Source organism: Cyprinus carpio, chromosome A2 (assembly GCF_018340385.1).
Source record: "Cyprinus carpio isolate SPL01 chromosome A2, ASM1834038v1, whole genome shotgun sequence".
Classification (NCBI taxonomy): Eukaryota; Metazoa; Chordata; class Actinopteri; order Cypriniformes; family Cyprinidae; genus Cyprinus; species Cyprinus carpio.
In genome coordinates, this window is record NC_056573.1 from 24,905,263 (window position 1) to 24,972,762 (window position 67,500).

The 67,500-nt window shown below is 35.4% G+C and overlaps 5 protein-coding genes and 1 long non-coding RNA gene across 7 annotated transcripts in view; 3 read left to right on the plus strand and 3 right to left on the minus strand.

Moving 5' to 3' along the window:
- The window catches only part of LOC109100620 (neurogenic differentiation factor 6-B), a 2,936-nt gene extending 488 nt beyond the window's left edge, over positions 1-2,448 (plus strand). The window contains exon 2 of the mRNA XM_019114060.2: positions 885-2,448. Coding sequence (XP_018969605.1) covers positions 890-1,843 — 954 coding nt within the window. The 5' untranslated portion in view covers positions 885-889 and the 3' untranslated portion in view covers positions 1,844-2,448. The remainder of the gene's footprint in view (positions 1-884) is intronic.
- An 18,322-nt stretch (positions 2,449-20,770) lies between these two features.
- LOC109100619 (chemokine XC receptor 1-like) lies at positions 20,771-23,887 on the minus strand. Its single transcript, XM_019114059.2, has 2 exons — positions 23,513-23,887; positions 20,771-22,547 (listed from the first exon to the last, which is right to left on the minus strand). The coding sequence occupies exon 2, from the start codon at positions 22,540-22,542 to the stop codon at positions 21,520-21,522; it is 1,023 nt and encodes a 340-aa protein (XP_018969604.1). The 5' UTR covers positions 22,543-22,547; positions 23,513-23,887; the 3' UTR covers positions 20,771-21,519.
- Positions 23,888-23,910: 23 nt separating this feature from the next.
- LOC109100617 (chemokine XC receptor 1-like) lies at positions 23,911-26,043 on the minus strand. Its single transcript, XM_019114057.2, has 3 exons — positions 25,889-26,043; positions 25,220-25,249; positions 23,911-25,085 (listed from the first exon to the last, which is right to left on the minus strand). The coding sequence occupies exon 3, from the start codon at positions 25,083-25,085 to the stop codon at positions 23,916-23,918; it is 1,170 nt and encodes a 389-aa protein (XP_018969602.2). The 5' UTR covers positions 25,220-25,249; positions 25,889-26,043; the 3' UTR covers positions 23,911-23,915.
- A 2,811-nt stretch (positions 26,044-28,854) lies between these two features.
- On the minus strand, positions 28,855-30,449 carry LOC109100618 (chemokine XC receptor 1-like). The gene is made up of 2 exons (XM_019114058.2): positions 30,315-30,449; positions 28,855-30,035 (listed from the first exon to the last, which is right to left on the minus strand). Exon 2 carries the CDS (start codon positions 30,014-30,016, stop codon positions 28,925-28,927), a length of 1,092 nt encoding a protein of 363 aa, XP_018969603.2. The 5' UTR covers positions 30,017-30,035; positions 30,315-30,449; the 3' UTR covers positions 28,855-28,924.
- Positions 30,450-30,976: 527 nt separating this feature from the next.
- On the plus strand, positions 30,977-52,471 carry LOC109083243 (FYVE and coiled-coil domain-containing protein 1-like). 2 transcript variants are annotated; one of them, XM_042712171.1, is made up of 18 exons: positions 30,977-31,057; positions 31,576-31,676; positions 32,210-32,316; positions 34,073-34,198; positions 37,411-37,517; positions 40,221-40,364; positions 40,474-40,549; positions 43,005-45,128; positions 45,204-45,296; positions 45,660-45,778; positions 45,879-46,046; positions 46,218-46,361; positions 47,230-47,423; positions 47,602-47,728; positions 48,142-48,237; positions 48,848-49,058; positions 50,478-50,587; positions 50,679-52,471. In XM_042712171.1, the coding sequence occupies exons 2-18, from the start codon at positions 31,625-31,627 to the stop codon at positions 50,755-50,757; spliced, it is 4,077 nt and encodes a 1,358-aa protein (XP_042568105.1). In that variant the 5' UTR covers positions 30,977-31,057; positions 31,576-31,624; the 3' UTR covers positions 50,758-52,471. The 2 variants fall into 2 exon arrangements, with proteins under 2 accessions (XP_042568105.1, XP_042568112.1); XM_042712178.1 differs by lacking the exon at positions 37,411-37,517 and having other exon boundaries at positions 30,998-31,057.
- Positions 52,472-65,737: 13,266 nt separating this feature from the next.
- The window catches only part of LOC122134925, a 7,988-nt gene continuing 6,225 nt past the window's right edge, over positions 65,738-67,500 (plus strand). Inside the window, exons 1-2 of the long non-coding RNA XR_006153221.1 lie at positions 65,738-65,981; positions 67,275-67,381. This is a non-coding gene — a long non-coding RNA (uncharacterized LOC122134925). The remainder of the gene's footprint in view (positions 65,982-67,274; positions 67,382-67,500) is intronic.

Consider the following 67,500-nt stretch of genomic DNA (forward strand, 5'->3'; position numbering starts at 1 on the left):
ATGCATTTGCTTAACAAAAACTAATTTTGAGTTGATTTATACAATTTCACGTCTGGGAATTTGATGTATGTGATCAAGCTAATGGCAATGTTAAAATGACAAAACATGTCATCTGAATCAGCAGGTTCTAGTTTAATTTGGTATATAACATCCACGTAAAATGTATCTGTATGATTAAAAATAAAAACTAGAACTATCATATATGACCAGACGGGTAACATTTTCCAATGTACGTGTATTAGAAACCATCAAAGAGGAAAAATAATCAGCATGTAGGCCTAGATTTCAAAGACAAACACGTTCTGAGAGTTTTTTTTTTTTTTTAAACAGTTTTTCTGCATTTGTTAACTTTTATTTATCGGTTTTGAATGAAAATGTTTACCATGTTTAATTACAACGTTTAAAAGCATATTTTGGGGATAATATTTTAGCTTGGTTACCACATTAATGCACAATATAGTGGGATAGATTGTAAAAATGGCACGCTTTTTATTTGCAACTTATTTACACAGTTTAAGGATAAATTGTAGATTTGTAAACTGATTTGTTACAGATAAATATTAAGGTTTGGAACATATTTTGAAACATTTTTTAAGCAGGCCAGACCAGCAGTCTCGTTTTGGTTTTATGAATTTCTTAACTTAAGATAAAAAAGACAAAAACAATAGCAGCTTAAATGTCACGTTATTTAATTAATGTTGTGGAGTAAAACGTTAAAGTCTCTTCAAGTAATGCTCAGCATAGACTTTCTTCAGTCATAAATCCAAAGCCACTATTAAAAAAACAAACAAACAAAAAACTATGTAACCCATGGGCAATTAGTCTTCCGGGTAATTGACGTCATGAATGCTTTATTTTGTTGTTAATTTTTTGTCGTTATGCAGGGACGATGCTAACCGTACCATTTGAAGACCCAGACATGATGCACGAGTCTCAGTTTGGTGCCACATTCACCCGTCAAGAAGACGCCCGGACACTCAGTAGCGCCGAGCTCAAGGAGACAGAGGACGACAACACGGACAGGGAAGAGGAGGAGAGAGAGGAGGACGAGAACGGTCTCCCGAAGAAGAAAGGTCCGCGTAAAAAGAAATTCTCCGAAGGACGCGGCGAGCGTGTCAAAATGCGCCGGCAAGAAGCGAACGCGCGCGAGCGCAGCCGCATGCACGGCCTCAACGACGCGCTCGAGAGCCTGCGCAAAGTCGTGCCGTGCTACTCCAAAACGCAAAAACTCTCCAAGATCGAGACGTTGAGGCTGGCCAAGAATTACATATGGGCTCTATCTGAGACTCTGAGTGCGGGAAAAAGACCCGACCTGCTGGCGTTCGTGCAGACCCTGTGTAAAGGCTTGTCACAGCCCACCACTAACTTGGTTGCGGGTTGCCTGCAGCTCAACGGCAGAAATTTCCTTACAGATCCCAACGGGGACGTGTCGTTCTCTGGCAGGCCTCAGTACGATTCTCTGTACCCGTATCCGAACGCTGAGATGGCCACGCCCACCGGCCTCAGCTCTGGGACCCGGGACGGCGTCAAGCCGTTCCGGCCGTACAACTATTACGCGTCCTATGAGTCCTACTACGACAGCGCCTCTCCAGAGAGAAGCAGCCCTCATTTTGACGGCCAAATGAGTCCCCCAACTAATTATAACGGGATTTTCTCGCTTAAAAAACACGAGGACCAAGTCGAGTACAGTAAGAACTGCCATTATGGGATGAGATACTGTAACGTTCCCGGCCGGGGCACCATGTACCGCGTTTCCCCAGACAGCCATTTTCCTTATGACTTACATCCCCGCAGCCAATCGTTCCAGAGCCAGGACGAATTAAATACGGGTTTCCATAATTAAAAGCGAGCATAGGGGTGGGATGCCAGCTACACTGATCTGTTAATTAATTAGTGCTTGTCGCCGATTGTTTTGCTTTGTTTTCGTTTGATTTCTTCATACGATATTTCAAAATACTGTAAAATCAATTCTATTTATTTCAGACTGCATAGGTTGTTGCTGCTCATGCATTGACGCGGGCTGTGGGTGGCCTGTTACAATCAATGAATTAATCAATGGAAGATGGAAATAAAATGTTAAGCTTTTCAAACAACAATAGCCTACTTGTCTCATATCCTGTGGAAATGGATTTATTCGGGTGTTACATGAAACACAAAATCACGACAGCAATAATGGAACTATGCAATGCAGTAGCCTATGACAAAAATATTACCGTGCAAACATGTAAATAGCCTTATTGTGTGAATTTTACTATTCGTTAGACTTCTGTGTCTTTGAACTATAGATAGCTACTCACTGATTTAAGGAAACTGTTGTGATTTTGCTATGTAAAACGTTTTTTCCCACTATTTATTTAGTTTATTCTCTGAGGAGGAGCGTCGGGTCTTGTGAATGATGTGAACTTGAGCTCACTTCGATCAGCTTCTCGAAATAAATCTTGAATGTGATAAACTGTGTTCATGCTCTTTATTGAGGAAGTTACCTGAAAGATGAACGTTAATATAATTAATATTTGAACAATACTACTAGACATTAATGTAGGCTACTGTATCAGTGAATAAAATGTTACGGCATCAGACTTTAATCTCGACTTCTACGTCTTGAAATATTTATTAATTGTATTATTTATTATTAAGCTATCAGATTCGTATCTGATGGCTGAGGTTATTTAATCACAGAAAATAAATGTAAACTCTTTTGAAACCATAAATCTTGTCTCTAAAGATTGCCGTGTGAAAGCGAATGAGTCTGACAGCTGACAATTTGATCGAAATACACTAACGTGGTTCGAAATGATTTTGTTGGGATTCAGGAAAAAGCAAAAAACTTTAAATAATAAATATTCAATTAGCAGTTGTTTGTTTTTGACCTTATGTTTATTCATATTTGGATATAAGTGCTCCATTGGGGTTTCGGTGTGAACATGTTGAATTTATCATGACCTTTTACAAGATTGTTAATAATGTTTTTGTTCTCCAAATAACGGACTTTAATACAATTTCTAAAATTATTATTATTATTATTATTATTAAATAAAACATCTAACGAATTTACTGATTTACAGTTTATAGTCTTTTCTCTTTTTTTCGTTTTTCTTTTCAGATCGACAAGGTACTTTCAGATGTCAGATAACACGTCTTGGAGATGACAGTTGAAATATATTGATTTCTAATTTAAATATCAGTTTTATATTTTATTAGAGTATTAATTTAACACTTCTTATGTGGTTTTATTATTAGGCTACATATATTCCAAGATTGCGTCTCAGATTGTAAAACGAATAGACGATTTTCCATCAAGGAAACAAGACCTTGAGTAATTGTGTGTTTTCTTCTTCTTCTTCTTCTTCTTCTTCTTCTTCTTCTTCTTCTTCTTCTTCTTCTTCTTAATAATAATAATAATAATAATAATAAATTATTAAAACGAATTTTTGAGATTCAAACGAATAGCTGAGGTCGGACAGGACGGACTTTATCCAGAGTTTGACCGACTATTAGTAAACGGCACACAAATCGGCGTATCCGACAATTAAAATATTTAATAGATAAAATAGCAATTGCAAATATTGTTTATTTTTCACAAAATAAATTCATCTGAAATTCAGCAGTTGTCACTGAGATTTAAAGCCTTTTAAAGTTTCTCTACAAGTTAAAATAAATTTAACCTGTAATTTAAATTTTTACATAATTGAAAATTATAACAAGACGATATACATACAGCTTATGTATATATTTAATTTAATATTTTATATATATATTTAATTAATTTTTTTTTTTTTTTTACTCAGTCAGGTATAAAATACGCTGAAGTAGCAAAGAGAACATGAAATTTAAAGCTAAACTTAAACACCGTTTATATATTTGGATGTGGACGTAACATAAAGCAAAAAATAAAATAAAATATAAATTATAAATAAAACAACATAAAATTCATAAATACTCGTACAATTGCAGTGAAGGTAAATGAAATCTATGGCGGGGTTTTTGCTCCTCTATGACATCATCTTGTCCTGCTCTGTTGCTGTTAGTGTGAAAATGTGTCTCTGTATTTGACACGTGAATCTCTGGAGCTGGAAACCTCCAGGCCAATGACACCATCCTTCCTCTCACACTCATCCTCTGCTTCAGTCAGCCTCTGACAGCTGCTCCCTGACAGGAGGAGTGTGTGTGTGTGCGTGTGCGTGTGCGTGTGTGTGAGAGAGAGGACTGCAAGCAAACAGTCTCGGGGGTGAAGGTCTGAATGGTTGGCATGCATTTGCTCTCCTTTGACTGAGAGGTTAACCACGAATGTGCCCTTTTTCTCTCTCTCCCTCTCATAAGAGTCTATAGAGGTAAAGTATAGAGCAGCATATGGCATATTCTGTGTGGGTGGCAGAGCTGGGGGGGTCGTCAGTCTGGCTTTTTGTGGAAGCTTTTTTCATTTTTATATGTTTTTTTTGTGTGTATGTGAGACATATTTTTATGATGTTATTAATGATTGATTATTTTATTATTACATAAACACAGACAATCAACTTATACTCTCAGTGAACCAATTAACAAGTGGCTCATAATTGCACCCCATGGCTTAATTGTCAGTATGTCACAAGTAAATATGAATTGCATTTACAATGCATTACAATATACAGTATATGCCACAAATCTTGAGGTGCAAAGTAGCTGAGATTATTGGAATATGTTTTACATGAAAATAATATTTCAGTTTTTCTACTTCAAAACTTCCTATTTCTTTGTAAGAAAATTGTTTCTACAACTCATTTTATTAGTGTAAATAGAATGATAGATGTATTTTGTATTTTTATCTTATTTATTTTTGATCTATGCATGGCAATAACATAATTCATCTCTTCTGAATTCACTATGTAAGTCTTGAAGAAATTGATCTTGTAGGATGAAACATTTGTAAGTTCGAGAAATGAATTTAAATTGTTATTTGCTTCATTGATTAATTTATTGAATACAATGAAATGAAAAGTTAGAGAATTCCAGTCCTGATAAATAGCAGTTATTTAAATGGACAAACAGTGTCTTGAATGGTTAAAGGGCACAATCCCTCTGAGTCTAGCATTACCCACAATAATAGCCTGTTAGAAATAATCTGGGTGATTAAAAGTGAAAAATGCTCTGCCCCCACAATGGTGATTTAACACCTTAAACTTTGGCTGCAGAAGTGAGTAATAATTCCCGGAGAGAAAGAGAAAGAGAGAGAGAGAGAGAGAGAGAGAGAGAGAGAGAGAGAGAGAGAGAGAGAGAGAGAGAGAGAGAGAGGGAAAGAAAAAGGGGGAAAAAAGGACAGCTCTACTCACATCGTCAACCCTCCCAAAATTTCCAGCCTTCTCTGGGACACAGATGGCCTGGGACACAAAACTCTCCCTATTAAATTCCTAATAATCATTTCTCTTGTGGAATGGTGTGAGAGACTGGGGAGGGGTGAGACAGAGGGATCTGCTGTTTTAATTAGATGCTTTAAGGAGCAGAGGCGGTGTGGGAAGCAGTGCATTCTGGGAGTGATGGGTGCAGGGCTGCCATAAAATGACACCACAGCAGAAGCCAGGAGCTCATTTGCATGTCAGATTGGCATCGGATTGGCACGAGGCCTGGGCACGGGGAAACACTCCTGAACTCAGCAGTCAGAGGTCTGAAGAGGAGAGAAAGACAGCAATTATGTTCCGGAGTGTGAGAGTCTATTTGGAGAAAGGAGAACATAACAGAAATGAATTACATAACAGAAATGCAGGATAGTAATTTTTTTAAATAGCATAGACATTAAGAGAACTAAACAGTAATTCCAAAACAAATATTTATCACAAATCTTGGCTGATATGTTATGGATCATCATACAATGCATATACACAAATTTTCTACTACAGGTTTTCAAGGGTCATTCAGAGGCTTGTAGATGCTGTTGTCACAATATCTGATGCAAAATATCAGATATGCGCTGTTGTCACAATATCTGATGCAAAATATCAGATATATATATACTATATGTGTGTGTGTGTGTGTGTGTGTGTGTGTGTGTGTGTGTGTGTGTGTGTGTGTGTGTGTGTGTAAATTAATATAAAACATATATTCATATAACATTTATTTTAATTTAATATGGCAAAAATACAAAATATATCACAAGAATCATGTAATCACTTTATTTTCAGTGTTTTCTAATTTAAATCACGTGAGTGTGTGTACAAAATACATAAATATAATGTTTATTAATATTTATATTAGCATTTAAATCTTAAAATATAACACATACAAGCACACATAAACATAAAAATATTAATATTATATAATAACATAATAAATCATATTTCGATTAATATTTAACATGTATTTTTATTTAGTATTTTAATAATTGTATGTTTATTCATTGTTTATTATATTTTATTATATTGTAAATATTACATCATAATATTATGAAACAAAATATAAAACAATTACATATTTATAGAACATTTTAAATAACACTATAATATTTTCTTAAAATGTATTAGAAACTGGCACACATTTTGACAAGAATCATGTATATGAGATTTTTCAGTGTTTTTAAATAAAATGACAGATTAATTATCTCTATTTATACTAAAAGCCCTGCATCATATTGAGTTACCAGTTTGTATTTCAATGAAGTGAAGCATTTCTACAACTTTTAACTTTTCAGATCTATATTCATACTGTATGAAGTGTCAGTTTCATAGGAATGAACATGATCCAGTCATTGATTAAACATGTATGAGTTCCCGTCATTTATATAAATCATAAGTTTATTGGGGCCCCAGAAAGACTAATAAGAGACATATTTAACTTCCATTAGTAAAAAGTGATGACATATCATTTATAATAGCGTGGATCTTGCTGAGAGGCTCAAAGCTATTATAGAGTTCATCTTGAAGAACTTCATATTCTGTTGACATTTGTCCAAAGTCTCGTTTGTGTGAAAGGCTTTAACAGACCTGCATGCCTGAGGGATAATGCAGCACTTCATAGTATGTTTTTTCTCCTCCTGCCATCAGCAATTTGAAATAAAAGTGATTTTAAAGTCCAAGCACAGAAAATAAGCCTACATTAAATGAACATTAAACTGAACAGCTTTCTGTGTGTCAGGTTTCTCCATGTCTGTGCTGTTTGTCTGTGAGCAAATGGGACACGATCCAACTGCCATTACCCAGAAACACACCTGCTGTTCACGACTGATACGAAAATCTAAAATAAATCAGGCCGTGGAGTTTATTGCAAAATTAAATCTAAACTGCTTGAGTGTGAAGTTTCTGCCAGCATTGCAATCATTTGAGTTCATCAGCTGTTCAAACGAAATAATCCAAACTGTGTAGTATCCAGTAGCATATTGTCTTTGTTGATGTTTGAGTTTTATCTGACCAGGACCACTTACAATTAATTAATATCTATATTTGTATATTTTAAGAAAATTTAAAAATATATTGTTTTATAAAATAATGGATAGATCTGGTTCTTGATTGATCGGTGGCTGTGTTTTATTTACGATAAAGCATGGCTACAACCGCTTCACCAAACAGATCTTGTATCGCTGCGAAAAACCCTTATCAACCATATTCTATTAAAACTGTTCAATGTATTGTGTATTTTAACATAAGTGACTGATTATTATTTATGTAATGAGCAGTACACAGGCGGCGTATGCTCTTCGGTATCAGCTACACCACAAGGATACGTTTTTTTACGTGTATTTACGCTTTGGTTTGAAAGCAAACAGCACATCAGAGCAGCACGGCTGACACAGAAGAGCGTACGCCGCCTGCGTACTGCTTAGATTTGACAAAATGGAGCTACGCTGACTTGGAGAGACACAGAGGAGAGGAATTGTCGAATAAAGTCGTTATTTTTGTTTTCTTTGTGTACAAAAAGTATTCTTGTCACTTCATAACGTTACGGTTGAATCACTGATGGCAGATGGAGTATTCTGATGATGCTTTTCATACTCTCCTGGACCTTGACACTGTTATTTATTTGGCAGTCTATGGGACAGTCTCAAGCCTCCTGATTTTCATCCAAAATATCTTAAATTGTGTTCTGAAGACGAACAAAGCTTTTACGGGTTTGGAACAACATGGGGTGAGTGATTAATGACAAAATTTTCATTTTGTGGTGGAGTTAGGCAGATTCACGCAGGTCTGGTTTAAACTGAAAGGCAGAAAACAAAGGTTCTTCGAATAGCCTACACAACACCCTTTTCAACTAAAAACAGAAATCTTTTTAATGTGTTTTGACCTTTCATTTACATGACAACAGCGTTTTGGGGGATTGGAAATGCAAACTTTTGAAAATGGTTTTTGAAAACTATGAAAGTGTGATGTGTGAAAATGGTGATGTCATGCACAAGCAAATTACGCATTTAGTCAATATGAGTAGTGTTTCTTTACAAAATGACATCGCCAACTACTGGCCTGCCATGCATAATACAGCATTTTTAGTTGGTTTTTGTGGATTTGTGTGAATGGAGATCATATGTCTCTATGCAAAACTTTTCAAAGATGAAAAGAAAAACTTCTCAGTTTTTAGTACAGTCGTTGTCCCATATTCCTAAGCTAATAATGGCCTTCAGCATTCATGGTGCGTGTCCGTTGACATGGAGTGATTGGAGACGAGCAAGTGTTTTACAGTTCATCTATGTGGGTTGAGCGTCACGCTCGCACAGTGAATTGTGGGATTGACAATGGACTGGAGAAAAGCAACACAATCTTAATTTTTTTAAACTCTCAAGACAGACGTCACTACCTGAACTTCACTGCAGTTGGCTGCTTCCAACGTTTTTTGCTTGATATTTGCATGAAGTTGAGCATTGGGCAACATTTTGACGCTCACGACTGCTCTTAACATGGTCCGCTGTCAATCCCACCATTCACCATGCAAGCTTGAAGCTCAACTTCGATAGGAATGAACTGAAAGCGCTTGCTCGCGCCATAACAGTGGACACGCACTGTTACTAAATTCACTACAGACTTTGGTCAGGTTAGATGCAATATTGAATTTAACACAGATGAAAATGAGGCTGTGTGGGATAGACTTAAAGTCTTTACAATGGCACACAATGTATAAAGGTCCTAGGTTAAGGAATTTTCGGTTACTCACATTTAAAAACTGTTTTATGGAGTTTTTGTCTACTGGATGTTTTTTTGGAAAGACGTTTGTCTGCTGAACAGATTAACGTTGTCAAGCAACAGTAGAATCCATTGAACACAATGTATTTCTATTTCTCACAGCCTCATTTTCATTCTTGTCAAAAATTAATTCTGACACTACCCTGTAAAAATCCTAACGTGTCAGATACATAAGGCAGACAAAAACTTTGCAAACAGTCCATGTTTTAATTTCATGCCTTCTGAGTAAACAGCACAATGGCAGGGTGATGAAGTCTGGGGCATTTGCCCTGAAGGCTGCGAGTCATCTTTTCAAGGTGGAGGTGTTCTTGACCCAGGACTCCTGTAGCTTCAACACCAGATGTGTGATGGTGTATTTACACTGCTGATCATTGAACTATGAACTGTTGAAATGACTCATTCAAAGTCATTCACTGTTTTGTATTGCATGCGTCTTACAAATACAATCATACAAGTCTTGCTTTACATGTTATTTCTACATAGAGCTGTACAAAAATATTGTAAGATGCTGTGTGGCACAGCTTCAAAACAACATTCACAAGTTCTGATGAAACTAGCCAGGTAATTAGAATGAAGGCGGAGCTTTGTGACACGCTTCATACTGTGCATCTTTTGATGTTCATCTAGTATGCAAATTTATTCTGCACTATTGGGTCTTTACAAGCAAATGCAATGTTTACATTTCACACACATTCAACAACAATGCATTACAGAGTTGTTTTACACCATTCGTTGTTATTCACTTAGTGCATTACATTCAAAAAGACTTCCAAGGAGTGCGAATCATTCTGAGCAGAAATGCTGAAAAACAAATTACAAAACTGGAAATGTATGCATTAGTACAGAAATGTAAGTGACAGGATTTCAGTACAAAGAAGTGGTATTTTAATAGTATTTTTTTTTAAATTTCAGTTTTCATTTCATTAATTTTACTTTAATTTTAGTTTTAGTCAGTTTTTTGTGTTTTGTAATTTATTTATGTTTTTAGATAAATATGTATGTATGTAGTTTTTATTCAATTTTACATTTAGTTTTAACTGTTTAGTATTTCATCTTTAAACTAAAATGAGAAATTTTGCTTTGGCAGCTAGCTGAAATAAAATAAGTTTGAGTTTTATTTATATATATATATATATATATATATATATATATATATATATATATATATATATATATATATATATATATATATATATATATATATATATATATATATATTTCAGTTAATGTTTATTTTAAATAATTAAAATGTTTGCAATTATGATTATTAATTTAATTTTAGTTCTCAATTTTCCTAAAAATGTTGCTTGTTTATAAGACCAACTGATGTGTGGGTGGAAAAAATCATATGGGTTTGAAATGACATGAGGGTGAGTAAATGACAGAAGTTTTCTTTTTGCATGAGCTATTGCTTTAAATACATATGTGGCCTAATAAACAGTACACTGCTTTTTTGACTGTCACGTTTCACCCTTTGTCCTCCTGTCCTACTGTTGTTAAGCTCATGATATTCCTCTGTTCCACCTGTCCACCGGGACGGCCCTGTTCTCCAGGACTCCACCCCCATCTCTCCCTATCCTGCGATTGGACAGAAGTGAGCTATCTGACTGCAGAGGGGAAAAAACTTGGTTCTTATCCAACAAAGTGTCATTGGGGACACGCATGGCCTGCTGGAGGCAGGGACTTGGGCGCTAATGGGGCCCGCAGCAGCACCTGGGGATTTTGGAGAGAGGGCTGGAGGAGGAATTCTGAATGCCTCGGTAACCAGAAGGACTGTTTTCTCCTTCTACTTTTTTTTGTTTCATTACTTTCGAAACACCAAGGTGTGGTAGTCTGCAATCTGTCATGTTTGTTTGTCATAAGCTGTTGGTTGACAGCTTGGTTTTGGATAGATTAATAGAACAATAGATGGCATTTTTTTTCAGTATAGATAGATAGATAGATAGATAGATAGATAGATAGATAGATAGATAGATAGATAGATAGATAGATAGATAGATAGATAGATAGATAACATAAACTCTGATCAAAGCATATTGGTTTTGATTTATTTTATGCATATGGTATAATGACCCTGAACTCAATACATCACTCCGCTTTATGTATTTAAATCTTCCTTCTCTCTGTAAACTTCTTTTGATGAACTTGTGAAGCGGATCTCATATATGAAGCACATATGTTTACCTAAACAGGATAAGACTATATTTACAGGAGCAGAGAAAAACATTTATTATTTCATTAAAAGCTTGTTTGAAAGAAATCTGTGTGAGAGAGAGAACGAGAGAGAGAGAGAGAGAGAGTGAGAGAAGTGGTAAACAGGCAGGGCAGGTGTTGACGATGCTAATGAAACGGATGACAGATGGTGAGTTTCTCCGTCGCTCACTGTGCGGATAATGGATGAAGGTAATCAAATTCCTCTGTGGCTCTGTGACTTTCCTCACAACTTTCCCATCAATAGTGCCATCAAACGCCAGCGCCGCACCTCACGTCTGTCACACACTCTCTGGTGCTTTAAGAACCCTGCAAAACTCCACGGAGCCTTTAACACAAAGATATTTTAAAAAGGAAGGGTCCGTTATAAACGGGACCCTTTTTTGGCATCTGTTTTTCCATGTAAACACGTGCTAGACACATATATTTGATCATTGTTTGCGACACATCTTGCTGTTTTTTCAACATCTCACATCAAATGCATTGTTTTTAAGATGATGTGACATTTTAAAACTGTCCAACTTCCAGAAATTCCATTGCTTTTTAAACACAAGAAGCTGCGTCTAGAACAAAGACTTCTCCTTTATATCAATGTTTAAAAAAAAAAAAAAAAAAAAAAGAAAAATGTCGATATGCCTATGATCTATAATACGTCAGTGCTTAGTAGCATATTATAAAAAGATTAATTTATAGCTCACTTAGGAAGCAAAACAGACATTAGTTTACATGTCACAGACTACATTGTTTAGTTGAAAGGTATAATATTTAATGAAAAAATTGTCTTAATTCAGCAACCATTTAATAAAAGCAATTTTTATTATGAATATAGTCACTCCTGCGAATTAAGCTTGAAATATGCTTTGCAGGCAGTGTATGGAGATAAGAAGATGGAAGTATGCAAATTCATATTTTTTTGTTTTGTTTTGTTTTGTTTGTTTTTATAATTTATGAGTTCTCATCTTCTGAGAAACAAGTGGTTTAGATTTTAAATATTTAAAGATTTGTCTCTAAAACAGGTATATATATATATATATATATATAGATATATATATATATATATATATATATAGACTATTAACAAACCAGTCTCCTAATCCCTGATACAGAAATGCTGCCTCTTTCTTCATTGACTGATTGACCGAAAGACAGCTGCCTTTGGTTTCACAGCCAAAATTCATAATAAAGCACAGGCTCTTGCATCTTATTGCTTAATTATACTGTTTTTGAAAATTTGAAAATCACACTCCTCTGAAGAGCCACTTAACTTGCATACTAACACTGGCCTATAGGCTGGCATAAAATAGATTAATAAATGTTATTCTTAAAAAACAAAACAAAAAAAACAACACAACATACATGAGGAAAAATGAGTGAGTGAGTGAGTGAGTGAGTGAGTGAGTGAGAGAGTTTTCACAGGTCTGTTTTATGAAACAGATTTTCTCTTGTCAATCTTGCTTAGAGTAACAAGGTGCTAATTACGCCAGATACATTTCCAGGGCGCCAAAACATATTGGATCTAAAAAGTGTAATTCCTTGTGTGGGAGGGGATGGTGTCACATTGTGCATTTGTTTCCTTTTTCAGTTTATTTACTCATTCCTTGCTTTGTGTTTTTTTTTTTTTTTTTTAATCCTAATTTCTTAGTGAGATAAAACTATTATTTTGTGATATATATCCTTATTTGACCCTCTAACTCTAGCACTCTCTATGTGACTCACACTGACCTAAAATCTGCCGTTTTGAAGCATATCTGTTACACAGGATTAGTTTTTAAGATATGTCTATGTAAATTAATTTTTACTTGAGACACCTTGCCTTTTTTTCTCCTTTTATTCACTATTCTACGTCTCGAGTTTTTAAATACAAAGACGAGTTTTGTGTGAATTGCCTAAACTTTCAGATGTTGCTTTGAGTCTGCAATTTTATGGTGCGCCATGTAGGGCTTCCGGTAAACTTGTGTTGTGTCAACTGAACCAAAGTCCCTTTAAAGGTGCAGTATGTTTTTGACTCTACTAAAGCATAAAATACCGTAATATGTTTGCAGATAATTAAGGAACATGCTTAGTTAACATACTTGTTTATCTGAAAAACAATGCTACAGTCAGTTATTCTCCTTTGAAAATATGTGTTCCGGGCCGGAATGCCGGTCTTTGTTTTGGTTTGTGAAACCCACCCACTGCCAGTATACCCGATTGTATTTCGGCTCTCCGTGTTGCCAGTTGGTGGAAAACACAGCGTGTTTCATTTCATTCATCGTCAAGTGCGCTAGTTCTTGTTGGTGTCATCAATCTGGCGTCAAATCTGAGGAGGAGGGGCTGGGTGAAAAAAACCCTTTCCAATATTTTGAATTTGGACTGCAATACCTAGTTCAACCACTCGGTGTCAATTCTACATACAGCACCTTTAAGGCAAGTCATTTCACTCGGTGGCCATCTTTGAAACACCTCCCGGTCATGCAAGTGCAGCTCTAATCTCTTTGAATGGGTAAACATCAAATTCTCCAAAACTGTTTGCCAAGCTTACGATTAAATTTCAAATTTGAAATCACTAATGAAATCTTATAAATGTTATTTATTTTGCTCAAATAGCGTTAAAAAAGTGTATTATTATGGTTAGATAGGGTTGTGTGAATTAGTTTTTTCAGGGCTATGGCTGTTTGTGTGGATGCGGTTTCTTCTAACAACAGCTTCAGTGACATGCTGACATTACCATTTACTCTGAAGGGGGGCTTTGATAGAGCGGCCATATTGAGTTTTGCATTTTTCCCCATGAAAAAACTATACAAGTGACGCGTTTTGAGTATTCTATAGTCTTTGACTAAACTGCAGCCAATTGGCACGTTGTACAGTGCACGGACTTGTGTCACGTGGTTTTAATGGAGGGCTTTGTTCTAATTCACAGAAACTGGCACAGAGGCGTGTCATTCGAAAGTTTTGGATCCAGTCGCTGTCTTCCACCAGAGCTGCTCCCACCGTGGCCTGTAAACAACTTAACTTCTCTTCACTAGGTAAAAGCAATAAATCTTTAATCAAACTCTATCAGACAATCAGTGTTGTGGATGTTGCCGTTAACAAAATTAGCAAAGGCACTTGATATCGATTCTTTGTTTGAACAGTAACAGCTCAAAATCAACAGCTATTGTAAAATTAAAAAAGGAGATATTCTCTGTTTATACAGAAGGCTGGAATACTTGACTATAAGCACATATGTTAGTCTGGTTGTAAATTGCAAACCCTGGATTTGTCTGATCTCAACAATAAGGGTTTAAATTTGTACTTGCCCTGCCAATATTTCACTGGCACAGAATGATCAATAGGCCTTTACACTAATTGGTCTGTAGACTTGCTGCTACTGATGCTTTCAAGGCTATTACAAGTCATTTTGCATTTTCAACAGAAAACTCTGTGAGTCAGCTAGAAACAATATTGTATATTATAACTTTATAAGATTTTCTTTGGCAACACAATGCTGGCACAACAGGGCAAATGGCTGTGAGTCGGTCTGATGTAGAGATTTGAAGGTGGGCTGTTATTACTTGGGCTAGAATGCAACCAAAATACTGTAGAAACAACTCAGCAACCATCTAGAATATTTGAGCAGGGGTTTTTCACAGGAAAGCACCGATGTGAGATTATAGTTAAAACCACTGTCTATATAAAGAGTTTAAGGCAAGTCACTACAGGCTAAACCATTGTTTTTCATGCATTTTTTTATTTGCAACTGTAGATTTCAATTTCATACATTTAAAAGCCATTTTTTCAAAATCTTTTTTGTTTTTTTCTCATGCACTGAGACCGGAATCACCACTAAAGTAGCACTTACATATTCCAAACTTTCCAGTTTTATTCCATTTATCCATAGCCACCTGTTTTATATATTGTTTTATACCTAAAACATTTTTTTTTTCTAAAACTGGCTGTTTGACTTTCTGATTTATGGTATATAATATAAAGAGATATCCAAAATTCCCTCTGTACAAACCTTTAATATGTTAAGAGTTTTGAACACGGCTTCATCCAATGTTCACATTTCTCTTCTGGAATTGTAAGCAAATTAGTGCATATTTAATTAGATAATGTCTGATTTGCATATTTAAACATAACATTTCAGAAACCTTGTAATACAAAACAACTGTCTTAATGTACTTTGATTAATCAGCCGAAAGAGTAAGGTGATGTTTATTAGTCTTATTCACCTGTGATATCTTGCCTTATAAGAGGAGTTGATTCTGTCCAGGGTTATTGTCATAGAAATGTGAACCTGGTTTCATTATTTATGCATTTTAATGGCCTCTTTGTGCTTTGCAAACAAACCTATAGGCACATGGAAGCACGGATATATGGTTTTACATGCATAAAAAACCAATCACATTTGCACATAAGAGTGCCCATCCACGCACTTTCCAGTGTTAATGTATAGGTAGTTTGATGATCGCAATGGCGGCAGTCGATCCGCTCTCGGCTCAGAGAGCTCAGATATCCTCGGGCACCGCTGCCAAGCTGCCAGTCGGTATCGTCACACCTTACTGCCTTTAAAGATTGCCCTGCAGAGACAGCAGGGAACGCTGAACAGCCGGGCAGCCCTGGAGAGTTACGAGGTGGGAGCCATGCCAAGACGTGCCCACCAGAGAGAGAGAGAGAAAGAGGGGGTGAGGGAGGTACCCATCCACAGCTATCATGAAGGACAGAGAGGGGGGATTTGAACAGAACCGACACGGATCCTACATGTACCTGCACAGCCAATCAATTCTCCGAATCTCTGCAACGATGCTGTGTGAGATATATGCGCAAACATGCAGGTCTGCACCGGCGTAATCCACAGAAATGGCAATGGAAGACAGAATGTAAATGAGGCTGTTATTGCACAGCCGCGTTCATCAAACTGAGCTGGAGAGACTTCAATGGCCCTGATGAATATGCATGCAAATTTGTTAATTAAGTTAATTATTCTGCTGAAAATTCATTTGTCTTCCCAAGGACATTTCTGCGATGATTTTAACATGTTTCTACCATTAGTCATGCACAGTGCAGTTTAAAATCACTTTGTCCACTCTATTTATTTATTTATTTCTCCAAAAGTTTCGCTCCCAGTGGGGGGACGGTGTGCAAAACCGTCGAGGTCGGCAGAGGTTACGCATATGTGTGTGCATGTGTTTAAGCAAAGCAAGTCGATGGTCGCTTCTGTCTACGAGGTCACTGGATGGCCAGTGTTATTTTAAAACAAGTGCCAGAACAGAAACCTTATGTCTTGACAAGAACGCGAAGAAATAACTTTAAAGGAATAGTTAACCCAGATTGAAAATTTGTTGTACATTTTTTTTACCCTCAGGCCATCCAGATGTAGATCAGAGTTTGTTTCTTCATCAGGACAGATTTAGAGAAATTTAGCATTCCATTACTTGCTCACCATTGGATCCTCTGCAGTGAATGGGTGCCGTCAGAATGAGAGTCCAAACAGCTGATAAAAACATCACAAAAATCTTCAAGTAATCCACACCACTCCAGTCCAGCACTAAACATCTTGTAAAGTAAAAAGCTGCGTGTTTGTAGGAAACAAAACAATTTTTAACTTCAAAACCGTCGCTTCAAGCTAAAATGCGAGTCCTCTTCCATCTTATCTGAATGAGGAGAGAAATATGCATAGATCAAGCATTGCTTACGAGCACAGTCCAGAATGATTCTAAACAAATAGTTGGGTGGATATTGATGTGAGAGGAGAGGAAACGTTATTATGGATTATGGACATTTTTTTTTTTTTTTTTTTTTGCCAAAGGAGACAGTTTAAAGAAGAAGTTAATTGATGGACTGGAGTGGTGTGGATAACTTGTGGATTATTGTGATGTTTTTATCAGCTGTTTGGACTCTCATTCTGACGGCACCCATTCACTGCAGAGGATCCATTGGTGAGCAAGTGATGTCATATGTCCGCTACTCAAAAATCAAGTTGCGTGGCGAAGCATTAGAGGTTTGCACAAATCCCTAACTCAAAGTACACTTTAGCAAGTGCTAATAAATTAGACAGTTCTGATTATAATGAGGAAGAGATTAGTATAAAAATCCTTCAGAGAACAGATGTCTATCAGCTCCGATCAATGCCACACCTGGTTATTAAAATGCACCGTTTCATAAGCAAGACCTTTGAGTGAGCAGAGAATAATTCCTTTGATATTTAGAAGAGAGAAGAGTTTTGTTTTAGTAAGATGAGACTCTAATTCTCTATTCCAGGAGTTAAATTAATATCATGTAAATAAAGAGATGTTGTTGTTTTTGTGCAGAACATCACAGATGTAAAAAACTCAACTGGACAGGAGGCTGAGAATGCACGGTCTGGTTTATGAACACATGAATGTAGTTTGAGACTGTATTTCATCATTCTCCTCTCTGACCCTGTCGAGGAGCTGTGCAGTGTGACTCACGGTTTTGGGTTGATCATGGATGATTTGAACACTGTGTTTCACTGCAATCTGCTCTCAATTAACCCTGATGTCCTCCGAGGTTTGCCTGAGGCATATGCATCTCTTCCCCTCTCATATACAACTCTGTATCTGCAAATACATTTTAAAATCTATTCATAATTTAGCTTTTAATTTTTTTTTTTTTTTTAGAAATGTTTATTGTGTGTGTGTTTGTGTGTGTGTATAACACTAGCACTCTCTATTCTAATCTATCTACTATCTATCTAATTGTAACAATATAATATAATATACTTACATTAATCGCAGAATAAAATATCAGAATAAGACTTTTAAAATGAAAAAAGAAAGCAAGTTGTCACTTTTTACTCCAGTGAACATCTCATCAAACCTAATATTGTAACATCTTGTCACACTACATGGGGTAAGTTGTCACACTGGGACAATGCCATTAAATTGCATGCACTGGTATTCAATCATAAAACAACGAAAATGGAAACAATAACAGCACAACCAGACTTAGACTGTCAAATCTAGTGTGACACATGTGACATATTTCTAGACCTGACATTTGTGAAAAATAATATCTAAGAAGGCAGGGTTTTGCTTAATATCTAAACTACAGACTTCCAAAAAAAAAAAAAAAAAAAACATGACATTAAAAGGCAGCAAAATAAAATGGAAAAATCACAGTACGTTAAATAAAGACGGGAGGAAAGCAGGTAAGAACAGGAAGGTCTAATGAGACTCTATTGAGCAGAAAACAACATCTGTTTGGCTCCTGGCTATAATCTGAGCACACATTTGCCAGAGAGGTACAGTATGGTAAAAGAAGCTTGTAAACAGATGCCGTGAACAGGTATGTCTGTTCTCAACTTTTCCAGCGATGAACTGTTTCTGTTCAAAGCTGAGCAGATTTCTAAGGTCTTTGAAGGAATTATTTTCTTGCTGGATAGGTGAATCTCTGCTTCTTCTTGGTGCTCTGAAAACACTTTCTATTATGAGCAAGACTTCAGTCACATTTCTCTTCTGAAATGCTGTCCGTGTTTATGTTTCATGTGGGTGAAACAGCATGAACGAGGACATTTAGCGAGGCATGTCAGTGCTATAAACAGACTGTCATTTTAACACTGCTGAAATGTCAAAGCAGACATGTCAGATTATGACAACATCCACATCTCGTCTTATGGAGAGATTTGCTAAAATAAATGACACACTAATGTCCAAAAGTTTGGGGTCAGTAAGATTTTTTAAATGTTTTTGAAAAAAGTCTCTTTTGCTCACCAAGGCTGCATTTATTTAATTAAAAATACATTAAAAACATTAATATTGTGAAATATTTTTACAATTTAAAATAACTATTTTCTATGTAATTATATATTTAAAAATATATATATTCCTGTGATGCAAAGCTGAATTTTTAGCACCATTACTCCAGTCACTGTCACGTGATCCTTCAGAAATCATTCTAATATGCTGATTTAAACTTTTCTTATTAATATAAATGTTGAAAACCATTGTGCTGCTTCATATTTTTGTGGAAACCGAGATTATTTGATGAATAGAATCGAAATGGAAAAGAACAGTATTTATTTGAAATAGAAATCTTTATAACATTATAAATGTCTTTAATGCATCCATGCTGAATAAAAGTATTAATGATTAATGTTTCAAATTACATCAACTATAATGTGCACTACTGTTCAAAAGTTTGGGGTCAGTAGTATTTATTTATTTATAGGAATTAATCATGTTATTAAAAGTGCAGAATTATTTCTGAATGCTTTAATAATACATTACTTCCCGATTATACATATAATGTTCTGGTGCAAAATCCTTAAATCTATATTTGTGGTAAATCACACCAGAGCTGAGCTAAGTCGACGTGTTGTCTGGAACAGAGCAATTGACTGCCGTCTGTCTGAGGTTTGTGGTTTGGGAGTTTAATGAGATCAGAACAGGACAGAGACGACGTGGGACTCTGTGCTCCACTGAGTGAGATAAATCAGCTTTTTAAGACAGATATCATGCATAATTACATTAGGTGTTATATTAAAGATACCTCAGAGTGTATTTGTCAGAGGAGCATATAGTCTGACATCTATCAGTGATATTCAGTGATAAAAGTGACTTGACTTGAATCTCTCCATTCCACAAAAGGTGAAAAAAAGGTCTTTAAATGCTTAAAATATTTTCACACTGTGGTTCTTTTAAAAACTGCTCACTTTGCGGAACCAGAAATGGTTTTTCAAAGGCATTGCTTGCTAGTTGGAGATTTTATTTTTGAAAGTGTATCTGAATGCTCATGCTTTTCAAAATCTGCTATGACTTCTTTTATTCTACACAATGTCCAGACTGCTCTAATTTTATACAGTTAAAGCAAAATGTGATTATGGTGGTCAAGCAGTGTTTTAAGGCAAGATTTTCAGTGAATAACTTACGTTTGTATGAAAAACAGACCAGAATCTATCATATGACTTCAGATTTATAGCCTAACAGACAATTTTATGGTGTTTTTATTTTGCTTTTTTTTTTTGTCCAGTTCTTCTAATATTTTTGCTTAATTAAATATCAGAAGAAAAGAAAACAAAGTATTGATGTCTAATGTCTTGTAAGTCCAAATGGTCTCGGGCAAAACTTTAATAAAAATGACATTTGAAGAATGTAAGTGGCAGCGCTATAAAGCGCATGAACGTCTCACTTGTTGACCACTACTGCCACCTAACGGACACTGGCGGAATTACGCCTCCTGAAGCTCATTTGCATCCAAGACTGAGGCTTACTAACATTTTCTCATTATTTCTTTTACTGCACAGTGGAAAATTCCTTTTCCGCATTCTGGTATCACACGTGGTTTTCCATCAGCTTTTTTTTTTTTTTTTTTTGTCTCTGTTCCTCTTTCAGGAATTTTCATGACACATTTCATTACAGTCGTGTAGATGAGGACTTCTCCAAACTCAACACCCTCAAGCGCACAAATATTACAAAACTGTAATACATGTAATGATGTGACTCTTTTTAAAAACATTTTCTAGATTTATTAAGTTATGTAAAAATACATTCAATACATTCATACAGACAATTACTTCAGTACACTTTTATGATAAACACGTTTTCAGTTATTTAAATCTAAGCAATTTGATAGTTTGGGGGCTAAATATGTTTAATGGCTAAATATGTAGTTTGGTTCTAGAAATTCCTTAGATTCTTTAAAAAAAGAAAGACATTAGGAAGACATTAGGTATGAATTTTTTTTATAATAATAAAAAGGCTGTGTCTCAAGGTTTTTACTCAATATATTTGTATAGGCCTATATATTTTGACTTTATGACATATAAAGATAATTCAGACTGTCAAATGCAATAACCCCAAAAACTTTCTGATATTACTGATGATGATATTTGTAAGAAAAATATTTGTAAAAATAATTATTAAGAAGTCTGAGTGGTACAAAAATATTTGTATTACCTTTTACTTGGTAATTTTTTTTTTTTTTTTTTTTTTTTTTTTTTTACATTAAGAAACAACCATTAAACCATTGTTAAACCATCAGAAATAAACATTCATAAAACCATTGTTATCATGTGACAGGAAGAACCATAAAACAGAACCTCATGGTTTTCTGTCTTTTCTCCTTTCACTCTTGGATGTTTTTTTTTTTTGTTTTTTTTTTATTGTTGATTAATAAAAACTATTGATGAATAATAAAAACTCACTTTAGAGCTGCCACAAAATGACGTCATGACACTTGAACTTTGACATAATCAGAGATGAAACTGGCCCGAGAAGCTGCTCAGATTGCTGAATGTTTGCGTGCTGAACCTCTGCGAGAGCCGATGGAAACCTCTGCTCCATGGCAGGTTATTCCTGAACTTCTTCCCTCCGAAGATGTGGACGAGTGGATTCAGACAGCAGTGGGAATATGCTAGAATGTGAGTGAAGCAGTAGATGATCTCCCAAACACTTTCCCTCAATGTAAAAACATCTAAAGACCTCAAGGACAAAAGGAAGAGGAAGATGTTATACGGTGCCCAGCAGATGAAGAATCCCACGGCGATGCTTAAGATGATGCATATGGCGTGATTTCTGCTTCGGATGCGACTCTGAAGGATAGCAAATCCCATCCGTGTGTGGCAGAACACTATAACCAGGAATGGCAACAGGAAAAAGAGAATTATCTGAGAGAAGTATCCAAACAACTCCATAAACATTGAGTTATAGTTGGGAATGCAAAATACACCATCAGGACCATCCATAGTTTCAGAGAAGATCATTTCAGGCAGACTGAAGCCTACAGAGATCAACCACGCCACAGCAGACGAGATGTGTGTGTAAAGTCTGCTACGATTCCCTACAGATGAAGCGAACACAGGATACACCACCGCCACATATCGATGGACTGTCATGACTGTGAGGAACATCATGTAGCTGTACAGGCCCAAAAAGATGCCCCAGGTGAACAGCTTGCAGGCCAGATTTCCAAAAATCCATCCCCAAATGTGATTAACGGTCCAGGGAACCAGCGTGAAGGTGAAGATGAGGTCGGACACTGTCAGATGGAGGAGCAAGAAGTCAGCAGAGCTGCTCAAACCCACTTTCTTCAAGACCACCCAAAGCAAAAAGCTGTTTCCGGGTAGACTGATGCAGATGATAAGACTGTAGCAAATGGCGTTGATTATCCTAAACGAAAAATTCTCCTCCTCTAATGTAACCAAAGGATAATCATATGTGTAGTCATAATCATAGCTGATATTGGAGACCTCGTGCAAAGTCTCTCCATGCATCATATCGTCTGTAGAAAGACAGATTGAATAATGTTAAAAATAATGCATAAAGATCATATTAGAAAAACATCATATAAAAATGTTAACAATTAGTCAAGCCCACTTTTAAAGTTCACCCAACAGTATATATATATATATATATATTCAATACTCTCTTAAAAATAAGGGTTTCAAAATAGTGGGTTTTCATAGTGATGCAATAGAAGAACTTTTCTTTGGAAGCTTTCAGTGAATAGTTCTCTCTTCATTTTTTTTTTTTTTTTTTACATGTATTTATTTATTTATTTATTTATTAGTCTGAATAACATTTAAATAATTTAAAGAACCATTTTCCACTATATAAAAAGAACCTTTTGTGGAATGGAAAGGTTCTTCATGGAACCACAGATGCCAATAAAAGTTGTTTATTTTTAAAATTGTATTTATATATATATATAATATATATATATATATATATATATATATAGATTATATATACACATATACACACACACATATATAATTAAAAAAAACTATATAAACATAAACATATATGTTTATATTGTTTTGGGAAAAAAAATATGTATAAAATTATACATTTTAAAGTTTTTTTTTACATAATTCTTTCCACGCAATGATTATTCATAATGAATGAAATCACTATAAACCGACCTTTATGATGAAATGCCAAATCTTTTGAAGTTATGAAATAGTTTTGTGTGACGAACAGAATTAGTAAACACAGATTTTAGGGAAAAAATACAAACCTATTCCTTATATAAAGGTTCCGTTTGACTTCAGATGATTTGGAAACTGACACATGATTCATATGGACAAATGCTATGGTGCTACTGTAAATAATGACTTTTATACATTTTTGAATGATTAGAAATAAGAAATCAGAAATGCATACCCAAAGATATATGAAAGAAAGAGAAAGAGATGTGAAAGAAAGAAAAAGAGATTTGAAAGAAAAATGTAATACAAGAAATACCTTGGTTGCTGTGGTGGTTTGTTCCTTGAAATATCGCTGTTGTCTCTCATAGAGACACTGAAGAAATCATACATGTTTTGCACGTTCCTTCCTTCAAGCACATGAACGTCCAGCCCACTTATTAACATCAAACACATTAACACATATCTTCTTTAACAGATACATTCATCGTAAAGTAAATCGTTAAACAAAACAGAATTAACAATTTCCAATTTCTTCTTAAACTTCTAATACAGTGATAAACAAACGGCAAAGCTGGAGTATTGCTTCAAATGTTCTAAAACATATATACACGTGTGTGTGTGAGTGTGTGTGTGTGTGTGTGTTACAGTTTTCTTGGTGGTTATACCAAGTGAAGTGAGTGAAGTGAAGTCTAAATATTTGTAACATCCTCAAAATCATTTTAAGGGGGGGAACTAAAATAAAACATAACTGACCATTCTATCAATACATTTTTTTTTTTTCTGGGAATAAATAAATTCATCATGTTTATGGTCTCCATTTTTACAGTGTTTTCAGTGTGTTCCTCTACAATTTGTGTTTGTTGCACTTCACAATTTTCTCGAGCTCCATCAATCGTGTACGGATTAATCCTGGAGTCGCTGGGATCCGTTGGCCTTCTGTAGAGCCCCGACAGCCTGAGTTCAGGAGAGCAGAACAATAAGCTGGACAAGAGATTTCTGTACCTCCCTCTGACAATATACAGCGCTGGGTTTATGCAGCAATGAGAAAATGCCAGAATCCTGCAGATGATAAACGCAACATGCAGCTTATAATGTTCGCAGGAATCAAATTCATAGATGGACATCAGCACGATGATGATATGATACGGCCCCCAGCATATGAAGAAAGCTATAACAATGCACAGCACCAGTATCACAGTCCTGTATTTCTGCCTGTTCGACGTTGACATGAGGGTCATAAGGATTTTGGTGTAACAGAAAGCAATGACTGCAAACGGTACGAGGAACAGCAGAATGAGTTGTGCATAATATCCAGCCTTTTCATCATGCGTACTGGTGCTTTCACAAGAGTATGTCGTGATATGATCTATTTGTGCATTTGCAGCTATTGAATCTCTCAGACAAGCAATCAAACTTATGATCCAGGCACCAACACAGGCAAATTTTGAAAATTTGAGCCTTCGACTCCGTGTTAGCCAGTTGTTTCTGACCACAATCACAACAAAACGGTCGAGGGTCATGGCCGTGAGGAGGATAAGGCTTCCATAGATGCCTACAAAATAGGCCCCGGTCATGATCTTGCAGGCGACGTCACCAAAAACCCAATGATGAAGAAGCTCCACGCACCAGAAAGGCAATGTCAGTGTGAACAGAAGGTCAAAAAGAGCCAAACAGAACATGAAAAGGTTGGTAGCCCTTTTCAGGTCTTCGTAGCAGGTGAGCGCACACACAAGGAAGCCATTTCCAAGGATGCTGAGGCAGAAGATTGTGGCGTAGCACACGCCAGTGGTCATTTTATAGTCGTCGACCTCACACATTGAGATTAGCACATCATCATACGTATATGAGTAATTCGTATCATAGCTGCTGGTAGAGTTGGACGCCTCCATCTAGCATAAAAATAAATGCATTTTACCACAGTGGACTTTCTGATAGTTGCATGATGTGGAAAATTTCAAATCAAGCAATCATAGTCAAAAAGCTATGCAGCTAGAGTAAGAATGAAAGGACATGAAATGCCTACCTCAAGGTCTTGGTTGACTGGGTTGTATAACTGCTTAAGGAAAATAAAAAAAAAGTGACAATAGAAATCACACTTCTGTTAGTGTTGTCATTTCCTTTTGCTAATGCATGCAGTTTCACAATGAATAAACCGAGACTGGCTTGGCATTGCAGCATGTGTTTTCTGAGAAGTTTAAAAGCCTTTTGGCCAGTTGCCAGATATATTCATATTTGGATATTTATTGAGAATTTTAGCATTAGCCTTCTTCTTTTTCCATTTCAATAAAATATGAATTTTAAACAGTTCTCGCAAAAGTACAGACTTGTAATGACTTTTCGGTCATTTTAGAGGCAGTAAAAACAATCCTTTCTAAACAATTGTTCTAAAACTCGATATTAAACAATAATACTAAATGCATAAAAGTTAAAATTTATTAAAAATTATTAATGTTTTAAAAATGCTATCGATAAAATGCATCCTGAACACATTGTCATATGAAGAACTAACTCGGTCATCTACATTTGAAAAGTATGTTTGATTTATTATTTTTGATTATCTTGCAGTTTCACAACAGTCATTATTTTACAAATAAACACCTTTTTAGTCTGCACATTGAAAACACAGACAATTTATTAACAATACTGCACTTTTTCCATATTAAAGCATACATATTAAAGTAAAATAATTCACCTGAGCAAACTTTACTCTCGTCCTGAGTTATTTCCAGACCATTTGATAAACCAAAAACACATACCAAAAAAAAAAGAACACTCTGAATCAGCCAACCACATATGACTTAAGTGTCAAAGTGGTGTGGTGAACTAATTCATATGAACAGCTGCAAGTATGAGGAATTAGCAGAAATGCTGCTGCGTAAAATGTATTTAAATTTTTGATGACTCATTAAAGTATTGACAGAACCAAAGCTCACCAACATTAGTCAGTGAATAGTTCATGCAAATGTTTTAAAAGAATTCAAGTTGCCAAGTCTGTAAATATATCAGTTAATGATCTTTGGCAAATTTTATTAGTGATTATTTAATCATAAACAGTTTATTATTATTATTATTATTATTATTATTATTATTGTTATTATTATTATGTAAAAAATCTCATTGGAAAAATATTTCACTTTTAGAAGCACATAATGTGAAATACACAGATGCAAAGATGTTTGTTGATCAAAGTTACTTGCAGGAAACACTCATAGAAACCTCAATGAGAACATGAGGCCAGAGCAAACATGCAGGCATTTTTCATTGCATTTATTTAGTTACAAAACAGAACTCACACTATACTGGCATAATTTTAAGATTAGGGTTGGTTTATGTATCCTGACAGATGTTTCCTGATTAGGTTTTTTACCATGGTGGTCATACATACTAACAAGTTTATCTCATGCAATGTCCTTTTTTTTTTTTTTTTCTTCTTCTTCTTCTTTTTTTTTTTTCTCGCTTGCATATTTCAAATTTCAAAAGTCAAAAAAAAAAAGGTACCAAACTCTCTGTAGTTTAACCCATCCAAGTGCACACACACACACCGTAAACACACACCCGGAGAAGTGGGCAGCGGTACCCTTTCAAAAGGTACTAATATGAATAATTTAGACAAAAATATATACTTTTAAAAGTGACAGCATTGTGTCTTATTTATAAGAGTGAACAAAGTTGCTTAGGAAAGGCTTCGAAAGGAGAAGTTGAGACCCCAGTTATAGATCAAAAAACCACTGTTTATCAGGAAACCAGCGGCAATGTGGTTGGGTGCAATTTCTTTTCATTGTCTGTGACTCAAAAGTTACAGTAATGACAGAAGTTAGGCATAGTTTTGCAGTGAAATAATAAATACATATGGTTTCTAAAACATTCATAAATCAATTATTAATCAATTATTAATTTATTAATAAATTGAAGGATAAACGATAATGATTCACTCAGTTTAAGTTTCACACATAAAATGCTTGAAAATGTTAAATTTCGTATATAGATATACACACACACACACACACACACACACACACACACACACACACACACACACACACACACACACACACACACACACACACACACACACACACACACACCAATTTCATTTTACATTTATATATATATATATATATTAAAATTGCTTATCTAAAATCAATTAATCCAATTGGGAAAATGCAAATAATGTTAAAAACATGTATACAAGCCATTATGTTGTTTAAAGTTAACAAATGCAGTAAAGAGCTAACATGTTCACTACTGTATATAAACACCAATTTATCTGTTCATCATTTGTAGCATCAATTATGAATGTATAAAAGAAAGCACATGTACAGTAAAATGAAAATAATTTTAACAGAGTAAATGTATATAACAGGAGTATTCAATTAAAGAGGCCTTGTATCAGTTTTTCCTTTCCAGAGGACACCAGTAACGCAGTCAAAAATAGTCTGGATATTGGGTACTCAGAGCCACAGGCCAGTTGCTTCTGAGAATTTTCCTGCACACACACACACAGACACACACACACACACACACACACACACACACACACATATATATATACTATTTTTGACTGTGTTACTGGTGTTCGGTGGAAAGGAAATATTGATACAAGACCTCTTTAATTGAATACTCCTGTTATATACATTTACTCTGTTAAAATTATTTTCATTTTACTGTACATGTGCTTTCTTTTATACATTCATAATTGATGCTAATTGATACAAACACATACATATATATGTATATATGTTTTATATATATATATATATATATATAACTATATTTTTTAAAAATATTATATATATATATATATATATATATATATATATATATATATATATATATATATATAACTATTATTATATATATATATATAATTATTATTATATTATTATATATATTATTATATATATATAACTATTACAGTATTTACATATAAATACTGTACATATTTAAGGCAGAAGGCCATGTGACAGAAAAGATACTCTATGGGGGTTCAGAGTTTTCCTCTTGAAGTCTGGATCATTTGTATATATTTTATATATTTTTTATATCATGTGCAGAAAACAGTTAACCAGTAACTTCAGTGTTTATGATGTCTTTACATGCCATCTACAAATTCAGTAATTATATGTTTATTTTAAAATGCTCTTAACATACTGATTAATAATGCTAAATTAAGATGTCACGTTTTGAACGGTCAGAGTCATATACGTTATGTATGATAGGTAAAAATAACTATATTTGCAGCATTGTTGTTTTCTTCATTGCTTTAGCAAATGTATCGATCTATTTTGCTGCTCACTGTGTTTATGCTTCTGTTAATGGCGCTTTAGTATCTTTATAGAGAAGCAATGCACATGGGAAGGGCTTGAATCACATTTGGCTCTGGGTTAAAAAATATTAGAGGATATAACGATGAAAGTTTATTACAATAAACTGCCCTGAGAGCTGGTGGTGTGAACAGCTTTGTTGTTTTTAAGCACTGCTCACTAAACTTAGAAATGGTAAAATGGTGCTGCATGCCGTTACCATTATGTCTTGTGGTCCGGAATATGCCCGGTATATAACAAAGTTTTATGTAAGATTGCGTCACAGATTTTTAGAGCTTTTTACATGCAATTTCAGTAATCGAATCAGTTTATTGCACAGACACTTTAAATTGCATTTATTTTGTTGCTGAAAATCAGTACATGCATTGTTCAAACCCACAGAGAGTTTGTTTAAGCATAGAAAGCTAATACATAAATATTTCTTCACCAGTGGAGAAAACGAGCCTGCTGTGTCGATTCTGAGGCTCTGTGTTGTTCTTACAGAAAGTCTGTAAGATTTTCTTCAAGTGGTTTCTGAATTTTATCCCCATGAAAACATAAAACACAGGATTCAGGCAGCAGTGTGAGAAAGCTACCATCTGAGAGATGTGCATCCAATAGTCTATAGATTCACTCAGCTCACAATCACTAAAAGGAGAGATTTTCCATGCGATCAGAGAGTCCAGAAATATTGCCATGTTGTATGGCCCCCATCCCAAGAAAAAAAACACCACTATGAAGAGGATGAGCTGCACTGTCTTTCTACGAGTGTGAGATGTTGGTCGAAGCAGCCGTCCCAAGATCACAGTGTAGCAAAAAGCAATGATCACAAAAGCGATAACGAAGAAAGAATTTTGCAAGTATGTACTTGCCAATTTCCAGTTAATTTCACCATCAAAATCACAGAGCAGGACTACATTATTGCCGTTGTTTTGGGTCTCCATGAATGCATCAAAGTGGTTGTTTACAACCTTGTTGAACCTGGCTTGTGGGATGGCAGCACAGAGACTGATGATCCAGATGACAATTGATGTCGCGTAGCAATGCAGGCTCTTCCTAAACATGACCACCGACATGGGATGAACCACGGCCATGTAGCGGTGGACAGTCAGAACCGTCAGGAAGATGATGCTGCTGTAATATCCCGTGTAGAACACAAAGTTAACTGCTTTGCAAGCAGGATCTCCAAGAGTCCAACCATACATGTAGTAGTAGGCCCAGAAGGGCAGGCCAAAGGTGAAAATCAGATCAGAGAGAGCCAGATTTAACAGAAACGTGTTGGTGAGGGATTTCAGATTTTCATACTTCACGAGGACCCACAAAACCAATGTGTTTCCCAAACAGCTGAGCAGAACGACGATGAGGAAAATGACTGGGGTGACGGCTTTCCCAAACTGGATAACATCTGTCTTGATACAGATGTCATCTCCAAAACTTATATTGGTAGAATTGTAATCAGGATAGTCAAAAATGTCAGATATTTCATACAGATTTTCAGTCAATGATTGGATTATCATCTTGATGCATACATGTACACTGAAAAAAGAATTGGGGAAAATTTCACTCAGAAATTCCTAATACATTTCACATATGATAAAAAAAAAAAAACAGCTATATCTATCTATCTGAACTTATCTCAAATATTAAATATTAACCAGCTGGAGAAATTTGCATTGATAATTATTTCACATATTTTTCACACGCACTTCAGAAATATTGAGAACATAACATTAATGCAAATCTAATATTTCTTATATCATACAAAAATATAATATCTCAGTGGAATTCATAATCTGTCTTCTGCATTTCACTTACCTTTGTGAAATTCTCCAGAGAATATATTAATGGTTGATTGCAGACAATCTAAAAACTATGAAACTTTCTAGATGACTGTTAGTAGAGTATCAGTATAAAGAGTACAACCCACGAGTAAATGATGCTCAGATTCCCCGTCCTCAAAATCAAAACCCTGTCCTATTTTCTGTTCCTTTATAGCATACATTTACTTGCAAGTTCTGGAGGGGCCTTGCACTTGAATAAAGAAAGATGAATAAACACCACACTGAGTTGGTGTTAGTATATATTAAATATGGATTGGGATAAATGTATTATAAAAAAAAAAAAAAAATAATAATAAAAAAAAAAAACTTAAAATAAGACTCTATGCATCAGCCCTGATAGTATCTCTTTTTGAAAACACCTGCTTAATAAAATGACTCTACAGAAGCACTGATATAACTAGTTGTTGCTGGTTATTGGTTTTGATCTTTTTCTAGTTGTACAGTAATTAATCATAACATATATATGTGAACATCTGAAATGTGTCTGTGTTGTTGGTGACGCTGCACTTGTTATTGATCATCACATGACACTAGTTTATTCACTGCGTTTTATTTTTCGCGCAACCAAACTTGGTGCGCTCCGAAGGAATCTGCTATTTCGTTTTCGCCTCTAATTGGATTAGCTTGCTGTCAGTCACTCTTAGTACCGCCCCCTGTAATGGCAGCAGGGTTGTATCTACAGTAAATAATCGATGAGGAAGATCGTCTTTCTGTACTGTATGTCTTCATTTACATCTATTTATCACTATTTACATATGTTTATCAAACATACATATATTTATACGGACGATAGTTTGACGTTCTGGCAGAAATATGACTAAAGCGCTAAACGCTAAAGTTTAGCAGATGGCTACTTAGTCTCATTTTAATATTTAAATATATTAAAAATATTATTTATAATTTTAGTCTGTAATCATGGTGACCATGATATATATATATATATATATTTTTTTTTAAAGAACTGTGAATTCTGGCCAGTGAATTTCCCTACGTTTAAAAACAAAAGTAAAACACTGTACATCAAGATTAGATCAGTAACTATTCTTTTATTTTTATTTTTTTTATTTTTATTTGTTTAATGATACAAATAAATTCAGAATTAAAATAATAAAAAATGTGGGATGTTTTGTTTTGTCACATTGTTATATCATCATAAACTGTTTGAGGTGCACTGTTTTATTGTCGTCTTTATTATTTTAGTACCACCCCTTTTTCTTTTCCCTTTGGTTTTACAGGCATAATGCTGACTTTATGAACCATCCACACTAACAGATTCAGCCTACCATGAGTACAGTGGGAGAAAATCAGCTGCAGAGAATAATCAGAGATTTGCATGGTAAAATCACACACTCAATGTGAAGTTTTGCATGTGTGAACAATCACGTGAACTGAGTCTCTTTGACACTATGATTGGACAATAACTTTTTTAAAAAATTTTGTAGCTTTTTCAAGAGACACAGCAAAATTTCCCTACATACTCTGTATTCTCTGTTACCACAACACATGAAATATAATCATAGCTAAGTGTTCAGCAAGCATGTTATTGCTTGGCATGTACAGTGCTACCTTTTAATCATTATTGATGAAGTTCAATTCGTGTTGCTCTACACACTATTTTCACGATTGTCTTTTGCAATTAATTGCGCAAAGTCCCGCGGTCAGGGAAAACTTAAACTTGTAATTTTCCAGACCTGAATAAGTCATTGAAATCTTAAGATGTTATTGAAATTTGGAGAATTGTTGTGCTTTGCTTTAAAATGTTCACGCAACCTCTTATGAAATCAACGAGGCGAGTTGTTTTAAAGGAGATTAAGCAAATCACTTCACATTTTCACTCTGTATTCTGCTAAAACTCAACTGTTTATGCAGATGCAGTTTCTGAGTTGAGCAAAGAACATTATGATTCTGGAGAGCCCATCACCGATGACAGCTCCAGCCTTCACAAGTTCTGTTATAAACTGGAGTACCTTCTGCAGGTACGGCACGGTCTTTAAGGTCTTTATCTTTTAAAGGGTTAGTTCACCCAAAAATGCAAATGATGTCATTAATGACTCACCCTCATGTCGTTCTAAACCCGTAAGACCTCCGATCATCTTCAGAACACAGTTTAAGATATTTTAGATTAAGTCCGAGAGCTTTCTGTCCCTCCATTGAAAATGTATGTACAGTATACTGTTCATGTCCGGAAAGGTAATAAAAACATCATCAAAGTAGTCCATGTGACATCAGAGGGTCCGTTAGAATTTATTGAAGCATCGAAAATACATTTTGGTCCAAAAATAACAAAAATTACGACTTTATTCAGCATTGTCTTATCTCCTGGGTCTGTTGTGAACGCGACGGTTTTGACTGTTGATGTACGATGCTGCTGACGTGTTATCTTTGTTATTGGGCGCACCAGAGAACACGTCAGCAGCGTCGTACGTTAACAGTCACAGCCGTCGCGCTCACAACAGACCCAGAAGAGAAGACAATGCTGAATAAAGTCGTAATTTTTGTTATTTTTGGAGCAAAATGTATTTTCAATGCTTCAATAAATTCTAACGGACCCTCTGATGTCACATGGACTACTTTGATGATGTTTTTTTTTACCTTTCTGGACATGAACAGTATACTGTACATACATTTTCAATGGAGGGTCAGAAAGCTCTCGGACTAAATCTAAAATATCTTAAATTGTGTTCCGAAGATGAACGGAGGTCTTACGGGTTTGGAACGACATGAGGGTGAGTCCTTTATGACATAATTTTATTTTTTCGGTGAACTAACCCTTTAATGCTTGAGTTTTCTTTGTTCATCAGGAACTCTGTCTTGAAGTTACTGTATATGTAGCCCAGCGTGGAATCTGCAACTACAGAATTCGGCAGAAATTTCCACAAAATTAAGACAATGTTCTATTCATCCTTGCCTTTTGTTTCTTCACTGATTTCATTAAAATATTATCTATCAATAATAGTGCAGTATTTAGTGCAAATTTGACCATAATTTAATAAGGGTCCGATTATTTGGGGGAGAAAAGATTACTCATTTATTCATTTGCTACACTTATTGTGAGCCAGGGGACATAATTAATTTCATTATTATTATTATTATTTTTAATAATTGGTTAAGTACATATTCATTTCATTTTAATCTTAATTTGACGTTTAATTTGACTTAAGTTTTATTTTAGTACTATTTATATGCTGTTATAGTATTCATTAATATTTTGAATAAACTTTTTTATGTTTTAATTTTAAATTTTAGTTTAAGTTTTAGAAACTTTAATATGTGCATGTAATTTTATCATATAGCTTTAATTCAGTTTTATTTCATTTTTAGTTTTAGTAATTTTACTACTTTATTTATTTCATTTAGTTGTCAAAGCAACATCTCCAGTTTTCTGTTTCAGAGTTTTTCATGTTATATTTGTATTTATTTGTATTTCAGCTATATTTCAGTTACCAAAAATAGTTATAGTACAACTGCAATATATATCAATTCTGTAGAATTTTGCCAACAATCAGTAAAAAGAAATGTGGAAAAAGTTTCTGGTGGAGCTACTGTAGTTGTAACTTTACAAAAAGTAGAATATCCTGTGAAATTCACTTGTTACTACTGAACTAGTTTCTTGTTGTTTGACATAAAAATGATGGTGACCTGGATGACTGGGCATCTCCACATTCATATTTAATTAAACGTCATGTTAAGAGTGATTGCATTGAGATTAACCTGCGTGTCCGCTGTGTCCAGTTTGACCAGAAAGAGAGGACCACATTTCTGGGCAGCAGGAAAGACTACTGGGACTATTTCTGTGACTGCTTGGCCAAGATTAAAGGAGCTAATGACGGCATTCGCTTTGTCAAATCAATCCCCGAGGTAATCCACCGCACGAGCCCAAAACTCTCTTCAGCCGGTGTGTGTTTTGCTCCAGCCTGCCTTCTCACTTCTCTTTCACACTTTCATGTTTGTTGGCGTTCTGACATTTTTTACATCCGTTTTTTATTTGCACCTCTCTGGAGGGTTCGAGGCAGGAAACAGTGACATTCAGCTTCAGGTTGATCATGTGATATACAGTATAGGTATTCGACTAGCAGTAGTGACTCACACAAAGATTTTTAAAAACTTGGAAAACTTTCTTTCACTACATTCCAAAGTGTAATGTCATACTCTTTACTGCACTACATTTCATAAATAAAAGTTGTTGTTTGTTTTGTCTTTAATACTTAAGAACATTAAAAATGTAGCCCTTTCTGGTATTCAAGTAAATCTGAATTACTTTTACTTAAGTAAAGTTTTCAAAAGAAAAACACTCTTCAAGGCAGGAAACAGTGGCATTCAGCTTCAGGTTGATCATGTGATATACAGTATAGGTATTCGACTAGCAGTAGTGACTCACACAAAGATTATTATAAAGTTCACAGACAAAAGAATTGTACATTATACACACAGGCATGCTATTTCTTTACCAAGGCAGGTGGTTTTTACTGCTGTTTGCTATGACGTGAATAACTATTAACATTGCTCATAATGTGGGAGACGAACCACTGTTCTAAAATATAAAAAAAAATATAAACTAAAGTATTAAATATTACTACTAAGCTTAAGTATTAAACTTTAAATATCACATTTTTTTTTTAGCATGCATCTCATCCCACACCATTTGTGCCACTGACATAGTACTAACAGAGGCGGACAGTAGTGAAGTGTTTTTACTTTACTCAAGTAAATTAAAAAAGTATCCGTAGTTTTTTTCTTTGGAAAACTTTTTTCACTACATTCCAAAGCGTAATGTCATACTCTTTACTGCACTACATTTCATAAATAAAAGTTGTTGTTTGTTTTGTCTTTTATACTTAAGAACATTAAAAATGTAGCACTTTCTGGTATTCAAGTAAATCTTTGAATTACTTTTACTTGAGTAAAAGTAAGAAAATAATAGATTTCTAATGAAATTAAGTTTTCAGTGATATTTAATATGAAATAAAGTGCAGTAAAAAGTACAATATTATGTTTTGGAATGTTGTGAAGTAAAGTTTTCAAAAGAAAAACACTCTTCAAGGCAGGAAACAGTGGCATTCAGCTTCAGGTTGGTCATGTGATATACAGTATAGGTATTCGACTAGCAGTAGTGACTCACACAAAGATTATTATAAAGTTCACAGAAAAAAGAATTGTACATTATACACACAGGCATGCTATTTCTTTACCAAGGCAGGTGGTTTTTACTGCTGTTTGCTATGACGTGAATAACTATTAACATTGCTCATAATGTGGGAGACGAACCACTGTTCTAAAATATAAAAAATTTTTATAAACTAAAGTATTAAATATTACTACTAAGCTTAAGTATTAAACTTTAAATATCACATTTTTTTTTAGCATGCATCTCATCCCACACCATTTGTGCCACTGACATAGTACTAACAGAGGCGGACAGTAGTGAAGTATTTTTACTTTACTCAAGTAAATTAAAAAAGTATCTGTAGTTTTTTTCTTTGGAAAACTTTCTTTCACTACATTCCAAAGCGTAATGTCATACTCTTTACTGCACTACATTTCATAAATAAAAGCTGTTGATTGTTTTGTCTTTAATACTTAAGAACATTAAAACATTTCTGGTATTCAAGTAAATCTTTGAATTACTTTTACTTGAGTAAAAGTAAGAAAGTAATAGATTTCTAATGAAATTAAGTATTCAGTGATATTTAATATGAAATATAGTGCAGTAAAAAGTACAATATTATGTTTTGGAATGTTGTGAAGTAAAGTTTTCTAAAGAAAAACTCTGATAAAGTACTTTTAAAGCAGAGTAAAAATACTTCACTACTGTCCGCCTCTAAATTGTGTAGTTTATTGAAAACCAAGAAGACTTGGTTTTTCTCATAAAAGGAGGGACCTGAGCCTTATTTTAGGACCAGAATATCATAGAGGAGAGCTGTTTTGACTTCTTTTTGGATCTTAGTCAGTAAGAAACCACCTGAACCACCCTAAAAACCACCTAGCCATCACCCACAACATGCAGATTTTTTTTTTTTTGACTCACCTATATAGATTAAAGGGGGATCATTTTCTTTGTGTACTGCTCCCAACACAATCAGTTTTAGACATTAACTGGTATTACTCACAGATTATAATTGAATTCATTATTAGGGCATCCTTTTTTCCTCATTTAAAGAACAACTGTTAATGCATACAAAAATTCTTCAGAATTCATTTGTCACTGAAATGCAGCTTTTTGTGAGTCTCGAATCCAGAACAAATCCAGAACAAATCTAGAAATCCAGCGTTCAGCAGTAGTGTAACATTTCCACCTGGTGTCCTTATGCTCTTTGGTCACCCACTGCAATCCTCTGTCTGCTGTCCCACAGACAGAAGACATCGTTTGTGTTTAGATTGGCTTATTACATACTACTTTTTAAGCATGCACTGTATACAACACTAGGTACAGTGTTCAAATTTAGTGTATACATGGAATGCAGAAATGTCCTATTATTGCATTTGCCAAAATGTGCAGATTAAAACCAGATCACACCGCACTGAATACTGTATCCCACTATGTAGTTCATTCAGCTTGACCTTTCATTTCCGCTGTGCCAAATCAACAGAACAGAATCAAAATCTTTTTCTTGATTCATTATTTGCTCGGACTGACTGCCAAAATTTTGATGTTTCTTATACCAAAAAGGAACACAAGTGCAAAATAATGAATTTTATATTTTAAAAGTGTACTATAATGTAGTGATGTATATGTTCAAGCAGATAACCTGCACATTGACCTTTGAACCAAGTTACTGCTTCCTTTCAAAATGCAAAAAAACGATTGTCAGTTGTTGTTAGCACTGTTATTATGTTCACGTGTGCATTGTTATTGTTATTCAACCTGTCATCTCGTTCCATTACCATAAGAATCTTATGGGATTTTCGGATGTGATCAACAAAATGAGAAGATTTTGTGTTGTGGTCAGACTGAAACTTGTGTAATTTGTACAAAGTTATCCAGAACATATTTCATGCTCAGGTCTCATTTCAAAACAAACATTTATTCTTTATTGAATGCAAGGCCTTTGTGTTTACCCTGTGTGATTTAGTTGAAGACGTCGTTAGGGAAAGGACGGGCTTTCATCCGCTACTGTCTGGTGCACCAAAGGCTGGCAGACACTCTTCAGCAATGTCTTATGAACTACAAAACCACATGGTAATGTATTCAACAAAAATGTAAACATCTTAATGGGAACTTGTACTTGTACAGGATGATTGATGCATTGCTCCAAATGCATGCTTTGTTAACCCTCTGAAGTCGATTAACACGTATACGCATTATGAGGCATTTTCTCCTGATAACCCCGAAAAGAACTTAAATTACACTTTCAGTTTTGATCGTACAGATAAGAGCAATACATTAATCGAATCTGTAAAGGGTCTACTTTTTTTGTATACAGACATAATAACAACAAAACTTTGTGCATTTATAAAATAAAGATAACAAACAAGGAGTGCTGTCTGCAGCCTTTGTCTGCGGTGATCTTCAGTTACAAACGCGTCATTAAAATGAACTGTAACTCAGTGAATACTCAACAAAGAGACATGAGAGATATATCTATAGAAAGCCTGACATGTCTACTTTTAAACTAAACAAGTGCTGCCGAAAACAAATATTCTGTGATAAAGTAATCCATATGAAAACAATGCGATGCCCGTTTTTCACGTCTCCCTTCATTATCTTATAATGCGACCACGCCCCCGCACCGAGAGCGCTTTTGAGATTCAAATGTTTCACTGAAGCGCGCGGCTTGAATACACCCACACAACAGAAGTTTCAATAACAATATACAATACTATACCATTCAAAAGCTTGATGTAAATAATATAAATGTAACAAATAAATGTAACTGTAACAAATGTAACAAACAATGCTGTTCTTTCAATTTATCCCCCTCCCCAAAAAACCTGAAAAAATATTCTCAGCTCATTTCAACATTAATAATAATAATAATAATAATAATAATAATAATAATAATAATAATAATAATAACAGTAAATGTTTTTTTTTTTTTTGTAGAAAATCAGATTGTTAAAAGGATTTCTGAAGGATTGTGTGACTGGAGTAATGATGCTAAAAATTCAGCTTTGAAAGTCAGCTTTGATTGTTCCTAATAAACTGTTTAACTGCACTCACAAGTGAATATTAAATTATGTTGTTGGATAATTAAATATATTCTACATAAACTACAAACATAAAATTATATACATTTATTTTGTCCTCACATTCTTTCTTGTAACTCATCCCTCTCAGTGACACAGCTGACTGAATGGCTCATTATGCAGCTCATTATGCAGGCCTTTGTCTTCTCAGGTGTGAATTCATGATAGTTGACGCCTACTCGCATATGACTTTTACCAACAAAAAAAATTTAGAAAATTGTGTCTTAGAAAATTTAAATCAATATATTGTTTTCTGTGAGTGAGTAAACAAGATGATTTTCACATCATTTAGAAAGAAAAATTCTAGGCTACAAGCTCCAGTTCTCAAAAGTCCTGGGAACCAATGTTCTGTATGTATTTTATTGCCTTATTGATTTAACATTTTTAGTTTTTCACTAACCACACATAACATTTTTTTTTTCTCAAAAACACAATCATGTACATACATGCTGCTCACCTATTATTATAGCCTAGTTTGTGCTGATTACAGTGAGATTAGACTTTAGCCATTTAGATATTTATAAGAAACTGAAAAAAGCACAAATGTCAGGGCATGACAAAACTTCTCCAGGCCCCAAAAATACCCTTAGACTCCAGAGGGTTAAAGTACAAAAATCATCTGTATTTCCAGTAAATGTCTAGTAAAATGTGTATTATTTGACATGAACTAAAAATTAACATGAGAAGTAGTAATGATGATAGAATGTAGAAGTATGACATTCTAGTATAAAAAATAGCAGTAGTACATCAGGTGACCCAGGTTACTAAAAGCAAACAAAAACCATAAAAAACTTTAGTTACTTACAATAAACGTTAAATAAAATAAAATATAACAAATCACAAACATTTTTAATTTCAGCTAGTTGCCATGGCAACATTTCTCATTTTGATGTTCCAAAACAAATAAAACTGAAATCAAAAAATTTATAAAAACTATGTAGTCATATTCTAAAAAGCAGAACAAAACTAATAAAAATGACATAAACAAAATTATTAAAACATTAACTAAAATGAACATGAAAATAGAAAACTGCAAACTAATAAAAATATGAATAAAAACTATGATAGTATCTCCATTATAGTAAAATAACACTGATGTGATGCACGTATGCATCAGACTTATAATCAAACATGTAAACAACCATTTTGGTGGAAAGCGCGAACCACATTTGGCTTTAAAGTGTGGTTGAAAATTCACACGAAAACAAATGCTTGCATGAAAAGAGATGCATGCTCTGCTACCCGTCTTTTGAAGATGTCAGCAAATTATTTTACAGTAAATTGCAAATAATTAATTTTAATAGTAATTAGTATTTGTTTTGTTTTTGCACATGACACAACATAGTAATTTGAATAGAGAATGTTAATGCATTAGTGCAAAGCTGCTCTTTATTTAACAGACCTAAAAAAGTTTATTCAAAACAAACTCATTCACACATTAATATCTCTTCCTTAACCCGCTTTCACTTCTCTGAAACAAGAAACTTCTGATCTCAAAGTAGCATAAATACATGCAATGTCAGCTATTTTGTATACTTTATTAATACTGAAAACACAGTTTTCCAAATTTCAGTGTTTTTTATGTTACAAAACGAAAAGCTAAATTTGTAGAAATGCACAGGGTGTAACATCTCTGAGAAACAAGCAACTCCAGTCTTGTTTATGAGTGGTAATGATTTTTGTTTGTCATTCACAGTGAGTGGTATTATGAACGCAGTCCCTTCCTGAAGTCCCATCTGAACACTGATATCATCAACCACCTGTATGAACTCAATGAGGTCCAGTTTGATGTAGCATTCCGAGGTCACGACCTTGACTCTGACTGGCCCACTTTTGCAAGGTAATTCATGAGGATTCAACACATGCATATCACAATAGTAAAGTCCCTATTTCAACACATTTAGACTGTAAGAAATTACATGATTTTTATGTGCATTTCACACATACAGAAAGACTCTGGGATCAGCTGTCTCACCCGCCCATGCGTGGAAACCACCCAGCCGCTGCTCAAGTGTCAACAGTCTGGTTAGTAGTTACTCACAGGTTTTGTAACATTGGAAACACCATAGACTTTAGAAACATCAATGTAATCACTTTTGATCATATCCTCATAATCTCTGATTTTGTTATGTGCTTTTTAAGTATTTATATTTCGCATAAATTACTTTCATCTCAATTCAGTTGCAAAGGCAACATTTTTAATTCTCATTTAAGATCTTTATATTTAAGTTTTTTGACATTTTATTTTATTTATTTGATTTCAGTTACTGGAAAACAATTATTTTTTTTAAGTTGTACTTTAGTTAACAGTAACAACACTGGTCAGAGGTGGAAAGAGTACAAAAATATTCTACTCAAGTAAAAGTACCATTACATTAATGAAATTTTACTTAAGTACAAGTAAAAGTACCAGTCTAAAAATCTACTCAAGTAAAAGTAAAAAGTAGCTCATTTAAAATTTTCAGAACTCAGAGTAAAAGTTACTTAGTTACATTTTAACAGTGGGAGGGAGGCAAAAATGGGACATGCCAAGGGTGTCAAACTCAGTTCCTGGAGGGCCACAGTTCTGCACAGTTCAGATATAACCATATTTAAACACACCTGATCCAGCTAATCTAATCACTTAGGCTTATTTGAAAACTACATGATACTGTGCTGGAGCAGGGTTGGAACTAAACTCTGCAGGAACTGAGTTTGACACCCCTGGGATAGGCCTGTTAATTTCAAACCAGTTGTTTTTAATTAAAGGAATCAGTTATTTAGAATAATAAGATATTTGGGCTGTTACCAGGCAAATCAGTATCAACAAACTCATCTTTTCAATGCAGAGGAAATGCAGAAGCTTCATCAGAAGTGGCATTTAGATGTATTTACACAATGTTTAATGCAGGACAAGAATGCATTTAACCTGCAGTTACACATGCATGAATAATGTTTTGATATACAAGACATATAATGTTGAATACTCATTTGAAATGATAAGAAATTAGTTATTTAAAAAAATCAAAAGATACTTTAGATTTGATTTTAAATTGGGTTGTATGTGTCAGCAAGTCACTGTTAATAAGTGAGTCATTGCGACTGAACCAAATCATTTAAACGATTGATTCATTCAGGAACGAAACACTGTCATGTTGCTCAGAGACAAAACTGTGCTATGATGGCTGTGTTTGGAATTATTTTTTTTATTGTAGAAATAGAGCAAAAACAGGCAATATGGTGTCTAAAACACAAGTCTCTTAATTAACTTGTTTACTGACCTGTTGAAAATATATATATATATATATATATATATATATATATATATATACTCATGATAATTTTTGGAGGAAAAGACGGCATTCTTTGTGTGATTTTGATTTACTATATGAAATGATATAAATATGTAAATTTTCTGTCCCTACTGTATATCTTCAATTTTGTGATCATTCTAAATGCATTTCTACAGACTGAATCACACAGTGAAATAACGCACTATAAATGCGCGTGCACATCATTAAAACAATTATGATATTATCGCAGGCGATATATATCGCACACTCCGCACCACTGTCTTTTTAAAATGTCAAAGCTTCATTTTAACCACCAATGCAACGATGCAGTTATTAAGCTTACCTCTACATGCTTACGAAGGGTTGATGTCTTGTCGAGATTTTATAAGCTGCTTGGTCTCCCTTGGCAAGCACAGCTTACACTGCACAATAAAGCATAAATATGGCCAGGGGTCCACTTCATTTCCTTCGAGTTCAACTTCAGAATATGAAGGGGTATTGTTTTCAGCGGTGTCTGCACCACTAACGCCTGTTTTGTCCGTCTGCATCTTTCTTGTGATTTTAGCGCCAGTTTGCTCTCCTGCCCATTATTTACTGCAGTAGTTTACAGGGAGCGATTTATTTATTTATTTTTTTTTACTCACTCAGTAATTAATGTATTTTAAAATGTAGCGAAGTACAATACTTAAAACAAAATATACTTAAGTAAAAGTAAAATTACAGATTTTAAAAATTACTTTAAAAAGTAGAAGTACACAAAAAAGCTACTCAATTACAGTAACGCGAGTAAATGTAATTCGTTACTTTCCACCTCTGACACCGGTGCATAGTCACAATATGTGTCTGTCAGTAGTTAAAAAAAGGAAAAGAAATAAAGGCACTTACTATAAAATGTTACAGCTATTATGTTATAAACTCAGTACTTTTAAAAAGTATTTATTCTTATTATGTAAATTACATTACATAAAAGATGCCATTCTGAACGCTTTTAATTTTAAATTGATTTGTGTCTAGTTAGTTTGTACCACCAATTTAATTTTGGATTTAATACCACAATACCAATATTTTGATATCTCTCAGTATCAACAAAAGACCAGTGTGAGTGAATGCATTTTGTTTTCTTTTTTGGTTTAGATTTTGTTTTCCTAATGCAATGCAATCATATAGTCACTTTTGATTCATTTTGACCTTTTTTTTCTCTCATGCAGCAAGCTCAGGAGTTTCTTCCAGGCCAAGATTTCGGCTCCAGTCAGCTAGGTGATCTGGGGGAATTAGGTGAGTTGTCCGGTAGTGCTTCTGAGGACCTGCGCATTGAGCTTGACCAGTCAGAGTTAAAACAACAAGAGCTCCAAGAGAAGATCCAGCAACTCACCAGTGAAGCAGCTGATCTGAGGGCCGTGGTCAAAGACCAACAGGAACAACTCTTGGCTAAAGGTCCTAATCAAGAGAAAGAAGTAGAGCAGCAGATGGTAAAAGCTGTTAGAGAGTGCACAGATCGCCTCCATACCACCACACAGGGGCTGGAGGCTCTACGGACATCAGAACGCAACCTAGAAGCCAAACTGAGCATTGCAGAGAACAGGAACATGGAGTTGGTGACAAAGCTCGACGGAGCTCTGAGTGAAAAAGGACAGCAGGCCGCCAACTACTGCGACTCGGCCTGGAAGATCCAAGAGCTCCTGACCAAGCTAAAGGAGGCAGAGGAAGAAAGGATTGAGGGTAAACGAGAAAGCGAAGACCGGGCAAGACTAGCTGAGAGACTTGCCCGGGAGCTGAAGCTTCAGGAGGAGAAACTTAAGGAGATGGAAGGCAAGCTGGACACATGTAGAGTGTCTGCCGACAAAGAACAAACAACTGCAATGCAGCAGGCTGATGAGCTGCAGATGACCATCAATCGCCTTCAGGGAGCACTATCTCTGAAGGAGCGGGAAACGGGGAACCTACGGACTCAGCTGCAGGACGTACAGAGAGCACTGGAGGCCAAGGATGGTCAATTGGAGGAGCACAAGAAAAGGATAGAAGAGGAGCTACAACACAAAAGTGTACTTGAGGAACAACTGAATGGAAAGATGACAGAGTTGTCCACCGTTTCCCAGAAGATCCGGCAACTGGAGAATCTCAACCAGCGGTTGACTGTGGAGAGTCAGTGCTTCCAAACGCAAGCCAAGACACTGGAAGAGTACAAGAACCAGTGCACAAGTTTAATGGAGATCAATGGCAAGCTGATCCAGACTGTGAAAAGAAATGAGGAGAGCGGCAAGGAGTTGGTGCAAACCAAGAATGCCCTAGAGAGGAAACTGATTGCCACACAGGCCTCTGAGAGGCAACTGAGAACCAGATTGGAGTTGGCTGGACTGACAGTGGAGAACCAAAATCTTGAGGAGTGCATCCAGAATGGCCAGATGAACAGTGAGGAAACTGAGATTGAACAACTTGGGGAGAAGAGTATATCTAGGCTGGAAGAATTAAATGAGAGTGCTGCAGTTCCACAGGAGAACAAGACGACAACTTCTAGACACCTACAAGAGGCCAGTGAATCCTCAAGAGCTGATAATGGAGAATCCACTTCTAGGTTGGCTCTGGCTGAGGCCCAACTTGAGCTCAACATGAAGGAGGTTTCCAGACTCCAGGAGGAAGTCATGGACCTCCGGGCGCAGCTTTTAATGAGCTCAGAGGAGAGGATGAAGATCCAGGCTCTTCAAGAAGTGATGGAATCATCCAGAGAGGATCTCCAGGCTCAGACGGAGCAACTAAAGTCCCAGGTTGAAGAGCTAAACCGTAGGCATGTGGAGGAACTGCTTCGTTGTCGGGAAAGAGAGGACACTCTCGTAAAGGAGAGGGATATGGAGGCTCAGGTGCGGGCAGAAATCCAAATAAACCTGACTGAAATGAGGGAAGAGCTTCACGAGTTGAAGAAGCAGAACAGCACGCTTGCGCTTGAGAACAGAGAGGCTCATGAGGCCTTACCACACAGGGCCAACACTGAGACAGCCGAGCTTGGGGTTCACGTTTGCATGCTGATGGGGCAGAACCAGGAGGCTCAGTTAAGATGGGAAGAGCTTTCTAACAAATTGCAGGAGCTACCGATGGAGGCGCAGGAGGAGGTGGAAACTCCAAGTGATACGATGGAGGCTTTGAGAAAAGATAATGCAAGACTCCAAGAGCAGCTAAAGCAGACTGATGGACTCCCAGAAGCCATGCAGAAGTTGCAGGAGAGGCTTGAACAGATGGAAGAGGAAGCCAAAAGCGTCCAAGAGATACGACAGAGAGAAGTGGACACACTGAAGTCCCAGTTGAGCGATGAGGCTGCGCACCATCAAAATCTGGTGCAGGTAATTAAAGTAAAAATTCTCATAGATGTTGGTTTTGTTCTGTTTTGTTCAGGCTGTTTATAATGTCTTTCTGAAAGTCTGAATGGGGAACTGGATGCATTACGGAAGAGGCTGGACAACGAAGTTGAGAAAGTCTCAAGTCTTGAGTCCAAAGTTTTGGAGCTTGAGGTTGGTATCTTGGTCGTATTATCTTTCACATTACTTGCTGTTTCATTACCTAGGATAAACAATAAATGCAAGCCTGTGAATGAATAAAATCTATTCTACATGAATGGACTGAATAGTTTGTTATAATTTTGGTAACTTACTTTTAGGGGCCATTCATGCAGAACATGTTTTCGTGTTCCACCGCACTGCTTTTTAATTGTTTTTCTATGTAAATATGATATTGACATTGTTCTATATCAAGTATTTAGCATGTTGGAGGTTGAGGTGGCTAAATATTCCCAACCCTAAATATTCAGATTAGAAGTCTTTTAAATGCAAGGAAAATCAACAAGGTTTTGCATCCATGTGTTTTTGTGCTTAAAATCTGCCAACAGCGATTACAGTCAGATGATCGAAAAGAAAAATGCCCTCATTGGTGAATCTGAAACTATAATAAATCAGAAAGAGGAACAGATAAAAAACCTCAGAGTGGACTTAACAAGGTAAGAGATTCCTGTACTGCTTTTGAGGTAGTCAATACATTAAAATATATATTTAAAAAAACTAGCATATAAGATGGCCGGATTCTTGTTTTTTTGTCAGAGCTGAGGAGGAACTGGCTCTTGCAAAGCAGTCCTGTAATGAACTGGGTGTGAACTTAAGCAGAAGTGTGATGGAGAAGCAAGCCATTGAAATGAAGTTGTCTGCTGAGATAGATGACCTTTATCGTACCAAAAAGAATCTGGAGGAGAGGCTCATTGAGCTCATAAGGTGACTTATGTACAGTAGTTATTTACCATATTTTTTATCTTATCTTATTATTTATCTAACACATCAGAATATATGTTCCATACAACCCAAGAAATGCATTTGAAAATTCCTTTACTGTATCTGCTGAATTATTGCAAGCTGTTCTTCATAGAACTCTGGCACCCCCTGTAGGGACAAAGATGCTTTGTGGCAGAAGTCTGATGCACTGGAGTTTGAACAGAAACAGAGGGCTGAGGAACAGACAGACAGAGACGTCACATACTGTCTGAGCTGCCGCAACCAATTCAGCTGGATGTTGCACAAACATAGCTGCAGGTCAGGTGTAAAACTTTAAGAGGAAATGGCATTTTTAGCAAATGGCGTTCTTATGGCTTTCAGTGGCTAGATGCATTGAAATACAATTTTGGCGAATTGAGACCTTTTTTTACCCTAGAAATTGCCAGTGAAAGTTAATTCTGTCCAAGCTGTGTTTGACACAGAATGTCACAGTTTCTTATATATACACAGTATACAAGTCCATGATAAGAGTGTCCTCTGACTTTGTAGTTGCTATTGTAAACCTTCAGTATACTTGTACACCCCTTACTTGCTCTGATTGGTAAATCATCCAAGTTGTTTTTAACTACAAAATATTTTCATGTAACATAATATTTACAAAAATTTGTAATATAATGTTTTAGAAATAATTACCATTTTTGTTCAAATTACACTTTTTTAATTGTTGTTGTATGTAGTCATTAAAGCATAATAATTGTCATTGTATCAAAAATATGTAACTACACTATCCAAAAGTTTGGGGATTTTTGAAAGAAGTCTCTTATACTCACTAAGGCTGCATTTATTTAGTCAGAAATACAGTAAATACTGTTATATTGTGAAAAATTATTACAGCTTGAAATAACTATTTTCTATTTTATACTCTTTTTAAAATGTAATTTATTCCTGGGATGTAAAGCTGAGTTTTCAGCAGCATTACTTCAGTCTTCAGCGTCACATGATCCTTCAGAAATCATTCTAATATGCTGATTTGCTGCTCAAGAAACACTTCTTATTATTATCAGTGTTGAAAACAGTTGTGCTGCATTGTATTTTTGTGGAAACTGTGCTGTTTTCTTTTTTGGGATTCTTTGATGAATAGAAAGTTCAAAATAATAGCTTTTGTATTTTCTATATTTTTTAACAGGTCGTGTGGGCGCTCGTTCTGTTACTACTGCCTCAGTCATGAGACAAGTTTCCACCAGGGCGGCGGCAGTGTGCGCTGTTGTAAGGACTGCTTCAGTCAGCGCCGTCCTGGACATGCAGATCTGGGTAGTCCTGTACGTTCAGCCCACAGCCCGATATCAAGCCCTACACGAACCAGCACACCTGGTGTCCCAGGTAAGATGGTATAGAAGGCAAAACAAACATGCTTTGTAACCATTAAGGAGTTTTTTTTTATGTGATTTAATATGGACTGTGCATTGATTGTAAATGCCTTCAATGTAAAAGTAAAATCTGATCTTTCTTCAGACAACGGGTTGTAATTCTGTGTGTAATATGAATGTTGTCCTCACAGGGGCACTGAAGTCCCCTCCACAAGATGACACAGCATATGACATCATCACAGAAGAGGAAGTGAACTGTGTCCATGACAGCGACTCATTGTACTACACCACTGTGCTGCCCTCAGAAACACAACAGCTGTGAGACACACACACACACACACACACACACACACACACACACACACACACACACACACACACACACACACACACACACACACACACACACACACACACACTGTCTTGTTAGCCCAGATTATCTGCACTAAACACAATGCATTGAATTTGTGCAAAATTACATTTGCTCCTGCTGAGCTGAACTCAGTTTCATTATTGGATTTATTTCATTCATCAGAGCAAATTTGACAGGAACACATGGTGCCTGCCAGTGCATCTTAATTTACTACTAAGTAAACATGATAGTGAAACTTGCTGGCTTTGTTCTAGTTTCGATTTATCACTTGCTACGATGTGTGCTATTTTTTTAGATTGTGTTTAGATAAGTTTATGAGAGGAAATGACCTGTAAGTGCATGTACTATATGTCTGCAGAAGCAGCAGTGACATCACCAGCACAGAAGATTCAGATGAACTGATTGACTCAGTTCAGGACGCTGAGATTTGTCTGCTGAAATCTGGAGAGATAATGTGAGTCAGATACACAATGCTTATGATGGGTCCTGATTCTGTTTTGATCTTTGCACAATTATTGTTATTATATATTATTATTAAAATTATTAGTATTGGTGCAAAATAAATAAATCTAGTGTTTTCATTCATTCCCATGACAGTGAGTGAGACACATCACACATATTCATATATACACTCATGTACTCATAATAATGATAATACTAATTATTATTAGTAGTAGTATTAATGTTGCTGTTGTTGTGGCAAAAAAACCATCTAGTATTGCAATATTTTATCATTCTGTGCATGAAAAACAAAATGCTCTTGATGGATCCTGATGTGCTTATGATTTTTGCTAGATTATTGTTATTATAATCATAAGTATTAGTATTATTATTGCTGCAAAATATATTAAAATCTGGTATTACAATATTTATAAATTCCCATGACCATTAGTCAGACACGCAACGCTCATGATGGAACCTGATGGCCTAAAGAGTTTTGTGTAATTATTGTTATTATTTGTAATAATAAAAATAATAATTATTGTTCTAGCAATAAAATAAAATAAATCTAGAATGGCAGTATTTATTCATTTCCATGACCAGCATTGTGTTTTGTTTCACAGGCTGTCTGTGCCGTTCAGTGTGGAGGATGTGGTTCAGTTTGGCGATAAGTCCAGAGAACTCTTCATCAGGTCCAGCTGTTACAGTGTCCTTCTCATAACCGCTGCACATCCGGGTCTTACGATCAGCTGGGTCTTCTCTTCTGAACCCAAGAGCATCGCCTTCAGCGTGGTGTACAGAGAGAACCTAGATACGCCTCTAGAACAAGCCAAGGTAACATACGCATGACATGTGGTGCTGTCACGCTTAACAGCTTTTGCCATAAATTCATCAGCATTTCTCAGTTTATTGGTCCATGTGCCAACTGAACCCCACTATTAAAATGCTTGGAAATGAACTCAGTTTATTGGTCCATGCGCCAGAGTGCCAGCTTATGTCATACTGCTGCTGTCCAGCCAATTTAAATCCGCTTGGATTTAAATTGATTATGTTAGCTCTCTATTTGTAGTATTCTAATCAGAAATGTAGCTTGTTTATGTTTCAACTATGCATATTTATATAAATTAATGTCTTTTATTTTATACTTTAAATAACACATCATGTGAAATAACCATTTTTTGATTGCGGTTAGTTTACAGTTATCATGCTGCTTAATTTACTGCCCATGATTATATCAAACCTTCCTAGAATTTAGTTATTTCAGTGTTAGATGTGGTAATACAATACTTATATTCCTCCAAATGCATTTTTCAAAAGATAAATAATGTGAGTTTTATATACTTTATTAATTCACTTAAATTCATCTGATTGCATTTTTCCGCAGCATAAATGGCTGCCCACTGCTCCGGGTGTGTGTTCACAGTGTGTGTGTGTTCACTGCTCTGTGTGTGTGCACTTCGGATGGGTTAAATGCAGAGCACAAATTCTGAGTATGGGTCACCATACTTGGCTGAATGTCACGTCACTTTCACTTTCACTTTTTTAAATGTTTATCATTATATTAAAACATTATTTTAGGTATATCCAAACAAGCTACATGAAATATATCAAACTATACTGCTGGTCAAAAGTTTGTCAGATTTTATGAAATTAAAAGAAATTAATATTTTTATTCAGCAATAATGCATTAAATTGATCAAAAGTGAAGTCATTCATAATGTTTCAAATAAATGTTCTTTTGAACTTTATATTTCTAACTTTCTAAATTTCTACACTATAAAAGAACCCTGAAAATATTAAGCAGCACTGTTTTCAACATTGATAAATCATGCCAGATTGATTTCTGAAGGATCATGTGACACTGAAGACTGGAGTAATGATGCTGAAAATTCATCACAGGAATAAATTACATTTTTAAATATATTCAAATAGAAAAAACACTTACTTTAAATTGTAATTATATTTCACAATTTCACTTTTTTTCTTTCTTTTTTTATCAAAAAGGCTGCATTTATTCAAGGTTAAAGGTTCCTTTTTCTGTCATTTCATGTTTAACACATGAAACAAAATTTGTATGAACTTCTTTTCATGTGTGAAACATGAAATGACAATAAAGAACCTTGAACTTTGAACCTTGAAATGAATGTAGCCTTTGCTATATAACCTGTCAACGTGTTTAAAAGATGGTGATGATGTCTGGAAAGCCTTAGTGTAATAACGAATGGATCCTCAAACCTGGCTCTTCTTTTTCAGGTTCTGATCCCTCTGACGAGATGTAACTCGCATAAGGAAACAATTCAGGGTCAGTTGAAGGTCAGAAACCCTGGAGAATATACTCTTATATTTGACAACTCCTTCTCCAGGTTCGTATTGAGATCAGTTACTTCCTCCAGCAGATCTTCTGTCGTTCTCTCTTAAACTCTGTTCATGTTTTATTGTTCTTCCTGTTTGTAGGTTCCTCTCAAAGAAAGTCCAGTACAAACTGAATATAGAGAAGCCAGAGGTCTGTAGTGGAAGTGATTGTTCTACATAGGAAAACAAATCATACACAATTCTGTCTGTGCCAGGTTATGGGACTGCTTGTCCAGGAATATGGCTGTTTATCAAGCCAAACTTATAATGCTGCTTATAATTGTGTGGTGAATCTCACAAAACTGAAAAAATCCCACAATCAAATGAAAGAAATGGGAAATTATACTTCGTAATGAAATAAAATACATTTTAGGACACATTATTTTTTCCCTTGAATCCCCTGTCCATGCAAAAATCAAATTTTTGTTACTGAAAAATGTAAAAATATATAAAAAAACAACAACAAAACATTCAGATGCATTAGATGAATGGGAGAAATGTGTGTAATTGTCATGAAAATTAATGTCAAAATGCAAAAAAAACAAAAAAGTCTAAATGCTCCCAAGCTTAATTTTTCTTTATACAAAATAAAGATTTCTTATTTTTGTTCATTTGAATTTGGGGTGAAATACGACCTGGACACATTGTGAGATTCACCCTCTATGTAATTCAAAAGCCACATTCCTCTTATGAATGATTGCTCTTCATTCATAAGCTTTTATGAATGATTTTAACTCCCTCTTGGCAAACTCTAATAGCCAGAATGGTACAATAACTCTGACATACTTATCAAGGGAATGGACAGCAAAAAAAAAAAAAAAACTCAATGAAGGAAATCCCCCCTGAAATTTGGCATGTTCAGTAGTAAAACAGATGAAAATAGTTGGTTCTTATAACAGATTATGCACTACAGAAGAGCTTTATTACTGTGTTTTGAAATGAAATTAGTGATATAGAAATGAAGGAGATGCTTACAGGTGCATCTCAGTAAATTAGAATGTCATGGAAAAGTTCATTTATTTCAGTAATTCAACTCAAATTGTGAAACTTGTGTATTAAATTCATTGCATGACATTCTAATTTATTGAGATGCACCTGTATATGTCCGATTACTCACATACAGAGACATCAGTCTGTTTCTTTAACATTTTTTTTTTATTCCATCTACCTAATATCCATGTAAGTGTAACAGATGCTAAAAATTCAGGACTTTTAAACTGATATAAATGGATAGTAATTATATATATTTACAGTACTTATAAGATTGCATAGTGTATCTCTCATAATATGGGCATCGTAGGTCTTTTTCAAAGCTTTATAAGTCAACTATGACTTCTGTGCAGACATATAATCTGTATTCTGAAGGGACGACTGCAGAGTAATAAGAGGAAACTCCATTTCCTGGCCATCTTGTTTATTTTCAACCAAAAAAATGCATTTTCATTTGGCTGACGCCAGGGAAAAATTTATAAGCAATAAGTCAGTGACTGTGTTTTTTGCATAAATGAGATTGGTGGTGCAGTAACAGATAACTCCAGCCTGAAGGTGGACATTGTAAATGACACTTTTTGTAATGGCTGAATTTTAATAATAAGCTTTAATTCTTCACTGTTGCACTTTCTGAATGTGTTTCCGAGGCTGTTGATAGCACTTGATCAGAGTACTGTAAGCATATCAGATTGACTAGCAGTATTTTTTTATGTGCAGTTACTGTAAAGAGCTGTGATATAACAGTAATGTTATATTACAGCTAGTTTGAAATGGAGCTGAATTAAAACTACTTGGTGGCGTGACTCTACTTTGAACCCCCCCCCCCCCACCGGACTGTATATCTATAAATGTTACATACATACTTGTTACTTACATAAATACATATAGACATATATTTCCATTTAGCCATGTTGTGTCATTGAGCTACTTTTATTGTTTTTATTAATATTTTGAATTAGTTTTTACTGTTATGTTTTCTGTTTTTATTTTAATTTGAGGTGGGTTTAGTACATTTGTAGTTTTGTCTTTTTTAAAATAAGTTTTAATATCATTTTTATTTTCTTATTTTATTTTTTCATTTAATTTATTAATATTTTTCATTTTTAAAGTTTTAAAATAGATAAATGTTTTGGAGTTTATCTGAAATAAATAAGCTTTATATACTGTATATATACACATACATACATACATACATATATATACACACACACTCACCGGCCACTATATTAGGTACACCTATTCAATTGCTTGGTAACACAAATTGCTAATCAGCCAATCACATGGCAGCAACTAGTTAAACTGAAGTTCAAACCGAGCATCAGAATGGGGAAGAAAGGGGATTTAAGTGACTTTGAATGTGGAATGGTTGTTGGTGCCAGACGGGCTGGTCTGAATATTTCAAAAATTGCTGATCTACTGGGATTTTCAAGCTCTAGGGTTTACAGAGAATGGTCGGATAAAGAGAAAATATCCAGTGAGCGGCAGTTGTGTGGACGAAAATGCCTTTTTGATGTCAGATGTCAGAGGAGAATGGGCAGACTGGTTACAGATGATAAAAAAAGCAACTCATTACAACCAAGGAATGCAGAATACCATCTCTGAACGCACAACACATCGAACCCTGAAGCAGATGGGCTACAGCAGCAGAAGACCACACCGGGTGCCACTCCTGTTGGCTAAGAACAGGAAACGGAGGCTACAGTTCACACAGGCTCACCAAAATTGGGCAATAGAAGATTGGAAAAACATTGCCTGGTCTGATGAGTCTCGATTTCTGATGCAACATTCAGATGGTAGGGTCAGAATTTGGCATAAAGAACATGAAAGCATCCTGCCTTGTCTCAATGGTTCAGGCTGCTGGTGGTGGTGTAATGGTGTTGGGGATATTTTCTTACCACACTTTGGGCCCCAAAGTATCAATTGAGCATCGTTTAAATGCCACAGACTACCTGAGTATTGTTGCTGACCACATCCATCCCTTTATGACTACAGTGTACCCATCTTCTGATGGCTACTTCCAGCAGGATAATGCACCATGTCACAAAGCTCAGATCATCTCAGACTGGTTTCTTGAACATGACTATGGGTTCACTTTACTCAAATGGCCTCCACAGTCACCAGATCTCAATCCAATAGAGCAGCTTTGGGATGTGGCGGAACGGGAGATTCACATCATGGATGTGCAGCCGACAAATCTGCAGCAACTGCGTGATGCTATCATGTCAATATGGACCAAAATCTCTGAGGAATTTTTCCAACACCTTGTTGAATCTATGCCACAAAGAATTAAGGCAATTCTGAAGGCAAAAGGGGGTCCAACCTGGTACTAGCCAGGTGTACCTATAAAGTGCCCAGTGAGTGTATATAAACATTTTATTTTTGAATAAAAGAATGTTTTATGGTTTTAGTTAACTGTTAAGTGTTTCATCTAATATTTACATTTTTTTTCTTTAAACTTTATTTTAATGAACAAAAATAAAATAATTAAGTTGTAATTTTAGTTCACATTAACAATGCTCATTATGTGTAATACTTGTAGAACAAAACACTGAAGTCACAGACCACCAGCACCCCTTAACCGCTCTCATGGCATTGCCATCTGCTCCAGGAACTGTGATGAGCTCAGTCTCTATGCATGTGTCCACTAAGGATATTGATTATTCCCTGCCAGGGCTGCATGCAGTCATGCTCAGATGCCGGTTGCCCGTGGTTACGGCTTCGCTGCAGAGGGCGAGCGCCGCTGAGATCACTGCGAAGTCCATCTGAGCACAGTGTGTTTTTGCTGCAGAGTCCAGACCGTTTCCCAAGGTTAATGAACCCATTGTAAATCAGATCACATCCTGTGACTGGCCTGAAATGATCAGAGATTTACACACATACAGGGAGAGCGAGAGAGAGAGAAAGAGAGAGAACTGGGGGAGGGGGTGTACAAAAATGTGAGTTGAATATCAAATCCTAGATCACACACATATACACCCACCAGCCTGCAATTACATATTCAGGGTTCGGGGAAACAGATGTGATTATTTAAGAAATTACCTTTAAAAAAACACATTGGTTTTTCAACAAGAAATCTGAATTAGTGGCAGTGTTCATAATGAATGTCTGCCATACCACTATTCCTGTGGTATTTAGTAGCTTATGTATATTACACATCCCAGCTGGCATTTCAACATTTATTCACAGGTAAATGACTGTGGAACTTTGTTTTAGTTTTGCAAATTATCTATTTTTTATTGTTTCTAGAGCTGGTTTGAAAGTACTGATTTCTTGGTTTTAATCGATTCCCATTTTGATAAACCAAAATCGATCCTTTACTTTATGCTGTTTTTAGTTCACTTAACATTATTTGTAGCATGCATCCCATCCAATTAATCACAATATGCTTTGTATTTTGTTACTTTTGATTTAAAACAAAATCTCTGCTTTCAAATTCTATTTTATTACAAAGTTCAAATGGTTTGGCACTCTAAACTAAGCCGGATGCTAGCCGCATTATCGAATTGCTTCGACATCGGAATCAAATCACAAGCTTATGAATCAAAATAACCATATTCAGACCAAGCTGTTTCCATATTTTTCATAGTAATCTTCGTAAAATTTCAATGTTAATTCTTAAGTCTTCTGTTAACTTTCATACAAGCATTTGTCATTAAATTTATTTTAGCATTTCACACTTCAAACTACTTTTCAGGATCGGTCAGGTCTGGGATACCGGGATACTAATGTTCTGTATGCATGCACAGACAACCAGATGACTTACAACATTTACTAAAATGTGCATTTGCTAAAAATGACCGTTTCCCACAATGCAATGCATGTCATTTATTCAATGGTTCCTGAATGGAATACTAACATACTGCACATTATGAATACTATAGCCTACATTTAGTAGTATGCAATGTTGTCACGTGATCTCCATCAAAATCTTGAAAATAAATACATCTGATGTGCATTTTTATTTTCATTTTGAGTAAAATCTGGCAGTCCATTCAAATAATGAGACAAGAAAGATTTACACCAGAGCAGAATGCATTATGGGATATAGTACAGAACTGCAGAAATCATATACTTCAGCAGTATGCTATTTCAAGTTAGCTAATGTGTTCCCAGTCATATTCGTCTTACATTCAGTGTGTTAAGGAAGTGGACGTGATTCTTGTGCACTCTTGTTGGCTGATTGAAGTGGCTCAGTCAGGTGCTATAAATCCTTGCTCGCTCTCCTCGCGCGCGTCCACGGCTCTGAAATATAAATAACACTATATCTTACATGTGAAGGATTTATTGTTTGTTTTTTAAAGTATTTTGGGGTTAATACAAGTCAGCTCTAGCAAAACCCATATACATTTTATAACTGCATGGAACGAGTGTTGTTTTGAACCCTGAATGTTCCTCGAAAATTGTTTCCTGCAGTTCCTGTGACGCATGAACATGACGCAAAATGCAGAACATATGTTTAATGTGCGATTTATGAGAGTGGTTTTGGCGAAGGACATTCTCTGGGTCTAAACTGAACCGTTTTATTAGTAAGGAGGCTGTCGCTGATGTGCTGCATGCGTGTTTATGAGCACTAGGTGGCAGTCTCAGATTCACATCATTTACTGCTAAAATCACACCCATGAACGGCACTGATTTGAGTTATTATATCTGATTCTTGGAACTGCATTCATAAAAAGTCAAACGCTGACGAAGCATGACTTGAAAGACAATACATTGCCAATTTATCTCTGAAAAGCTGACTAAGAAAACAGATACAAACTGTCTAAGTATAAAACAATAGAATCTTTTCCCCCTATTTTAGATTAGATTAGATTAGATTAGATTAGATTCAACTTTATTGTCATTGCACATGTAAGGTACAAGGCAACGAAATGCAGTTAGCATCTAACCAGAAGTGCAATAAGCAGTAAGTACAGAATATACGAGGTCTACAATATGTTACAAATGTACAATAAATATACAGATAAGGCAGTATAATGGACATAATTTACAGATTTTTAAATACTATCAGCATGATATACAGATAGGTGTGCTATGAACATACTATACAGATGGATTATGTAAAAGTGTATGTACACTATAAGCAGAAACTATGAACATATGAACATCATTTACACTAGTGCAATGGAAAATATTTCAGTATGCAAATGGATTACTCGGTATTCTGGATGAACAGTAATAACAAGTTTACTGTTTTTTGCTTGTTTTAAATAAATAAATAAATCAGAAATTTGTTCACATCCTGTATCATATTTCTATTTAAGGTATTTTTGGACAGTTATATTACCCATAAAAAAATCACCCTCAGTTTAATTAAGCCCACTGTTTATAGTAGCATTTCACTTTAGCAAGTTGGACTAAAAATGGGATACAGAAAGCACTATTTTCCTCAGAAAAGGGTTAAAAATCAAGTACATTATTAAAGCTAGTGTCATGCGTCATGATTTCCTTCAGACATTGCTAGCAATGTTTTAAATAATCTCTGCAAAAGGACAGGTGATGAGCAACAGGCATTATTCATAATATGTAAATAAGGGCCACAGTTACTCCTGGCCTCTAGAATCTGTTTACGTTTCAGTGTGTGAATTTTATTAGCATAATGAACAACCGCAGAAAGCTTTTATTCTCCTGAGCACTGTCTGTAAACTTATTCAAATTCTCTCCTGCTAATATGCCAGTGTTGCTAATCAATATCAAAGTGAATTTGTGTGTGTGTGTGTGTGTGTGTGTGTGTGTGTGTGTGTGAGAGAGAGAGAGAGAGAGAGAGAGAGAGAGAGAGAGAGAGAGAGAGAGAGAGAGCGATAGAGCTGAAGACTACACACTAACAGGATCTGTGTTCCGTTTCTCACGGTATTTGTTGATGTCAAGCACAGTTTCATCAGAGCGGTTTCTTTAGGCCGTTCATCACGAACTTTTGCCTGTCAGGTAGCAACCGAGACCTATTTGTTAATTTCAGCTCCCTGCGTCTAATCTAATTTCACTTCTCTTACCTAATTTTCTGTTTTCTTCACTACAGTACCTATTTATTTTTTATCTGTTTCTTTACTGATTGCTGCATATCCAATGAACTATTTTTAAATTATTATTATTATTTTTTTGCATTTTGCATCTCTGTTTTAACAACACCCAGAAAACCTGAAACACCCTAGCAACAGCATAGAAATGTATTAAGAACACCTTAGCAACAACATAACAACATCCTTGTAACCAAAAACACCCTTGCAACATTATATCAGTGTGTCAAAATCCACTCAGTGACCTTAGCAACCACATGACAACACCCTGACAACCAGAACACCCTACTAACTGCATAGCAACACTTCTGTCTGTAAGACTTTTTTTCCACAGTTTTATTGACTTAGCAACTGCATAACAATACGTTGGGGAACCAGAAACACTGTAGCAACACCATGGCAATGTGTTAAAACCCACTCAGATCACATTAGCCGCCATGACATCACCCTGGCAAACCATAATGCCCTACTAACTGCATAGCAACACTGTCTGTAAGATTTTTCAGCTGTTTTATTGACTTTGCAACCACATGACAGCACCCTGGCAGCCAGAAACACTTTTGCAACAGCATAGCAGTGTTAAAACCTACTCAGATCACCTTAGCAACCACATGACAACATCTGGGCAACGAGAACCCCCAACTAACCGCATAGAAACACTATAAGTAAGTCTGTAAGGTTTTTTTCCAGCTGTTTTGTTGACTGTCAGATGAAAATGGTATGTACAGGTATGATTGCTCAGAGAAGTAATGGCACACCTCTCCTCAGTTAACCCTAGTGTATGAAATAGTGAGGTTTTCCTTAGCTAACATCACTAAAATAGTTTCACTGTGGTTTTGTGGTCACTTTTTTTTTTTTGTCACATCCCGTTCCTGTGATCTACCATGTTTCCTCCCGAGACCTCCAGAGTTTGAATGGGTGTCTCTGAGATGCTATGTCATATTTCTGCTGTAATGATGGATCAATGGACAGACCTCATGAGGCAAAATGTTTTCACTTTCACTCTGAGAAATTGTCCGGTGGTTTGGAGGACTTAGATATCCAAAATTACCAGTTACAAGTCCTAGTTATATAAGATTTATATTTGATTGTCTCCTGTTAAAATTTGTAAAAAATATTCTTTCAATAATTGATTGATTCATTTTTTTCCCCATTCCCAGCTCATTTAGCTTTCCAATTGATAGCCTTTTTATCTGTTGTTTCCATGACAACATGCTGTAGCTCAAAGCCTCTCAATAAAATGTATAAATATGATCAGAGTTTGAGAGTCAGTCCATCTGTGCTGCGGTAACAGGCAGTCAACATCACGAATAAGAAAATTTTAATAGTGATATAATATTGATAATAATAGTTAGTGGTGCTTGCTTTGAATAAACACATACCGCACCACAAGCATTAAAAGTCTGTTTGCAGTGCATCCCATCATGCAGCTTACTGAGGAGAGGTGAGATGCTGAGCGTTCAGATTTACACATTAAAGGGGTAAAAATGTGTTTTGTTTTACTTTACTACCTGTAATGTGTCAGCAACCACCCCAAAATACATATCAACCTACTTAAACCACTCTTAATGTGAACAATTTAGCAGGTTGACAACACCCTGGGAACCAGAAACACCCTTACAACAGCATATCATGTGCTAAAACCCACTCAAAATACCTTAGTTATCAAATGACAACAGCCTGGCATCCACAGAAACCACAGTATCAACCACATGGCAACACTCTAAAATCCCTCAGAACAGCAGAACACGCTAGCAGCTGCATAGCAAGCCTAGCTATTATTCAGAAAATACATGAAAATCTGTTTATATCATACTGTTGCAATTGACTAGTATTGATCAGTATGATGTATCCGGTTGCACTTAAAGAGGATCGACACAAAAAATATCAGAGGAAGACCCTCTGAGTGTTCATGGCCAAAGACAAAGCGATAAATTAGATTTGCTTACACGCAGAGGTTGCGGCCCACCACATGTACTGCCATGTAGCAGGTTATTCTGACAAGTCTGCGTGACGGTACACATGATATCATGTGTCACTTCACAGACGAGATGTTCTCACAGGCCAGAAGGACTTGATTTAGTTGGAATTTTAATCAGGTCATGCGTAGGCTGGCATACTTACACGCGGATCCTTCAGACGGCCATGATTATGACCATCACTGAGAGCTTTTTTTTTCCCAAGCGCAGAATAAATGGCTCTGTAATTACAATATATCGCTGCAGGCACTGGGATGGACATGCTCTCCAGCGCAGGTTTCCATGGATACTCTGTCTGTTCTGGAACCTTTCTAATGCGAGTCATTGACTTCCATTAGACAGCCGAGCGTCAGCCAGCGAGTGCATGCTTCAACAGAGCTGCTGCTGTGCCTTGTTAACTTACAGAAATGGAAATCCAAATATACATCACTAGCTTTAAATTAGTGAGCTGCAAAAATGCAGCTAACAGTGATCAGCACCCTGCATTGAGCAGCTAATTGAATGTCATTTTTAAAAGGAAGTAGATCTTTGAAAGCTTGATGAGAAGAACATCAAAGAGTTCAATGGTTGATGTATCTCATGATAAACAGTTAGCACAAGCCATCTTATTTTCTAAAACACTGTATCTGCATTGCTGCCATTAGTGTGTGTTAATGTGGGCATGTTCAGAATAACAATATACTGTACCGCAAGTACAAATTCTGCAGTATGTATACTGTGCGTAGTATTCCGATTTAGCATTTTTTGCATAATGGCTTGCTACAGTGTTTTTTTAGAAGCAGGCCTGGTTCACAATAAATAATGCATCCCAAAATGCTATGTGCTTGACTTGACCTTCATTTTCCAATGTGAAGAATGAACCAGAAGATGAACAATCTCACTGATAGTGTTTACATGCATGCAAATATGCCGATAAAAGTAATTTCTAAAAAACAGATAATGCAAGAAAACCTCAAATTTGAAATTATTCTCTGCCTTCAGAATGCTGCCAAGAGTCTTTGCATCCAAAAAGAAATCTGGGTAATTTAAACTTTTTATTTTTTATTTATTTATTTAATTTTTTACAACTTTTACCTAACACTTTTTAATGCATTTACATGATAAAAGTTTAAGATTGTGCATGGAAACGTTATTATATTGGACAACAAATATGCTTTTATTTAAAAATACTAAATCAGATTAAAAATTTTAAATAATGGTTTTCTATTTGAATATATTATAAAGTGTAATTTATCCCTGTGATGCAAACCTGAATTTTCAGCATCATTACTCCAGTGTTCATTGACACATGTTCCTTCAGAAATCATTCTAATATGCTGATTTGCTGCTCAAGTAATATTTATTATTATTATTATTATTATTATTATTATTATTATTATTATTATTATTATTAATGCTGAAAGCTTTGAAATACTGCTTAATATTTTTGTTGGAAACCGTGATAATGACCGTGACCTGAAATGTGCTATTTTTTAATAATAATTTTTACCACTATATAGTTCACAATATCTAGTGAGCACTAGTATACCATTCTGAACATTCTAATGAGTCTAACTTTGACATCTCACTTCTGCACTCCTACATTCAAGTATTGTGAACAGGTGCAGCACTCTCCACCTGCTCTCAATAGAGTTAAAATATCTAATTGAGAAATTACCGTAGACATTAACCCAGCTAATTAGTCGGATTTAAACCTTGCAGACGCAGCACACGTTATAATCATTTCATTTGTCAGACATACTGACTTAAAAGGAAAGCCGTTTTACCTTCTCTGAACACTGTCACCAGTTTTAATATGCTTTGATGCATCAGATATTACAGTACATGCTGGTGTTTTATGTTTGTTTATAAATGCAGGTGCTTACGAACTCATCTCAGAGAAATGTGGAGGTGGCTGTACTGTGACAAGGGTTTTCTTCTTGGTCTGTGCTGTAGAATGGAATAGGAAAGAGCTGGTTGGATCTTACAGTCCTGATTGAAACCATTTAAAGTGATTCACAGGTCTCTGGGAAACAGATCTCAGGAAACCACAGATTATAAGAAATTGGACACAGCCATTTTGGCTTAATTAAATTTCTAATTACAAATGCTTCTGATTCTATAATTAACAAAGTACCATTAAACTGCAAATTATTGAACTTTTTCATGCTATTTCTGCCTGTATTGGCATATTCCATTATAAAAAATTATATATATAAAAAAAAGATTCTGTACATCATATTTTTAAATCTCATTACCACAAGTGTTCTGGATGGTTGCCAGTACATTGCGAGAAACGACATAATTGTAAGATAAAAAGTAAAAATTGTGATAAAAAATGTCAGAACACAGTCACAATAACCTTTTTTTTTAAATTGCATTTTACCAGCAGAATTGTGAGATGTAAACTCAGTATTTATAGAAAAAAATGGAATTGTGAGATTGTGCATTCAGAGAAAAAAATGATGAAACAAATGAAAAACAAATGAAAAAATGTGAGCTGTAAACTTTGAACTGCGGGAAAAGTCAGAATTCTAAGTTTGTTTCAATTATGACTTTTTTTTTCAAATTGCGAGGAAATTCTGAATTTTGAGATAAAAAAAACAATTACTTTTTTTTTATTTTGTATTCAGTAGCGGAAGAAAAACTATTGCGAGAAGTAAACTCATAATTCAGAGAGAGAGAAAAAACAGAATTGTAAGATATAAACTTGGAATTGCTAGAAAAGTCGGAATTCAAGTTTATATCTTAGAATTCTGTGTTTATATTTCAAAATTGCAAAAAAGAAAAAAAAGTCTAGCCTGACTTCGTCATACTCATATTCTAGGCAGATGTTGTGGGCGGGGTTCGGGCTGGTACCCAGGCTAAAAAAAGTCCATATTGTGAGATAAAAAGTCACAATCGTGAGACAAAATGTCACAATTAACTGTTTGATTTTTTTATTCCATAATGGAAATAAAAAAGTTGAATTGTGAGATGTAAACTCTGTATTCAGAGAAAATTTGAATTGAAGATGTAAACTTAGTATTCCGAGAAAAAATAATTATGAGCCGTAAACTCAGAAGTGCAAGACAAGTCAGAATTCTTTGTTTTCAAACAAAGTCCGAATTGTGAGATAAAAAATATTTTCATGAATAATAATAGTAATGCCTACCTTAGCACCTTTTACTGAGTTTGAGTAAACCACTGCTGGGATTCGGCTGAGAATCTGACAGGACAGAGACACGTTCTCATGCAGACAGGTGTGTTTTGGATGAAGGGTCATTGAATCTCTTCACACTTTTCCGGTGTGAAGAGTCCTTACAGATCTCACCCTCACAGCAGGACAACGACTCCCGCTGCTCTCTGCCACTCATCTTTACTGTACGTCTGAATCTGACTGTATAGAGGACAAAAGAGTTTATATAGTGGAACAGAGGGACTCTTGGCGTACAGAGCAGTGTGTCTCTTTTCGACTGGTTTTCAGTGAAATCTCAGTTGTTTAACGTCAATCACAGCTTGCTGTTAGAAGTGCAGGAACATGATGTTCATTATGCATGATTTACTTAGTAAATGTAGTAAAAGTTTGTTTCTAATATCTCAATAATTATAATAATAATACATTTTATTAGTAAATAGACGAGTAAAATACAAACATAACAAGGGGGCATTCCATGTACAGCTTTATAAGTTAAAATAGGCATTTTAAACTCAATATGTGATTGAAATGGAAGCTAGTGCAGATTACAAAGGACACCACTGATGTGCTGACATGAGGATGTGTGAGTAAGAACATGTGCTGCTGAATTCTGGATGTATTGCAACCATTTAATAGATTTTGCCGGTAGACCAATGTAAAGTGAATTGTAATAATCAATTCTTAAAGTAATAAGGCTGTGGATGAGCCTTTCCGCAGCAAGTGTAGAAAGGAAAGGCCTAATCCTAGCATTTCTGGAATGATGAAATGCCGATTTTGCAACACTCTTGGTTGCTGGTGTGCCAGTAAAAAGAACCTCAGCATTAGAGCTATTCAATGTTAAAATTTGTGTTGCATCCATAATTTTATGTCCTGTAAACATTCAAAAAGGATTGTGGAACTGACTGTAACATCAGACTTTGAGCTGATGTAAATTTGGATATTGTCAGCATAGAAATGATACCCAAGATAGTGTTTCCTAAAGGTTTGCCCTGCATGTACTGTAAGTACTAAAAAGTATAGGACCCAAAACAGACCCTTGAGGAACACAATACTGGACCAGGCTAATGTCAGATTTGTTGTTTCCCAGAACAAGGTAAGGATCCTAATGTAGGATCTGAACCATTCAAGCACAGTGCTAGAAATACCGAGCCAACTCTTTAGTCTATCAAGCAATATAGAGTGACACACTGTGTCAAATGCTGCACTCAGATCTAACAAAACCAAAATGGTTAAGGCACCAGAGTCAGCTGAGACAAGGAGGTAATTCATGCTGTTGGGACAGGGTCAAGAATACAAGTGGTTGAGTTCATTGTCAGCACTAGTTTTGAGATGTAATCAATGGTAACTGAATTTTAAATGAATTTTCTTAACAGTCTTAAAAATTGTGTTTGGATCTGCAGTACCATCATTTATAATGTGTAAATAGTGTTCAGCTCGTCACCTTAAAGGCTTCACTGTACTGAATTTAGTGTTCATCACATGAGTTTATGGACAGTTAAGCCTGACTTTTTTGTATTGCCGCTCAAGTTGCCTATTTTTAACCTTGAGTGCCCTAAGCTCATTTATATTCCAATGGGATGTTTTCATAAATGAGACAACATGTTCCTTCTTAGGAGGAAGGATATCCAAGTCAGATGATAAAATTGAATTGTAATGGCCAGCAGTATTACTTGTTGGATGCTCTAAAATCAGACTTGAAAAATGATCACAATCAATATTCTTGACATTTCTAAAACTAATCACTCTCGTCTGAGAAGATGATCTTGTAGAAGGGACACGAAAATTAAAAGTAAGAAGCTTATGGTCACTAATACATATGTCATAGCTCTCAAGCTGGTTGTTGTCAACCCCAACAGAACACACCAAATCAAGTATGTGACCTTTGTTATGGGGAGGGAAATTAACATGCTGGGTCAAATTAAAACAATAAGGGGTCTCCAAGAAATTTACAGTATGATAGCAAGTTAATTATCCTCAAGAATATTACTGTCACCAGTGAGAATCATAGCTGGAAAAATAGAACTAACCGTTGCAAAAAGTTCTGTGAGATCATCAATAAACAAAGGATTTGATTTACAGTAAGTGGACTATAGATAAACAGAATAAAACAGAAGATGGCATTTTACGTTTAGTTAGTGTTTCTGTAAAACATATGACTGCCTTTTTTTTTTTTTTTTTTAAAGAGTAGTGTATTGCTACATGAACATGCTATCTAATTTGACATAAGAACATGTGAAATGTGTAAGATCTAAAATGCATGAGATGTTAACTTTAAAAGGGTCCAAAAAGTAATATATATATAGTGAACTCCTAGGGTGAAATTAGGTTTTAGTTGCCACAAAACACAACCACAAGAAAGGCATATGCAGAGTTAACCAAACTGAGGCTTTTATTCAGCCAAGGAAAATGGAGGGTCCAAAAAGAAATCCAAACAGAAGCTTAAGTTCTTCCGAGGCTGGGGTATCTTCATTATCTTTGTTGTTGGTGTTCACTATGTCCATTTCATGGCAGGGCCACCTTAGAAAGGGAGACAGAGCATAGAAAAAGCAGGTCAGTAAGCACCACGTGACAAAATTCACCCGCTTTGCTCTTCAGCCAGTTGTCTTCAGTTACTTTTCAGCTTGTCTGCGCTAGACCATCCAGAGGTTTCAGCATCTTCTCCTGGGGCCATCCACCCAGACTGAAACAGAGATCCTAACTTTATGATGACCTCCATTAGGTCATCACTGACTACAGCTGTGGGTGGTTCCATGTCTGGAGGGTGAGCAGGTGGAAGTACGCATGACTGATGACTTTTCCTAGCCGGGGCCTGTTCCTCTGGTCTGGGGTTTCTCCTTCCCACATTGGCTTGCCACAATATATTTATATATAATTTAATAATAATTTATTTTTAATTATTTCATCATTGATTATAATCTTGTGAATGCATATTATCATTATAAAATTAGTTTTAAATAAAATAGTTTGGCACTTCAACAGCTTGCATGCATTTTTTATTTTATTTTACTTTTTCTGTAAATTCATTATGGAAACATAATTAGTCATATTGATGTAGATATGTCATATCGTGCTTAGTAATTGTGTACTGGTTTGTCGTATTGGATCATCGACTCATGAACTGTCTGTGCTGGAGAGTCTCAGGTTTGCTCTGATCTCCATGAAGCTCTTTGGGTTTTCGTCTGATGAATAGATGACCTGGTCATAGTTACCATGGAAATTGTAACCATGAGACATTTGTGATCTGTTGCTGAGACACAGAGGGCAGGTAAAGCTTGTTTTGGTGAAATCTGAAGAAGTGAAGTGTTGACGGCTGGATGTGAAAACCCACATAAATCTGTATTTTGTTTGAAGATTGTGGCTTCGTGTTCCTTCCTCGCCTGCACACTGGAAACAGATGGTTTCTCTGAAATGACAAATATCTGAGTTTGATGACAATATTGGCTGACAGAATGAGGCTGAAATGCATGTGTGTTTGTGTTTTCTTTGATGTTTCTAACTACAAACACAGCAGCAGGATCCATGATACAGGAAAGGATCTTGCCGATTGAAATAGTCACAGTACAGCAGTAAGGCATACACTAGTAGCATTTACCTATTCAAAGATGGAAATATTAGAAGAGTACAATTTCTATATATTCCAGAAGTCTTTTGAATTCATACAATAGCATTTTTCGGTCATTAGATACTGTATGTGAGAACCAGTGTATTTGATTGATGTTAATCCAGGTATAAAGCATCTTGAGTCAAACGGTTTGTAAGTGCAGAAGGACAAATGCAATTTGAGAGTTACAGTGAAAAGGAAGATTTTCAGTTTTAAAAGACTTAAATTGATGAACAGAAGTTTTATAGACTACTTTTTTTGTTTTGTTTGTTTTAGAAAAGAAAGTCATACCGGGTTTTGGAGCAAACATAATACTTGATGACAATTGATGACTGAATTAATTTGGCAGTTTTGCATGAAATATTTATTTTTTAAAGATATTGCCATTATCAAAATGACCAGATATCACACACACACACACACACACACACACACACACACACACACACACACACACACACACACACACACACACACACAAGTCACTGAAAAACAAAATGATTTTGAATGATAGTGTATAATAATTTATGTATAATTAACAGTTATTCCACTTGAGTGACAAAATCCATTTGTAATTGGACAATTTATAGTGAACCCTTGATAATGCCAATACGGACCACAACAAAGTAAATAAGACATGTTTAGAATATAGTTTTAGCTTTTGCTATTAATTTCTGCTAAATAATGCCAAAATAATAGCTTACACATTATACAGTATAATATGTTGTAATATATAAAAATTGAAATTTGAGCTCATATTGAGCTCAGTACACAAAATATGTATACTTTTAAAATGAATTTGTCACCACTACATTACTAAATTAAATTGCAAAAATAAAGTTCAAAAAATATGTTGTATTTGTAAATAAAAAAATTAAAGTAAAAAATAAATAAATAATTGAAAATATTGACTATTTATTTTAAAATTAAACCAGTGTTTTTGTTCTATTATTTCAGCTCAGTGGATCCAGTTTGCATGACTCCAGGGAAATGTCGGATTAAACGGAAGGAGAACTGAGGTTGCAGTCAGGTCATATCCTGGAAGGAGCTTGTTTTCTGTCATGGTACTGTACATTAATAATGCATACTTGTCTGAGAGGACAATCTGTGCAGGCTGACATGCATTTTGCTGCTGACAGACTGTAGAGAGAATATTACCCTTTTTATTTGAATAGTGACAAGC

Excerpts from the sequence above, each read along its gene's own strand:
- LOC109100617 (XM_019114057.2), bottom strand. The coding sequence starts at position 25,085 with ATGGAGGCGTCCAACTCTACCAGCAGCTATGATACGAATTACTCATAT.
- LOC109100619 (XM_019114059.2), bottom strand. The coding sequence starts at position 22,542 with ATGATGCATGGAGAGACTTTGCACGAGGTCTCCAATATCAGCTATGAT.
- LOC109083243 (XM_042712171.1), top strand. The coding sequence starts at position 31,625 with ATGAGTACAGTGGGAGAAAATCAGCTGCAGAGAATAATCAGAGATTTG. Across the intron at positions 45,129-45,203 it reads ACCATCAAAATCTGGTGCAG|AGTCTGAATGGGGAACTGGA; the intron begins GTAATTAAAGTA and ends TGTCTTTCTGAA. Across the intron at positions 50,588-50,678 it reads TTTGACAACTCCTTCTCCAG|GTTCCTCTCAAAGAAAGTCC; the intron begins GTTCGTATTGAG and ends TCCTGTTTGTAG.
- LOC109100618 (XM_019114058.2), bottom strand. The coding sequence starts at position 30,016 with ATGATAATCCAATCATTGACTGAAAATCTGTATGAAATATCTGACATT.